General features: G+C 37.3%; 1 protein-coding gene across 3 annotated transcripts; it reads right to left on the bottom strand.

The window, feature by feature from the left end:
* Nucleotides 1-6,674: 6,674 nt before the first annotated feature.
* LOC127069424 (opioid-binding protein/cell adhesion molecule homolog) lies at nt 6,675-63,715 on the bottom strand. 3 transcript variants are annotated; one of them, XM_051006445.1, is made up of 9 exons: nt 63,579-63,625; nt 49,302-49,354; nt 40,217-40,314; nt 22,871-23,078; nt 17,254-17,412; nt 14,131-14,259; nt 13,571-13,708; nt 12,319-12,477; nt 6,675-8,045 (listed from the first exon to the last, which is right to left on the bottom strand). In XM_051006445.1, the coding sequence occupies exons 1-9, from the start codon at nt 63,608-63,610 to the stop codon at nt 7,789-7,791; spliced, it is 1,233 nt and encodes a 410-aa protein (XP_050862402.1). In that variant the 5' UTR covers nt 63,611-63,625; the 3' UTR covers nt 6,675-7,788. The 3 variants fall into 3 exon arrangements, with proteins under 3 accessions (XP_050862402.1, XP_050862403.1, XP_050862404.1); XM_051006446.1 differs by having other exon boundaries at nt 14,131-14,256; XM_051006447.1 differs by lacking the exon at nt 49,302-49,354 and having other exon boundaries at nt 6,676-8,045; nt 63,579-63,715.
* Nucleotides 63,716-67,154: the final 3,439 nt, after the last annotated feature.

Below are 67,154 nucleotides of genomic sequence, written 5' to 3'. Positions count from 1 at the left end.
TGTCTATATAGAGACATATGAAAGACAACTAAGCTTGGGAGGAGGGAAAGAGATAATTGCAAGAGTATGGAAGCAATGAAGAGCGAGAGAGCGAGAGAGACAGAGAAAGAGAGACACAGAGAGAGAGAGAGAAAGAGAGAGAGAAAGAGAGAGACAGAGAGAAAGTGAGAAGTATCGAGGGAGTAAAAGGGATAGGACGGGAAGCGAGCATGAGTTGATATTAGGTATTTAATAGACAGCTCTAGGGAGTTGCTCGGGCGAACGAGAACTGAACCGTAATGTTAGCACGCGGCAGGAGGGATTTCTCATAAGCTGACCTCGGCGAGTCGGGAATATAGTTGAGAGGGTGTCGGGAAGCTTCGTGGTGGTGCGCGGTGAGGTGAGGTGAGGTGAGATGAGGTGAGGTGAGGTGAGGTGAGGTGTGGTGAGGTGAGATGAGGTGAGGTGAGACGAGGCAAAACGAGCTACGTTCCTGATGGAGACTCGGCCCGATCTTCCCGTCGGTGGTATTGGGTGTTACTTGTGGTGATGGTAGTAGAATCACCACGCCCGCCACATCCACAAGCCTCTTGCGATAGGAAAAGAAAGGGTATAACTCGAATCTGAGTTTTCTCACGATAAACCCATGGATTACCTGACGCTTTAACTTAGCGTCTTGGCTCGTTTCTCAGTTGTCGTTCTTCGAGTGTCACCGTATCAGATATTTTCTGGATTGTCGACGTGAAAAAGAGGAAACGAGTTGTGCTTTATTAGAAAGAAATATGATATATCGTTGGGACGAGCTAAGTTACGAGCATTTTCGTTCTGGATTGTCATCGTTGATTAATGAACGGACTACTCCTTTAAAAACGATCTTTGTACTACGTTAACTACCATTCTAGATCAATGTTAGACAATAATTATCTCGAAATCGATTTCCAATAATTACCCTCCTAATTGACATCATCGTTCGTATTTATTTAAGAGCTAATGTCAACGAGGCCGAAATCGTTTCAATGTATTTTAAGTTCTTATTACCGCGATATATTTCCTTCGTTTCTCTTTTACACACACACACGTCAAACTTTACCGTGCATCCTATCGATTGTTATATAAATCCCGGAAGCTTCAACTGTTAAGCTTTAAACGCTATCAAGTAGCACGCTTATATACCAAGTTCCACGTGGACCGGCCAAGTTTCTTTCTCAACTTTTGTCGTCTTGTTCGTTTTACTTTTTCTACAGCGAAGAAATGGCAGCTCTAGCTACTAGCAAAGATGGAAGAAGAAGAAAAGTAAGGGGGAAAAGAAAAGAATGGTGTCAAGAACGCTCGGAAAGAGGACTCGGTTTTCCTTGGTTTGATAGTCGAGCGAGTACCATGTACGTGTTTGGGGATACGTTAACGCGTTGCTTTTCTATCTTCTATCTTTCTTTCTCTTTCTTTCTAAGACTAGACGCTACAAAAATGTCTAGAGATATCCATTCCGAACGCGATCCTCTTTCTGTCTCTTTCCCCTATTTCTTCTTTCTCTCTTCTCTCTCTCTCTCTCTCTCTCTCTCTCTCTCTCTCTCACTCTCCTTCGACAAATCCTATTAAATCCGTTTTGTACTCCACAGGGACGAGTCTCGATAAGCAGGCTAAATTCGACGAAGTGTACGAACGTGAATCGGACGTGCCGGTTCGCTGGTTGCTTAATGGAACCGCGGACTGGAAATATTCCCCGAAATCGATGAGAAAATTCGTATTAGAACTCGTAAAAAAGACGAAGAAACTAGAAGTGAGAAGGAGAACTCGGTTCGTTCATAGCTCCGGAAAGTTTCAACGGCGGATTTTCCTTCGAATAGACTTTTTTAGAAAATGGTAGGAAAAAGTTCGTCGGAGAATTTCGAAAGAAATGTTGTGAATGGTCGAAACCAGGCTCAATTGAGTTATACTAAATAGTCGGACGATGTCTTTCTTTTATTCGACAAAATGAAAGAAAAAGAGAGGAAGAGAGAAGGAAAGAAAGAATGAAAGAATGAGAGAAAGAAAGCAAGCAAGCAAAAAAAGAAAAAATAAAGGAAATGCAAAGAGTAGGACGAAATTTCTTCATCGATTTGCAACGATGTCGAACGTCGGTGCATCGAAATTCCGAATGATTCATAAAACATGAGCTTGCCCCATCAAGTAGTTTCTCCATAAATTTTCAAACGGACAACTATATACTGTGCTTCCATCGCTAGTACACTTCCACGAGTTCACGTTCTTTCGTCTTCCACGATGTACAGAAGAAAAAGATCTGAAACATTAAATGCTCGAACGGTAGAGTAATCGATAAAAAATAATTACGCTCTTCTCTCTTGATTTCCATGTAAGCAAATAACCGAGCAGTTTCGTGTCGACATTAAGGATCATTCATCGTTTCTTCGTCAAAGGAAAACCGCACTCAAGTGCATAGCAAACGAATCCGTCTATTCGTTTCATGTGCGCATCTCCTTTGTGATGGTCTCGTATCATACGAGGAAATTCTCGAAGGGAGCCAACTGCGAGCTCTGCTCTTGCAAACTTTCAAAAATATAGATAGATATATTTCCGATATGGAAAAATGAAAGTACGCGTTTGTTCCATAGGAAGAATAAATAAAATGCTCTTTTACTTTTTCAAGAATATCACGTCGACTTGTCAGCTTTGTGTGCAAACATCGAACAACGCTAATAAGTTAAATATACTCAAAGTGATCACAGAAATATTTATTTTTTCATATCGAACGTTCTTCCTTTCCTATCTCAATTTGAAATGAAATTTTTATTAAACATTAAAAGATCAATACTCTGAAGTAAAAGTCATAGAAATAAAATATAATCTAAAATAAGCTATTTATTATCGAGCGTTTTGAAATAAAACGAATACGTTTAATACATTTTAGAGATATGCATCTCGTATATTTAAGAGCAAGTATTGTTTACCCATAGATTTTTATGGATGGTGATATTCATAGATCTTTGTAAATTCTTTCTTCTTCGTCCTTTTCTTTTTTATGCGGAACACTTTTCCTCGTCTAAAAAGAGTTATTAAATTTCTGTCACTGTTCGATTAAATCTATGCTTGTGGTAACTAAAATCGCGCTTGAAATAAACAATAAACTACGAAGGTAATCGATCGTGAAAGCTTAAAAGGGAAAGTGTTAAGAAAGAGAAAAGAGGATGGAGAGAGGAAGCGATAAGATTCAACGACACGTCGATATTATCGGAGAAACAATAATAAAATTTGTTGAGGCGCGATTAGAACAGTATCAAAGTTGCGAGAATTGCATGCGAGAGAGAAAGAGAGAGAGAGAGAGAGAGAGAGAGAGAGAGAGAGAGAAGAGAAGAGAAGAAAAGAGAAGAGAAGAGAAGAGAAGAAGAGGAAACTGGGAGAATAGGTGGGAACGGATGAGGGTGGATGATGGTAGAGGGAGAGAAAGAAGAGGAGGAGGAGGGCCATGGAGGGTGAAACTCAGCTAGAAGAGAGAAAGCACACACTCGTGCAAATATGAAGGGGAAACGGATTTCTGTGGCAGCGAACTCCGGAACAAAGCCTTTCGCGGTGCAAGAGACGTTTGTTTCGCAACGTATAAAGCCAAGTTGCGATCGAACCTCCTTTGCCGCTTATTCCATGTGTCATAAATTCCTTCTATTCCTTGACTTTTCGATAGTAATAGTAACGCGAAATAGAAAAAAATTCTCACCTCACTAGTCCCGGGTATGAATGGTGAGATCGAAAATTTAGAAAAAAGGATCTTTTTTTAATCTTACATCTTTTATCCTAAATTCAAATCTTAGTGTCCTGATGAAGAGATATAAGATGAAAGATGGTGAGGAAAATCAAGGATTGGATCAGATCGAAATACGAATGGATCGGATAGAATAAAAAGATCATCAATTATCACATGACCTTCCATAGGCAGAGCTATTTTATAGAAGAGCTCGCTAGCTTGCGGAATATTATTCAGAGCATTAGACGTGCTCTCGACCGCGAAGAATTTCCATAAAACCGCTATCTGGCATCTAAGACGCCGTAGCCTTTGCATCCTCCTTGCACTCTTTCTCATTCTCTCTCTCTTTCTCTGTCTATCTATCTTTCTCTCTCATTGTACATCCCTATCTCTTTCCCTTCGTTCTCTCTCTATCTCTCTATGTCTTCGTATTTTACCTCTTCTCTCCTTTTTCGATCTCTGCTTTTTCCCCGAAAAGGGTATGTAAGACGAGCTTGCTCGAGTAAGAGAGAGGAGAGAGAGAGAGAGAGAGAAAGAGAGTATGTCGTCCTTGCCATTGTTACACGTGTTTACGATCGCCTGAAAAACGTGAACGTCGCGTATACGTTGCCGCTTTTATACCGTTCTCCTCTCTGAGGAGATACACGTTCTGGCACGTTTATACGACAAGTGCATCGGACGATATAGAACGATACGTGAGACGTGTATTTTGTTCAGAATTATATCTCTATTAGATAGAAAGAGAGAGAGAGAGAGAGAGAGAGAGAGAGAGAGAGAGAGAGAGAGAGAGAGAGAGAGAGAGAGAGATAAGATAGATATAAAGATAGAAAGGGAAAGATTCTAGCTGTACTCGTTTCTCGGATCTTCATCCTCTCCATTCTTTTTTCATTTTCTTTCGAAACTTATTCCTACTAACTCTGTGTATAATAAACGTCCGAAATATTTCTTCGAAAATTTGTAAAACGGAAGAAGAGCTATGTATTTTAATCGGGACGATGTAGGGTAAAAGAAAAAAAGAAAAAAGAAAAGGGCAAGCCGTTATGCTAATTTTAAGATCGGACATGTAAACGATCCGCGTTCGAGCCGAGATGTTCCGAACCGGACGGTGGAAGAATTGGTCTGAGGAATTCATCCCTTGGGTATCGCGAAAACCGTTTGCGATTCGTTTCGGGGGTAGCCAAAGTCCTCGAAACTATGGGGCTCGTATTTTCGCAAACGAGGCGAAAAAGGAGCGTGCCGCGAACTTGCTCGAATTCTCGGAGGTATCCTATCCAGGCTAACATAGTCCCATAGAAATGGAGCGCGAAATTTGAACGACCGACTTGATGTTCTTTTCGTTATGTGTTATCGGTAATAGGAGAAGAAAGAATGTTATGTTAAGTCTCTGAGTTTCTTCTAGAAAATAGCTAATTAACAGAATAGAATAGCATGGAATATACGTTGGAATAATGAACTTTGATATTTTCTACGCTGTAATTAACTTCAAGGTAATCGATAATTTATAGAACAAGGGGTTTGTTCCAACCAAGGGTCTTTACATTGACTGAAATCGTATGACCTTTCGTTAGAAGCAAGCCAGTGCGCCTTAATTACTAAGTCACGATATAAATATCCGTTTTCCTCAAGGCAAAATGCTAGATATACCTTTATGGAGTATAACTTATGCCAAAAGTGCAGTCTTGTCGTACGTGTAAGATAAAATTAGTAAGCCTTCGGCAAAATATGAAAACATTGATCGAACGAAGAGAATAACAAACCGCGGTGAAGTTTACTATGGCCCCGGTATATCTAACCGTCATTCCGGAGACTATAGGGAACTAGTCAAGCAACGGATGACTGCTCTTTAATCGATTTTTTTTTTTTTTTTTAAACGATATCGTTGAAGAAAGATCGAGTGGAATTAATGATAAGTTTATGATTAATCGTTCGATCTTTGTACGAGATTAAATGCTAGATTAATACACATATACCAGAGTCTATACAATTAGTAATTTATCACTGTAGAAAGCACGGTGTTCCTTTTAAGAAGACGTCGATTTTCAATGCTATCGTGCTTTCTACCATAACCGCACGTTCATCTTCCGATTATTATATATCGGAGCGTAAGGTACGCAGTTTGTTTACAAGCCGTCTCGCACAGCTTCACGGAGATGCCTTTGTTATCGCCAGCTCTTTCGTTCCATAACCGTCCGAAGGGATTCGTGCCGATGATGTACGAGCCGGCTTATGGAGAAAAGCCCTTTTTTTCCCCTCGTTACTCCAAAGTGCGCTGCCAAGTTCCATAATAATTCTTTCCCGAATATCATCATTGCGCCTTTGGTCTTCGTTACCGTCGATTCGATGCTTTTCTTACGATCTATGGTTTGTGGTGTGATAAATATTTCTTGTATGAAAAAAGGGGAATATATATTTCGAATGTTTTATAAAAACGCACGCGCGTATCAATCTTTTTTAGTAATAATAAGAATAGAAAATACTGATTTATATCGAATGTATCATTTTATTATTAGATGAAATTTATTATGATTTATAATATATCGGGGAAAGCTTTCCGGCGTGTTATTACTGTCCCTTTCTTTGTTGAAGCGTTCAATATTTCCTTCTTATGAAATTAAATTTCCCTTAGTTTGTCGAGAATATAATCATCTAACTTTAAACGACAGAAGCTAAATTTCATGAAATTGTTTACTTCAGTAAGTTCATCAAACGGTAATATTAATTAAAGTAACTATAACAAATATTAGCTATCGGTATATTATCATCTATATAGTTTTGGTAACGGACAAGTAGATCGTGATATTACCAACCGTTGGTTCTTACTTAGAAAATTACTTCTATCACCGTTGATAAAACAGGTATCTACTTATTTTATTTCGTCCAAGTTACAGAATTCTTCTTATCAAATTTTTGATTTTTGTGATAAATCAGGAGATATGAAATGAAATACTTGAAACGTAACAACAAATAACAGTTAGTACTGCCTAACATTTATTGCCGAATTACACGATTAAGTACATCGTATTTACAAAGAGATAGGTAGATTTCTCACGTTCACAAATGCAAAAACTAACGCAACGTCGTTCTTACAGCTTAACGTATTTACATGTCCCTGAGGCTTAATCTACAATATCGTTCACACACTGTTATTGTACAATATCAATTACTCTATGCTTCGAAAGCAACGATCGATGCGTTATAATCTATTGAACCTATTGGGTATCACTACGTGTATTTACATCGTACACAACGGGAGTCATTATCACAAAATACGCAAGCTAAATTGATAACTCCTTAAACTTAATGGACTGTGCGCTATTGGATTGATGACGGCGTCGTTCCTGGATAATTTTATGCCCACTGAATATAAACGCATCTTTATAGAAGGAAAGATTCTTTTGGAGGCAGTTTATTGACGCGAGAAACATTACCGATGTAATCGTAAGTTTACCAAAGTTTCGCTCTTTAATGAGAGTAGATAAAAAATTATTGTCATTGTACTGTAACTTAATAGGACAATCTACTATTTATATAGAGTATATAGTGTAAGAGTAACATTATGCGACAGCATACATTACCTACATCGATTTTATCCTGTAATACAAATATGAAGGTTTACAATTGGTAAGAACGTTTCGTACTTCGACGGAACGTAACGAGTAATAACGTAAAAACAACTTTTCGGGGAGGATCGTTACATGCTAGATAAACTCTACGTCTCTCCTTCGTATCCCATAGATTCTTTAGCTCGTTCATAATCTATAAGAGCTTAAATTTACGATATTCGCCAAGATCCCTGGAGACTTTAAACGGGCACAGGTAATATTGTACGATCTTCGCGTATCTCGCAGGACGAAAAACGCACAAAGCGTGAAACTCTTGATCGAAAATTTCCTTGTTCCTATCTTCGGCCTTTCCTTTTCGTACGTTCCTGAAAACTTGCCATCTCGCAATTCGAAAAGTTTCCGAGTAACAAAATTTGCGAGTGAAGATCGTACCTCGCGTCGAGAAAGATCCATCCATTCTCGAAATTTTCAAAATTCTCTAACGTCGAGAAGGATGACGACGATATAAAAGGTCTACGTTGAGAGTCCACTAACTATGATACCAATGAACACGGTAATACCAAGATTTGCGAAAATGTGACGTTGAAAGCTCGAAGACGCTGTGGCCGATTGAAAATCCGTTTGCTCTTCGCCACTATCATAATTTCCTTTCGATATTGGCTCGTCCCTCATGCCAGCTGCTTTCTTTTCGTTACTGTGATCCACTTTCCAAGATTTCTTCGAATCCCGTCGAGTACCTGGCCGTCTCGTCGTTGGTGGCCTGTCAATCCCTAAAAAAATATGTTCAATGTAAAAAAAAAAAAAAAATAAAGGAGATAACGATGTAGAAAATGTTTATATTTATTCAGTAAACGAATTTAAATATCACACGAATGAATCAAGCTGAAAAATCAACCTAAATATCATTTTACATCGATAAGCTTTTACCCATGTTGTCGATAACTTGTCGTTTTTTTTCTCTCTCCCTCTCTCCCTCTCTCTCTCTCTCTCTCTCTCTCTCTCTTCCCCTTTCCCTCTCCCTCTCTCTTTCTCTTTTAACATGCTTTTACGCGCATAACAAATGTTTATTTTACGACAGCATTATCCCGAAACAATAATGCATTGTAGCCGGACCATACGAGATTTAGGCCATTTGCGTAACGAATATTAAGCTCGACGCGAATAAATACAGAAGCGCTTTTGATAGAATTATTAAAATTCAACGCGAGAGAAGAAGAGTGACGAGAGTGCGAAGTTTGATCGTGCGAATGAAGTAAAGTATGTATTCGAAAAAGCTCGGAAATAAATAGGATCAAAACAAATGACGTTTCGCAGTGACCATGCACATAGTAGTAATACTAATAGTATTAGAATTAATATTAGTATTAATATTAGTAGTAGTAGTAGTGGTAGTAGTAGTAGTAGTAATTCAAAGCGATTATCAAGGATTATTAATGGTCGTTAATCCTTAGAATTTTTTGCCGAATCATTTCTCATGGCTAACAAAACACCGAAAGAGAAACGAATGACTTGTATTTCATCGTTATCATTAACACGAAGCAATGTTTTGTACGAAATCCGAGCCGAATTACATTAATAAACTCTAACGAAAGATGATTGGGAACGAAGCTCGATCAATGTGGAGTAGCCACGATATATATCGACATTTTCAAAGGTCTCCTCGACAAAAGCAGCAGCAACCGAGCTTGTTGTCGATCACGTTTGTAGAGATAACCTTTAACGTCCGTCGAATCGTACACCGTGGGAAGCCACTTTGCGTCGAATCGCGTTCGAACGAACGGGTGAAAATGGCGAATCGAGATATTGGGTAAAGCCTGTCGACGAGTAATAACCGGGAAAATAATCGGCCAAGCGACTGGACTTTCCGCACGATGTTCTACGGCTTTGACGTATTGGAACGTCGTCCCAGCGTTTTCCACAAAATCCCGATAGATAGAGAAAGAAACAAAGAGAGAGAGAGGACAAGATGGAAAGAGAGAGAGACAGAGAGAAAGGGAGAGGATGAGAGAGAGAGAGAGACAGAGGGAGGTGGGCTCTTGTCACTTGCACGCTTCGTCGAAATGTCGAGAGTTCTGCAACGATATTAATTCCTTCTCCACATTCGAGGCATTCACGAAAACGCGCGTTTTCTAATTAATCGTTTGAAATAACAGATGCTCTCTCAACCGCGAACTGGGTATTCTCGTCCATTCGTTCCATCGGATAAAAAAGAAGGGTACGTAAGCTCTATGATCGACTCCATTGTGGTCGATCACCTCGAAAACTCGGCATGCTTTTTCATTAAACACTCGAGTTCGTTTTACTTCTCCTCTTTCTTTTCTTTTTGTTTATCGATGATCATATCCGAACCAAAGAGTTTTACAACGAGAATAGAAATTTTTTCGAATTGATAGAAGATTTTAAATTATACGCTTAATTGATATTTTACATAATATTAGATCCATGATCTATTTCATTTGTATCGATTTATTCGATTTTTGTCAGCTTTCGGGATTTAAAAAAAAGCGTACGTGTTTGCTCTCTTCTTCGACGATAAGTAAACAAAATACAAGGGATATGTCCTTTTTAATTAAAATTTCAATCAAAATTACGATTTGTCACTGTTTTACATTCGATTATTAAACATCTATTGATGAGAGTATCATCCATTTCAATTAGTAATAACAAATATGTAAAGCATTAATTAAAAAGTTGTAATATAATTATATTTTTAATAGATTTTATGATATATGTAAATGATATTGAAACTTGTTTCAATATAGAGAAATAATTATAAAGAATATTTAATATCGACTCACTTTCAGTCTTCCTCTCTTTTTATTTCTCTTCTAATTCCACAGATATATTTTTTATATGAAACGTTTTAATGAAACGTTATGATCGTACTCGAGAAAAATCAGCCAAATATTCCATTCGATCATTTCCTTTAAATTCCATACAAATTTCATCTTAAACCAATATTATCAATCTATCAAAAGTAGAACAACATGTATTAATCTAAGTCAAAATATCGGAAGAAGGAGGACCATTAGAAACGCATCAAACGTCGAGCTCACATTTATTAGCATACCATTGTTTCATCTCCTTCGAAGCGTAGCGTGGTTTCAGTAATGAATGCGTTGGCATAGAGGTTAAGATGTCGAAACTGCTCTTCCGTCTTACTGCAATTAGCGGCTAATGCTTTCTCTAATAATACCACGGGAATCCTAATCGTTCGAGCGTGAAGCAATTAGCGAATAACTCGAAACATATCCCGAACATTATTAAAGCGTCTTTATTTTTTAATTATCCCTTTATCGTTGATCCTATCTAATCGTACAAATTACATATCGATACGTCGTCGAAAAAATAAATTCTCTTCGATCATAGTCATTCTTAAAATGTCCCGTTGAGTGTCCCGTAACCTCTCTACCTTCTAGGCAACCTTCTTTCCTTTTCCGTTCCGTGTCGACCGATAATTCTTCGCTCCCGGCACTCCAGAGAGATTCCCAACGAAGTTAACAGACTTGAGCGGAGCATATAATCCGCAGTCCGTTCTCCTTGGTAATTATTGATAATAATGTTAAGCGTAGACTTTCATGGCTGAAGGAAAGTGACGGGAAAATCACGAAGAATGACATAAAAGTAAACAACTAAAATAATTCTAACGAAAAGTATGGTATATAAGTGTACCTTGTACACGACTATACGTTTTTGTTTTAAATTCTAGACGATAATCAAAATTCAAACGTAAAGCGAGCAAGCGTAAAGCAGAGAGAACCAATTATCGATATTCTATCATACAAAAGAGAGGACGACGTTCCCTATTTATATTTGCAATTAGCAATAATTAAGTGCGCCGCAGGCTCGCACGTTTCCTACCCTAAGTGTCCTTTTTCTCTCTTTCACTTTCGCGTTCTCTCCCTTTCTCGCACTCGCACAGCCTCTTATACGTGAGAGTATCTTTAATTAGAGGAATCGATCAAATGAACGTGCAGAGTCAAACGAAAGGACGTGAATGCCCGGCTTTTATATCCGAGGTACGGCTGCCAGTCTAGCGTAGAATGAGAGGCCGAATGAAATATAACGTCGAGCCAACGTGATTTGACGTAACTCGACGTATACGAATTCGCGATGATTTCTATTAGCCTCCACTTGGAAGGATTTTATTCCAATTCCCCTTACCATTTCGTATTTGTGCCTCTATTGCTTTCTCTCGACCCTCAAATATCCATTCTACCTTCGGCCCCTCGTGATTTCTATCGCGTTAGGCGTTTAAACTCAATAATTTGTATAGTCGACGTTAATTAAACATCTCACACTTTATTTATTTTATTCGATTCGACGTTAATACATATTGTATATTATATTATAGGTCTGTGTGTGTGTATATATATATATATATATATATATATATATATATATATCTGCTTACGTAGAAATGTGGACCGATCGATTACCTTTATAAGAATAGAATTCTTAAGAAAGAAACCGATCGACGAATGGACGACCTCGAAACATCGACCGAATTAATTCGCCTTGTCTGATTAATAAGACAAGTCGAGTAATGAAAAAGCCTAATGTCGAAACTGAAAACCAGCAATTCTGTTTATCAGGAGTATAAGAAGGAAGAAAGAAAAAAGAGAGAGAAGGAGAGGGAAATCAAGGGTTGTTTAAGCAGTCAACGTGCTCTTTCGTTCATGAGACGCCTAAGTGAACTCAGGCACAGGATCCAGAACTCAGTGCAGTCAAGATTGAGGTAATTACGCCGAGGAGGTTATATCGATCGACGATAAACCGATAAGTTATCCGACTAAGGATCAGCCTTGCGGTTTAACATCGGCCGTTGTACTAGAAATAAGTCTCACAGGACTACTACAGTTCTTTAATATTCTTTTTTTCTTTTCGTAATAGTTTTAATGATCCTATCTACACTTTTCATCGAGAAAATCTATTCGGCAATGGTAAACAAACGAGTATTGATTGCATCTTATCGAATATATTATACTATTAATAATGAAATAACATTACATTCTCAACGTAAAATTTGATTAAAATACTCACTGTAAAGTTTGATCTTGCTTTCGGTTTCACCCAGCGAATTCGTCGATATACATCGGAAGGATCCAAAATCTTGCACACGTACCGACTTTATAGTCAACCTCATCGTCATCTTGTATCCTTTATATCCTTTCGATATCGTTTCGACTTCGTAGTGATTGTCTAGAAAACATAAGAAAAAAAACGAATCGATCTTTATTATTTAATGATACTCATCTTTTTCTTTTTTTTTTTTTTTAGAGGTGGTAAAAATATTTCATCCGCGTAAACGACGCTTTGCGCTTTTGAACGCGATCAAATATGATTTTACAGTTTTAACGCCATCATGATTATAATTTGTAATTAACAAGAGAGTACAAGTTTATGACCGAACGGACGCCCGATGGCACTTCTTCGTCCGTGCGCATTTAAATCGTATAACTTCCGTGCCGATGTAATTACGTTCGCCGCTCGTTAAAAAGCTAATTTGTTATATCGTAGTGATCCGCGAAATGGCTACGAGGACAGGCACTTGGTGATAACTACGAATAATCGAAAAATGTAGCTTGACTAAAGCTACTACCGTAGTAAAGTTGACATTTTTCTTCTCGTTTCGTTTATAAGTTATAAAAATGTAAAAACTACATCAAATTTTTCTTTCCTAATCGAAACAACGAATGGAATGTCATTTTTCCGATAAAAGACAATTTGTATATATACATATATATATAAAAAGAAAAGTCTTTTGGAAAATGAATGAAAAAATACTAAGAAAAAAAATCAAGAAGCTCGTAATTACTTAAGAAAATGAAAAAGTAAGTCAAGATAATGGATTCTCGAACTTCGTATAATTTATAAAAGAGAGCAAGAGAGAGAGAGAGAGAGAGAGAGAGAGAGAGAGAGAGAGTAAAGCTTTCCTCGTTCTTATGAAATAATTCAGTTATTGTCAATAAGAGAAATGGAGTGTAGTTGTAGCGTCTTAAGATATAACGCCACTATACTTGCCCTTAACCTCCGGCTGTTATCGCAAAGGCGTTTGGATGCAATTACAGCAAAGTCTCTATGTTGGTGCAGAGTGTAATTAGAGCGAGCCACATTAGCGACACTCGTGTGAGCGTTTTACCACGAGACGTATCTTTCCTCAAACGTTAGGGAAGAAAAGACGAAAGAAGAAATAAAAGGCGAAAATTAAGTAAAATATGTCAAGTTTCGAATATATTATATATACATATCATAAAATGAAATATTTTGTATAACCTTAATCGCAAAAACTTACCATTAGTGATAGTCTCGTTTGTTGGCCTGGTCCAATAACTGATCGGCTTGGGATAAGCTTCACTTTGGCATTCAAGAACAAGTACTTTGCCTTCGTACGCGCCAACCAATTGTTTTTCGATCCAAACCATCGGCGGAACTGTGAAATGTAAGTCGGATTAATCAAGAGAAGATAATTACATCTCTCGTATTACAATCGGCTGAAAGTTATCTATTAAAATCACGAAAATCTGCTAAGAGAGGAACGACTTTGAGAGTCTTAAGCGAACAGGCTGGTGACATTGCACGTCGGAATCTCGCCTAGAGGCAGGAAGAATTTAGAAGGTGGTTCTTCAACCTCACCGAGGAAACAATGCTCCTTCTTTGGATCAGCCATTCACGCTGCGGCGTCTGCCCCAAGTGCCGTCATTACGAGCTCCGCGACTCAAGAGAGATTCGCGGCCACGTCGTCGGGCTTTTAAATTGCCTTTGAAACCGAGAGAGAAAGAGAGCAACGGGAGATGAGGAAAAGTAAGGAATGCTGGATGAAGAGCAGACTTGGGCTCGTCGTTTCGTACGTACAGTGAACAATGAGAACGATCCTCTTGCTGACGGTTGGCGGTACTCCGTTCGATGCTATGCACAAGTACGGTCCCATGTGGAGTCGAGTGACATCCGTTATTTCCAGATATGAACCTTCGATACTCGCTACTGAAACAGATAACATATCCATCTGTACGATATTCTGCCGATGACAATTCCAAGTTATTTCTTCTGCGATAATAAAATATGGAAATCGTAAATATAAAATTGTCTACGTCACGAAAAATATTAGAAATATTCGTTTCTAATGATACTTTATTTTAGCTGACCCAACTGAACTTTTATTTGGAATACATTAATTATCTGTGTCAGAGTCGATTAAATTTTCAAATATTTATAAGTTTAGTATAAGTCAAAGTCAGAGATCAAATTATTACTATTTTAACAAAAAGGGGATTACAAAAAAATAAATAATTCAATTGATAGAATAGAAAACGAACGAAATTGTTAAAGTTATTTTCATAGAATTATTTCCATCTTTTAAAGGAACGGAGATTATTATAAAAGTTGAAAATATTGTTTGTATGTGTTTGTATTTGTATATGCAACACTTAGTTAAAAAATACAAAAATATTAGACACTTCGGTAATAACAAACACGTTTATAAACGTTTCAGCATAAAAAAGATATTATATCTTTCGAAAACACATATATATAATTACAAATTCAATTATCCTACGTCGAAAGACCTAATTGAAGTAAAAAAATTTATTTTCGCGCTTTTCTACATCTATTTTCAATCGATATCATCATTACCATCGTTCCAGATTCTGTAGTTACGAACGAGCACTGCACCGAACGATGAGCTATATCGTAATCTAACAAATCGCCAACGTTAAACGCAGCCGCGAACGCGAACGATTTTACAAAAAGGTCGATTTTACGTGCACACGCAGGTAGTACGGGACTCCAGAGAGCTATTTCGCGTTTGATCGCATAGACCTCGCCGTTATTATCCGCGTGATTTATATCCATTATTGCTATCTGTGCACTCGGTATATGTATATTCTCTGTAAACACGCACGAAAATCGAGCGTTACTTTAATTATTTAATATTCGTTAACATTAATCTAGTAATTTCGGTAACCCTTAAGATCTCGAAAAAAAGGTTAACGACAGGATAAATAAGCAAATATTTCTTCCTTTCATTATAGGTAGAAAGAAATCGTTTCTCCTTCTTTCTTTCTTTCTTTCTTTCTTTTTCTTTCTCTCTCTCTTTCTTTCTCACTTTTTTTCTTTTTCATTCTTTAGTTTCGTCATCCAATTTTCTTCTTTCGTTCGATTCGAACAGAAAGGAAATAAAAGAGGTCAGCTGCGAGAACGCCGGAGACGTACACGCATTCAAGAATATTTTATTTTACGGTACTTATCCTTCGATGGAATCAGGATCTAAAGGAAGAAAAAGGCGGGAAGACGAATGAAAGAGTGGAAAAAATAAGGTAAAAACGAAGGGAAGGCCGATAGAAAAGAAAATAGAATGGAGGGGAGATGAAAATAGAGAGCCAGATGAAAAATAAGAGGGAGGAAGACAGAGAGAGAGAGAGAGAGAGAGAGAGAAAGAGATGATAGAAAATAGGAAGAAAAAGCGACAAATGCTTAAACCGATTCCTTAAAACCGAGCGCAGCAAGATAAAAGATTCATCCGGTGAATAAATCACTCTAGCTTCCTCCCTTCTCTTCACCTCTATATCCTTCTTCCTCCTCCTCTTTCTCTTTTCATGCTCGAAACACCTCGTCCTTTTTCGCGAGGTACACTCCGTTTCTCGTAGACGTTCGCACCCTATATTGCAGTTCCTCCTGGTACGGTGTCGCACAGTAGAGGCGAAAATATTTTACGGGCGAGTAACACGAGGTCCGACACCCTAGCCATCGTTTTCTTCCTTCTCCGTTCTCATACCCCTTTTCCTCTGAGCCGAGGAGCCGTTCTACGAGCGCCAGGAACACGAAGTACCTTGTGAAAGGTCGAAGAAAAAGAACGTCGAATTGTAGGGAAGAATTCCTAGGGTTTTCCAAATGGAAGGACGCATGAACGAACGAACGAACGAACGAATGACTAGAGAAAAAGAAAAGAGAACGGAAAAGGGGTGACCTTTCGCGTAGATCACACAATACGGAACATCCTCGGCTCTTTCCATGCACAATTAGTTAGCGTACGGTCTGAACAATCATTAAAAAAAAAAAAAGGAAAAGAGAGAGAGAGAGAAAGAGAGAGAGAGAGAGAGAGAGAGAGAGAGAGTGAAAGAAAGAATCGAAGACACCTAGTGCTAAAGGTTAAAGAGAGAAAGAGAGTGAGTGAGTATCTCGAGGTAGAACGGCAATTAAGAGGTAAAAGGATCGGATAATAGACCGCTTTGAGAAATTAAGAGTTCGAGCACCCTTCCAGTCGATCTCACCAACTGATACCCGTCAGATAAAGCACGGCTCGCGAACCCATCGATTTTCGACATAGTTCAACTCGACGATCGATGGTTACGTTCTCCTTTCGAAATCCTTCCGATCCACACGATCGCGCACGCGATTCAATATTATCAAGATTACGAGATGCTCAACGAGATGATCGCTTCGTGATAGAACAGACGACTTCGTGGTGTGTCCTTGTTTCTAGATCTCCTTCAAGTAGATCAAAATCTTTTTACGTACATCCTATACAATGATTCCCTTATAATTATCTTAGAAAGGTCAGATAGAATCGCTGTCTTATAACAAAGCTTCGCTTAAGAAAGAATATAATATCTAATTTATTCTCATTAAGTATGCACTTTCGTCAAAGAAACGCGATTGATACTAGTCAGCACTTAACACGGTCTAATAGATAGTATTATTATTAGGAAAATCGAAACGTTCGATCGGTACGCTCGATAGGAGATATAGCTGGAATATACGGAAGGTATGAAGAGGAAAACGGCGATAGCAGGTGGCTGGGAGCAAACGAGCGGAAGTATAGAGTGAAGAGAAAAAGACCAAGAGAGGAAAAGAGAGAGAGAGAGAGAGAGAGAGAGAGAGAGAGAAAGCAATGTCGATAGGTCGGAGAGGAACGGTAAATTGGGTGGAAGGTGACGGAAGGTGGCGGTCAGAGTCCTTTTGCTGAAAATAAATACCTACCCTCGTGCCAGTTGGAGAGGGTGATCGTGCCGCCTGCCTCTCTACGCCACGTGACCGTCGGCTTCGGTGTTCCTGTCGCCGCGCACCGCAGCGTCACGTTGCTACCCTCCCTCACTTCCATGTCCGTACTGGTGGGATAGTCCAGGATATCCGGAGGTACTGAAACAATGACCACATTGCGAAAGGGAAACATCCTCCCTTGCCCTCATACGCGAGCACGAACACGAACGGCCTTCGTTCGAATAGATAGTTATCTCGATACTGCCCGATCACTGTTACCCTCATCCCCTTTTCACCTCCTCCTCTTCCTCCTCCTCCTCCTCCTCCTCCTCCTCCTCCTTCTCCTCCTCCACTCCACCATCCCTCGTAACGTTTACGTACACGATTCAGGGAAGAGAGGACGGAGGGGTAGTTCGCCCTGGTATCATCCACGAATACTCGCTTGCACGGCTGTCCCGTACACGAACGATCGAATCGTAAAATCTGGAATCGTCGGTCTGATCTCGAATTCGCTTTCGAAATTTTACACTACGCTGGCGTTATTTTAACGTTAAATTTTTTTACTTCCACTTTCTTTCCTCCCTCTCCTCCTACTTTATTTTCTTTTTCTTCTTTCCTTTTCTTTTGTTTTGTTTTCTTTTACTTTTTTCCTTCCGTTCTTTTTTCTTTCTTTCTTTCTTTTTTTCTTTCTTTCTCTCGTTCTTTTTTCTTTCGCCGTCAATATCCTATCCTTTTTTCAGTGAACTAGTATGAGACAAAGTACGAGACACGTATAACGAGTATTACAAGAAAATCGAATTAACCTAAGAGCAGCTATCGGATTTATCTCCGCTAATTTTAGGATAACCTTCTCATCACCTTATTTCTCTCTCATTTTATATTTTCGATCCTAATACTGTTTCGAAAATTTCAGCGAAAGAACACGAAATAGGGTTGAAAATTCGATTATAAGAAGACGAGTAATGGAATAAAGTTTGTTAAAGTATTTTAGATTATCTCTGAAATGTTTAATTATAACATTAGTGAAATTATTTATATCGAGAGATGGTTGGAAAAATATATTATTGTTTCGTCAATGACAATGTTAACTTAGGAATAACGAATCTATGAATATAAAAGAAACAAAAATGGGGTTACCAGATATGAGAGAAGAAGAGAGAAAGGGAGAGAGAAAGAAAGAGAGAGAAGAAGAGAGAGAAAGAGAGTAGAGCACGTATTCGTTCGTTTGTTGATCGTAGTTTGTCGATCGTCGAGTATTCTTTTGAAGTAGATTCGCAAATGAAACGCGCCGTTGCATTTCAAAACAGCCGAAATATTCTAGCTTCGACGTAGCTTGCCTGAAGGGGCACGAATGTACCCTTTGTGAGGCAATGCGATTGATTCCTGAAATCGGAAATCATTGCCACTTTCGAATGGACCTTCGAAATAGAATGGCATGTTTACAGAAAAACCTTCAATACGAATGTTTTATATCTATTTTTTGATTAATGTCTGATATCTAAAATCATTTGATGAAATATTTTGATTCGATAAAAGTCAATGAGTAGTTTATGTTCTTTTGTAATGTATTTTCTAACGTTATTGTTTAAAGTTAGTAGATATACATGGTGTACGTAGGTTTGTGAGTAACGTTGTTCCTCTAACATACATACAAACGTATGTAAACTTTCGTTTCAATAACACTCTAGTTGATCTTCCACGTCGTAGTCACGTCCCTACCAATGGATGCAGGTTGCATCTCTTACAAGTTTTGGTAAGCTTCGAGAGGAAGGTCGTAAGAGTTCTCGCAGAAGTTCTAAAGTGGCTTGATATCGGAAATAATAAAAAATTCGAATGCCTAAGATGAGTTATATAACCTATAACATCATTATAGGGTAATATCATCTTGATAGACGTTTACTTCCAAAGAGTATAAAACTTTTCACGATGATCAAAATGAAAATCTATCGTTTACTATACATTCACAACTTTCAAAGCAATTATCGTTGAGAATTATGTAAATGAGATTCATCTGAGCAAAAAAAAAAGGGAGAGAGAAAGAAAAAGAAAAACGGAATAATCTATCAAAATTATTCATTACTAAATAACGAACAAATTCAATATTTAACACAGTGCAAAGTCACCATATCCATTGAAAACAAGTTTTCGATATTTAATAACGTCATCTAAAAGTATAAAAGTAAAATTTTCTTACCGGAATAGCGAGCAAAGAAATACGGTAATAACTAAGAAATAAAAGAAATAAAAATAAAAATAAATATTCTAGAATAACAACAACAACAACAATAACAACACCAACGACAACGACAACGATGACAAGGACGCAACGACGACGATACTACGCCAAAGACGACGACGAAGGAATTTCGTTATCGAGTTGCTTTTCAGTAGGGAGAAATAGAGCCGAATATGGCCAGTAGACATGCAGTCCGGTAACTGAGAGTATGGAGAGGAGGTAGAAGAGGAAGAAAAGAGGAAAACATGGCACAATGTAGAGGACGAAGAAGAAGAAGAAGAAGAAAAAGAAGAAGAAAAAGAAAAAGAAGAAAAAGAAGAGACTAGAGGCTACTACGTACGGTTTTCAACGCTTCTCTCAGCGAGCAACTTCTCCCCCGTCACGAAGGAGGCTACCCTTTCCTGAATAGCTTCTCGTCTCTCTTTTCCTCTCTCCGCCTCCTCCTCTTCCTCCTCCTCCTTCTTTCTCATCCTCCTCTTACTTCTCTTCCATCTCCTCCTCCGGTGAACGGAGCATCGCGAGCCGGAGTCCTCCCTCTGAGTTACGGAAGACGTGTTCGGAAGGCAAATAGCTTCTCGTCGACGAAAAGAAGAGCGGACTCGAACGGAGCTTTTTCTCGCGGTAACGGACGCGCTAGCTTATGCGTTGACAAAAAAGAAAGAAAGTTATACGCAAAAGAGAGAGAAATAGGAAGAGAAAAGGGGAGAAAGAGAGAGAAAGGGGGAGAGAGAGAGAGAGAGAGAGAGAGAGAAAGAGTTTCGTTTTCCCAAAGAAACAAGTCCACTCAAAACGTTGGCCGTTATGACCAAAGGAAAAAGCTTCATCGATGGACTGCATCGATGGACTGTATACGAAATATTCCCGAGTATCGCAAATACCGCGGAGATATCACTCGACGGGCAATCCATTCTGGCCTTTGCGAGCGGACTACGTCGTGTGCAAACCGGTTGAAAAAAAAACCGACATATCCGCAGATAGTATATTTATTGATACGGGAAAACAATTGCTACGGATTTATTATTTCGTGCGGGCTCGCGAACCCGTACACTACCTATTCTCTTTATCTTTATCTTTTTTTTTCCTTTCTATTATATTTTCTACGTATGTCTCTGATGCTTGCTAGGAGATGGTTCTACGATAAATGAAAACTATCTTTAATACTTTTGTTATCGTAAGACGATAAAAGGGACCACGACGAACGACGACAATGACGACAACGGAGCTTCGAGATAAGAAGAAGACGAATCGTTTTCTTTTTTGGATAATCGATCGGAAAAGAAGAATTACGTTTGCCTAAGAAGAAGGACACTCGGTTCTTTTAAATGCTTTGAGAATGATAGACTGTGAAATTCCTGGATAACGTACAAGACGTTCTTCCTTGTAATAAAAGAAGGGAGATCATTCGAATGCTCGAAGATAAATCTTCGAATGGTGAAACTCGTAAGAACGATGCTTTCTCGTTCTGACTCAAAATGTGGGAAGGATCGATTCGATCGTGCTATCAAAAAGACACAGAGACAGAGACAGAAATAGAGATAGAGAGAGAGAGAGAAAGACTTCGAAACAGGTGATTTCATGCAAACGACAAGCTAGTCGACTAATTGTAAGTAATATTACAGTACGATAAAGGAGAAATTTAATGGCTGTTGTTACGAGATAAGCTCGAGCTTTACGATTATACACGTTCCTCGGCACCTCTTTCGTTGCTTGGACGATACTTTGAACGATATATTAAGAACTAAATTGAAGCGTATCCGTGAAATTTCTTGCAAAGTTTTATCTCAAAAATCTTTTAAATGGTCTTGGAAAAGAGTGCATGGGGAAATCAACGGAAACTTAAGTATAAGAAATTCGTAAAGATTCTCAAAAGCGAAATGCAAGTCAACGTTAAGATTCTTCAGTTTTTCCGTTGACCCAGAAAGTACGAGTCGTTCGTTAAAAAGTACGAATTAAAAATGAAAGTCGGATTTTAAAATTTGCCAAGTTTAAGCACTCTGCTACGCGTCACGATTTCGTGAAAAACATTGGCCATTTTCTTTTTAGAATTTATAAACGATATGTTAGAGTAAAAAGAGAAAAGAAGAGAGCGAGAAAAGGTTAAGTAAAAAGAAATACAAAAATAAGATAAAATTACATTAAGATAATATCATCGAATAATTAAAAATAAACGAAAACGTAATAAAAAAAAAATAATAATAATATTAATAATAATAATAATAATGGCACAAAAAGCGAAATAATTAGTTTCACGTTAAATCAGATTTATTTTAAAGAGACACTCGAAAGGATACGATAACAAAAATAACAGAAAAAGATTTGGAAAACACTCATCGAACACTTTCGAACGAATCTCTTAAAACTGTAAAGAGGTTGGTTATTAAGTCGGCTAGTGAGAAAGAGAGACCGATGGAAGGAGGTTGCAGTCGTCGAGGAGGTGTTTAATGGCCCACTAAGAGTACAATCGACCGGCGAAGGTTTTGGCGCGAGCCGCACACTTTACATACATTTGCATTCCATCGGCACGTATCCGGTGGATACTGAAGGAACAACATTGCCGATTTTGCGGATACGTGTCTTTATCTTTGCTAGCCACTCGAAGATCGTCGTTAGAAAGTTCCGTTGGGACTCATAGAGGAAGTTTGTCCTTCGTTTTCGTCGAAAGCTTCCAAGAGGAAAAAGAAAAAGAAATAGAAGTAAAAGTAGAAGAAGAAGAAGAAGAAGAAGAAGAAGTAGAAGAAGAAAAAGAAATCGAAAGAAATCAAAAGAAATCGAAACGAGTATCTCTCACGAGACGATGCAAATATCGCGTTAAATATTGCATCTGTATCTCGACGAGCGGAGATCACGGATTTCCAAAGTTGCCTAGGATACACCTTTAAGGTATGGGGTCGTATTCACTGGAGTTTGACAAGTTCCTGGGCTCGGCAACGACGGAGAAGGGTTGCAGCAACTGCTAAGAAAGTTTGGAAGGAAGGATCGGTTGATGCATGGCTACGTGGAAGAAGGATGTTCTCTCTGATACGTATACCGCAGGACAATCGTTGAAGATCCCAACCACAAAAAGGCCCATCAAAAACGTTGAATTTGCCTTTACTTCCTTACATTTTCCCTTTCGCTGTTCTTGTCTTGTTCAAAGTTAGTGTATATATATATATACATATTTTTTTTTCTTTTCTTTACTTTCCTTTACTTTTCTTTTCTTTTCTCTCCTATTTTTTTCCTTTTTATTCGCCAACATCTTTAAAAGTTTTCGTAACAATACATTCTCCTGTATTAAAATTGTTAAAAATTTATCTGCGTAATTTCGTAAAACTGTTTTATATATTATTATTATTATTACTATTATTATTGTTTTCAATTTTATTAAACGTCTGATTTTACCAACTATTTCGAGGAATCCGGTGATGCTGGACATTGGATCAGTGTTGACTTGGCACATGTACCAACCCCGGTCAGTTTCTTTCGTGTCTTTGATGTGAAGTGACCACGTACGATGTCCGCTGTGGGTCACAGTGATTCGATGATTCTTCGTGATAACGTGATTTGCTATCGTCAGTATTGTCTGCGTGTCCACTCGGAGCCATGCCACCTATGAAACGTTAAGATAAGAGAGTAATAGGTGTTAGTAAAATTAATGCAATTTTTATCAAGTCAACATCTTGCAATGACTAGGTCTATTACAAAGCAACTAGGTAGAATATGTAACGGGTTTATGCACTGTCTAAACGTCAGTCGGTCTGAAAACAGCCATGAGCTATAGTTCCTCTTTTTTTTTCTGTTCGTCTTTTCCATGGCATTATCCTATCAAGAATCAAAGTTTCTTACTCTAAGTTTCAACCAATGAGAAGAGAGGTGAAATACTTTACGAAACTAATACAGCTTTCGTTTCGCTTCGTGACGTTCTATTCAATTCTCCTTCTTCTCTCCTCACGCTAGTTATTAATTAATAACATTTTATACTAAAACGGATTTGCGTCGTAAATAAGATTTAATGAGAAATATAGTAGTAACAGTGCGCGATACTTTCTATAGAGACAAACTTTCGATTGCTTCATTCCTTTTTGGTTTATCTTTTAATCGCGTGAATAAATATCATGTTTTGCGATCAAATAAAATTAAATGCAATATTGTAAAATCCGTATATAACGTGTGTATGTGCGAGGGTGGGTTTCATGCGTAAACCGATCTAAGCGACAAGTAATCTGTTGAGTATCGAATATTGCATTGATTGTCTGTAATAAAATATAATTGACTCAAATATCTTGTAATCCGAATCTTTTCAGTTGGTTTAAATAATTCTATAATATATATATACATACATGAATCCTCGGAATCGGATTTATAAAAATTGATAATCACGCAAACATCGTTGGTATTTTAGACGAGTAATAGTCATATGATTTTAAATAATGGAAAATTATTTAAATAATTGTATCACATAAGACGAGATAAAAAAAATATCGAGATACTTTCGATCTTGTTATTAATAAGAGAGGACAATGAAATGCTACAGACAAAACCACTTTGAATATTTAATATAATAAATAATATAAATAAAATATAATCGATTCATGTCTCTCATAATTCCATCCCTTCTAATTAATTCAAATAATTCTACAATATACATAATGCGTGTGTTTACATACGTGTGCGCGTATATATATATATATATATATATATATATATATATATATATATAAATGTTTGCAATCAGACTTACAAATTCTGATAATATTTTCCTGATAAATAAATAAATAAATCCTAAATAAATATTTCAGACGATACGAACTGATTTAATAATTATCGAATAATATAAAATAAACGACCATTCTTTAAATAACAATGACGTAGAAGGCGATACAAAGAAACATTTCGATCCCTTTCTACTTTTTCATTGATAACGAAAAATAATAAAATAATAAAAACACCTTGAACATTTTATATATTTAATACATTATATAATGTACATAAAATATAATCGATTTGCATACATTATAATTCAACATAAATTATCCAAACAATCATATATATATACATACATATATACGCATATATATATATATATATATATATATATATATATATATATATACACAGTTTTTGAATTGAAGTCATACATATGTACTAATAATCGTAGAACGATATTCCGGCCGAGATAAATCGATATAATATGATTTAAAATATAGACGAGAGTATATATTTTAAATAAATATGATAAACGGAAAACGATACAATGGAACATGTTTGATAATATGTTCAACGCAAGGAACAATGAACTGCAGAACCAACTCGAATATTTTACGATCCAATGGATAACAGTTGTCTCGACCTAGATGCCGAGCAGCTTCACGCGCTTCGGCTTTTCTCGCAAAACTCTTTCTCGAAAATTTACTAAAGGAGATGACGGTTGAGGAGGAGGAGAAGGAGGAGGAAGAGGAAGACGGAGAAAGGTGTGGGAGTATATATGAAAGAGATCGAGATAAAGGAATAAAGAAAAGAAGACACCTGCTCGGCATGTCTGAAAAGCGAATCCTCGCTTTAGCCGTTATTCACTCTTCATCGTTTTCAGACGTCCATCGGAGTTATACCATGGCATAACGTGTTTGAAAAACAACGCGAATACCAACGTCATCGTCGTCGTAACTCAAACATAGTCCTTGTGTTTATTGTTACGATTTAGACCGTCGAACGAGGAAAACATATTTTCTTAAGAGCACACGTATTAGAGACTGGCTTATATCAAGCCATCTTTTTCTTTGTCTTCTGCGCATGCGCTTCCTTCTCTCTTTCTCTCTTTCCCTCTATCTCTCTCTCTTCCTTTATTTCTTTCTTTCTCGCCGTTTTAAAAAAGGAAATCTCCACAGAATTCACGTACTTTCGCGGTGTGATTTACAAATGGCCGTCGTCAGAGTCCCGCTCTTCATAGTCACGATGAAGAAGAAGAGAAGTTTTGTGCTCATCGACGACAACTCTCTTTGTCTTTCTCTACGTTCTCATACACGCATATATACATCCTCATATCCCCGAGGCATTGTATCCACGTGGTCGACAAGCTCGACTATATCAAACTACCAACGCCTTCGTTGCGAGAAAGCTCCTTCGTCAAAAACCGCAATACACTCGACATCGTCGTCCACGTTACACCGTCTTCTCTACTTCTCCCTTCTCCTTCTTCCCCCTCTCTTTTTCACTTCCTTCTTTCCTATATAGACGTCGCTTTAAAGCGCGTTCTCCACAACTTCTATCCCTTCCTTTTTGTCCACCTATAAACGTCGTATACGCAAACATACTTATATGTAAGTGTATGTGAGTGTTCTCAAAAAAACAGAGAAAGAGAGAGAAAGAAGAAAAGAAGGAGAAAGAGAAAGACAGAGGGAGAATAAGAGAAGGAGACATTTTTACGTTTTCCACTACAGAAATAGAAAGAGGAGTTGGGTGCATAGGAAGGTAGTACGATGGGAAAGAAAGCTGGAAAGAAACTACTGAGTATGAGGAGAGAAGGCGAAACGAAGGGAAGTTAAGGGAGTAGGAAAAGAGAAAGACGATGGCGGTAACAGTAGTAGTAGTAGAAGTAACAGTAGTAGTAATAGTAGTGGTGGTAGAGTAGTAGTAGTAGTAGTAGTAATAGTTGTGAGGGAGATGAAGGTGGGTTGTAAATTGTGTGCGCAAGACGAGAGTGCAAAAGCTTTCGTGGCTGATACAGCAGTCATGTGCGTCTTATACACTACTACTACGTTTATGTTTATATATATATATATGTGTATATATATGTATGTATATCTTTATATATATATAGACAGATATATATATATATATATATATATATATATATATATATGTCTTTTGCGTGTATACGTTTCACGCATTAGCACGAGTGTAAGAGAAATAGAAACGCGGGAAGGCCCTCCTTTGTGGACGCTACGCGAACACTCTGAATTGCCATCGGAGTAATTATTCAAGTCCGTATACCCTGAAGCACTAGTACTCCTCCACAAGTCGACCACACGTATTTCGATTTACGAGTGATTCGAAAAACGACGTAATTGTCGTTGACACGCTTCCGGTTAGAATCAAAACGCTTCATTCTCGCTTAACAAATAAAGGTTTTCGTTCTTCTCTGAAACGTCGATAATTATTAGAGCTTAATTAGAATCCAAATCATTTTTATTTCATACGAGAGCATTATTAATTTGAATAACGTCGTATGATAATGAGATAGTTAAAAAGAAAAAAAGAAAAAAAAAGAGAAAAAAGAACTAATAATTGCACAATAATATTCGAGAGAAAATTTGTAGAATAATTTTGTACGAGTAATTGTTCTCTCAATAGTTACACACTTGTTCCTTTTAATTGGAGAGAAAGATTTATAGAAATCTGTATTGTTTCACAACAACATCCTATAGTAGTTTCTCTCGATCGTATAAGATGCATGTTTCAGAGATACGGAAAAGTTTAGGTTGGATAGTTCTCTTTGATTCAACGAACTACCCTCTCGAACCACGAATATTTCCCGTTTTCGGGCCGGTGTGGTGAAAAATGACTCGCAAAACTTCCCTCCGGCTTGAATACCGTCTCGTACCTTCGCGATAGTCTCGCCTACTCTCACCCTATCTCTCTCTCTCTCTCTCTCTCTCTCTCTCTTTCTCTCTCTCTTTCTCTCTCTTTACATTTCTCTCCCCTCTTTTCCCCATGTTCTTTTTTCTTCGCCCTATCTAGTTCGCGTGCACCGTAATTATCTTCGAGACTAATCAGCGGGAAAACGTGAACGCACTTGGAACCGACCCGATGGTCAGATCAGGAACTGAATTGTGAGTAATTGTGGATAGTTCGAAAACCACTGAGACACTGATCGATGTTCCCGCTTTCGAATCTTGCTAGAGGAACTATCGTGGGCCTAATTTTGAGAATTGCTGCCTCATCTATTTGGAAAAGATTTACGTAGAATAGATGACTCTAGTTCGACTGTCAATACTCGCTTTAAAGATTTATATTTAGATGTATAGAGGAATATATTAGATGGTTATATCTCACGAGAAACTGTAATATACTCTGAATGTATCAATCACAAATGTAATATTCAGTCACGAAAGCATTCATATATCATTTTATCTTGAATAACATTCTATAGATAAAACAATGAGCTTCAAATTTTTGATAAAATATTAAGAAATCAATGTGTTATATGAAGTATATCGATCATTAAATAAAAAGCAATATTTGATTATACTCGTGATACAAAATATAAGATAAGTGTTTTATATATATGCAAATATCCGATCGATTAATTTTATAAAAGACGGTTACATGCATTTTATAAATATTGTTGTATAAATATATGTGCGATTCTTATAAATATCATAAAAATAATTAAGATAAAAATACACAAAACAAGATCATAGAATTTTACTTTGCTCGAACGTAAGGAATATATCAGTACAATAATTAAATCATATGATTTGAAATCCTGAATAGATAAAGAGATTTCGTGAATTTATTTTCTAATTTTGTACGATCGATACGAAAAAAATATCTGAATATTCCTAATCTATCACTTGTTAGAAATTCTATATATACATACAAGTACCGACGAAAATATAATTTACAATATCTTTTGTTGATTAAATGGATGTATGATAAAAGAGGTGGTTTACCCCAACAGTTACAGAGGTCAGTATTTGAACAGTAATGGTATTCGTTGGATGCAGCGTTTACTCAAGTGAATACGATCGGTTAGACACGTGCAGATTTACCAATAACACCAATTCCATCGCTTTGGTGCTTCTAATTAGTTATCGTATGTAATCGATAACATCGAATCACGAAAACCACAGGTTTCAGTATCATGAGAAATAATGTCTTTATACCGATAGTTAAATCTATAAGAAAGAAATTTCAAAGAAGAGAAAGGAAAGAGAAAGATTTATTAATCATCTTGCGAACGTGCAATCTCTCTTTTTCTTACCGGAAAGAAATTCGTTCAGAAATTCCTATTTGCGAATGTTCCATTTTGTTGACTTTAACAAAGGCAATAACGATGAAAATTAGAACGAAAAGAATGAGAAGGATAATGCGAATCTCGTAGTTCGGTCTATTCAAGCTGTTCGAGAGAGCGGTCTATCTTAAGTCAGGTCGAAGGCCAGGTTACAGGTTAATTCAGTGCGTTATCAGAGGATGCTGAGATAAGCACCTGTCTGCAACGTCAAAGTTTGCCACGGACAGAGGACGAAATAGAGGACGAGTTCGACGCAAGTGGTACAGAGAGATAATTAGCCCCGCCGGTGCAATCCACATAATTATTGTCCATGGTAGTTCTCTTCCTCTCTATTTCTCTCTCTCTCTCTCTCTTCTCTTTCTCTTCGTTTCTCTTTGCTTTCCACTCTCCTGCTCTCTTTGCCCTAACATTTTACAACCACCGCGAAACGTTCCAGCCGTCGGCAAAACAACGTACGATCGCATGAACGAATCGAACAACACTCAATTGAACGGACTTTACCAAAACCAAGAGAGAACTCGGTTAATTGTAATCGCTAGCGAGCCACAGTCGAGCTAATTACAAAGGTAATCATCGTAACGAATGCCATGTGTAATCCTGTCGTGGTAATTTGTCTTTCGCGTGGCCGTGCAGATGTATAACCTCTATCGAGTATGTTAATCGCCGTTCTAATAGCCGTTTATAAACATTTAAACGTGTAAACAGACGGCGATTTAATTGCGAACCTGCTGCGAACAACAACTAAACTTCGGACTCACTTACTCTGAGAAAGAGAGAGAGAGAGATATCGGCCAATCATACTCGTTCTATATCACTTACCGAGATTTTCAAGCCGAATAGATGAAATAACAAATTGACCATATCCGATCAATCTTCAATCAGATTTCTATCATCCAATTCGGATATCCATGCCATGGTACTTACTCTTCCTTTCGATCGGTCGATCGATGGATCGATAGATCGATCGATCATTTTCTCCCACTCTCTTTACTTTCTTTCACCGTAAAAGTGACAAATGTTAGAAAAGAAATAGAAGAGAGAATCTTGCCCGGATTATCCCTCTTCAAGAATTACAAGCTTTTCGAAGTTTTGTTCTCTACAGTTTGGTAATATCTTGAAGCCAAAAAAAAAAGAAGAAAAAGAAAAATATAGAATTCTTTCGTAAAAGAGGGTTGGAAAGATCCGCATCAACTCCGTTCATACGTCCATCCAACTGTCTCGGTGGATGACATCGAGCTAATACCGGCTTGCTTACACGCGCTTTACACGGGCCTCTGGCGACGCACAAGCCCTCCCTCGTTCACCTCTACGTCCCTCCCTCACCATCTCATGTCGGATAGCAGCGAGATATCTGTCAAGCTCCCCAACAGTGAAAAGCATTCTCCTGGTAGGGTGTACCTCGCTTCTTCGTACGACGCCGTTACCGTAGCTGCTACCACCACCCTTTCCCCTTCCCTACTAGCAACACCAATACCACCTTTCTCAGACATCATTTTTCATATCTCCAGCCGAGAAATATCCACCATCGACGACTGACATCTTCCTCTTCGTCCCTGACACCGACAATGTTCCGCGTTGATTGAATCGTCGAACGTCACGACACTCCCTTCATCGATTCTTACATCATTCTGTCCTTTTTCTTCTTCCTCTTCAAATTACCCCTCTTAATACTTACGTCTACTTTCGTCTGCTGTCTTAGTTTTTTTCTCTCTTTTTTTCTTTCTTTCTTTCCTTCTTTCCAAGTCCTCTTCAATTCGCGACGATAATTTCGGTGACGCCGCCGTCGGTTCGGTCTTCGACCCAACCGATTTGCACGAATCATGAAAGCTACCGTGGAATTTTCCTGAATGTTTGATGGCAAAATCAAAGCGACCATCTATTAAAGGAAGAAACCTTTACGATTTGTACGTTTCAACTATCGTGCACGAATTCACCCCTTCTTTTATTCCTACATTTACTACCAACGTCACCCTATCTGTGCATTTGTATTATTGAAAGTTATTTTATATTACTCAGGAAAACATGTTTATGCGAATGTTCGATATTCTCTTGTGAAATCGTGACGATAAAAATACACGTTAAGTGCAGACGTCGTTGTCGAAAGGGGCTTGCAGAAAAGGAAAGAGATAAAGAGAGAGGATAGAGAAAAAGAAAGAGAGAGAGAGAGCAAGAGGAAGAATGAGGGAGTTATCGAGGGATCGTTGGAGTAAGGCGACGATATCCAGCAAAGGGGAACCGTATTAATGGTAAGAATATGTCGATTGCTTATTCCATCTTGGCAGAGACGTAAACTCCTGGGTTCGAACGCCGCAGGTAAGCAATTTGCGACTGGTGAATTCAAAGGAGAGACTTGGGAGGCTCTGCGAAGCAAGCTTTAATGGAATTCCGGTGTAACTGACACTTTTTTCTTGTTTCAAAGTCGAGAAGCTATACTTGCTAGCTATTATGAACGAGAAGCAAGTCTTTGAGTAGTGTATGTGAAATAAAGGAAAAATTAAAAAAAAAAAGAAAGAACGAAAAGAAAAAAGGAAAAAGAAGAAAAAGAAAGAAAAAACTAAAAAAAAAGAGAAAAAGAGGAAAGGAAAAAGGAAGGAAAAAAAGAAAGGATAAAAGTAAATAAATAAAAAAAGTAAATTTTAAATGAATACAACGTCGAGTTGCAAATTCGTGAATAAAAATATTTCAAAGCGTTTCGATTAAATTAAGAATCAGAATTTAATTTGAAAATTGAATCTCGCTTCGTTACGAAATATATAATAAGAGCTTTCCATTGAATCGATTAGCCTCTCAGCCAGAACGTTTCAATCATAATGATTTAATAATCTCCTTCATCTAATTACGTCAAACAAAGATTGAAACGAATTTCGAGCATGATTTTACGGAAATACCGTTTCCTTAATTCAATGGTAGACGCACTTGTAGAAATATTTAGTCGCTTAAATGTTCGAGGTACTAATGAAGCGCAAGTAGAAAAACGTGTCGTTACTCGGACCATTTTACAGCTCTTCCTAATTTGTCTCTAGCATGGAGAAAAGTACAGTTAGAGTATTCTTTTAACAAAGCACCAGGTAATTGCCATTAGTATCCTCGAAACATGATCCTCGTCATCTTCGTAAGTGCATGCGAGTTAGACGTCCTTTAGCTCGGCCATAATTTTTTCTAAGGCCGTAAAAACGCTACTTTATCAGATTTAAAAGCGTACACGCTCGAATCTTCCGCTTGAAGTAACTTGTATATATGTACATAGGTATATATACATACATACATACATGCATACATACATAAATACTTTGTCGCGTGTTTTTTTTTTTGCATGTATGTACATACATAGTTTTCTCTTTTCTTCTTCGAAAAGAGATTTACCCACAAAATTACAAAATCGCTGATATTACCTTTACCATTCCTGCCGTTTATTTTCTTTCTTTTTTCCTCATAAGCGCATTAGTTTCGCCACTTTCCTGAGAAAATTCACAAAGGAAGGAAGGAGAATCGGAGTACGTGTCGCGACAATGACATTTTGCATTATTCTAAATCTCTTTCTCTCTTTCTCCCTCTCTTCCTCTTGCCATTATCCCTTACAAAATGTCATCCAAGAGCTCCGTCCTAGCATCAAAAGAGTTTACGAAAATGCCATAGTAATACCTTCTATTTCACCGTCGTTAACGTCCAACTCGTTTTAATATTATTCACTTTAATAGAATCCCTTTTATACATACGAAACGATTAAATTCGATTTTCATAATATCCGTGATACGTAAGGGAGATCGTTGATGGAATTCAAAATCATGACATTTGATTTTACATTAGAAGATCGTTATTTCCTTACTCTAATAGCCATCGTTTGTAGAAAAGGGAAATACAGTTGGAGGAAGGTATAGAATACAGGAATAATTTGCAGTCATTTAACTCTCTCTGTATCGATCGTTTCTAACAAGTTGATGTCCCTCTCTCTCTCTCTCTTTCTCTCTCTCTCTTCTTTTCATCTGTCCCTATCTGTCTCTCTCTTTCTCTTTCTCTCTCTTTCTCTCTTACTATCGTCTCTTACCACCTTTTCTATGTACCCGCCTATCCCTATCCTCCTCCTGTTCCAATAGTAGGAGTAAATTATTGCGCGCTGCAATCCCGAACGGAACCGTTAATCCTCCTTAGAACGAAATTGAGGAACGCATTCGTTTGGAAACGTCAGGAAAATTGCAAAGTTTTATGACGCGAAAACTCGTAGCAGTAAGCCGCAGGCGATACTCGACGCGAATGCGTTTTGCCTCGAACTTGGTCGTAGCGCTTTCTCCCAAGAACGGCTGATTATATCCTGCAACGGTGTGCACTATGATCGTCTCGCTTGAAACTCGTTTGTAACGTTCCGCGATATTACATAATGTAATGTCATTTTTTATTTTACGGGCCACCCTCTCTCCTTTTTCCCACCCTTTCTCTCTCTCTCTCTCCCAAACTCTCCTTCTCCCTCTTTCTCTTCCTTTTCCTCTCTCTCTCTCTCTCTCTCTCCCTATCTCTCCCTCCACCACTTCCTCTTTCGCTTCCTCTCTCTCTCTTTCTTTCTCTCATTCTTTCTTTGAAAGCTCTTCTAAAAATATCCACGTCATTTTCCCACTCCCACCATTTTCCTCGTCCTTCTCTAATAACAACAATGGCGGGTGGAGAAACTTAAGGAATTTCAAAGTATTTTCAATGTAAAATGCTACGAGCTGGTTCTTTCTGGATAATGCTCGTTATTCAGCAGCATAGCTTACGAAATTGCGGATAGATTTATACTTTCCTGAACGCCCCGATTGACTTCGTTTCGTTTTATTTTTTTCTATATTTTTTCACGTTTCCCTTTTTCTTTCTTTTTTTCTTCTTTCTGTTTCTTTTATTTATTTATTTTTTTTTCTTAATTTTTTCTTCCTTTTTTTTTCTTCAAGGAAAGAAGTGGAAAAGACTATTAAGCTTGCCCGACTGAATCCACGTAACTTTCCTCGTTTAACCGACTTTTTAACTCCTGCGGTTTCCAAGTTATCGACGTTTTTAATGCGAAACAACGTTTGTCTCGAACTCTTATAATCAGCTTGGGTATTTATTTGTAACGTATTATTATAGCTTCACTTATAACATCTTTCACATTAACCTAATTTCTCCTTATTTATAAATGTCTCTTTAAAAAAGATAAAATATATATGTATGCATGTATGTATGTATATATTCGTAAGGAGAGTTTGCAAGTCACTTCGTTATACAATCTTCTCGATTCGACCTTTTCGTTGTATCCGGTAGAATACTAGAAATAATATGGCGTCTCATAAAATGCGGGAGGATCTAGGAGATCGCCATCGTGTATATGTTAGCACGTTTCTCGACTTCTCTCACACTTCTCCACCCTTTACCACCCCTTGGCATCGTTGGCAACCGCGTCAATAGCATACCAGAGAGTGATGAATATTTTAGTTGGCCGAAACAACAACATTACTCTCCGGCGATGTTTGTAAAGCGCACTTTGGTGGTGCCGTATTTACGAAGGAATTAACAAACTCTCTACAATCGAGAAGTCAATCGTGTCCACAAAGATAAAGGAACAGGATTTAGATGGACTAGAAAATGAGGATAAAGTTTGAAGATTGAATGGCAGGAATGAAGTAGAAATAAATGAAGAAATAGAGAATAAAGAAAAGAGAAATGATTTTTGTCTGACTATATTATTACTATGCACTATATTAGTATTCTACACTAGTTAAAAAAAAAGATATATATCTTAATATATATATGTATTATATATTATATAAATTTGTCAAAATTCTGTAATTTCTGATATTTTATATTATATTTTTTACTGACTACAAATCTTTAGATATATTAATATTGGAAATTGTAGTTCAGTATTTAAAATATCTATTATTATAAGTTCAATCATTACTTTTATTAAGTTTATTAATTTTTATTTCTCTCTTTTAAAGGCAATACATTTACGAGTAAAAATAATATGATTGAAAAAAGAATTTATATTTATTGTAACATATTTTAATGATTCAGCATAAAATAATAATGAATAAGCAATGTATATTTGATAAATAATAAAAATGTTTTCTCTGAAATATTTGTGATACAGTTTACAAAAAAATATTGATTTAATTATAATATCTACGTAAAATAAATATATACTCTCCAACAAATTTACTTTTACAAAAACATAGAAACGTAAAATAAAATCGCATGGTTGAATTCTCCATCAAGTTTATTAAAAGTAGTCAGTAAAACTAAACGTTATAAACATGAAAAAAATACATCAATCGTATCTAATTATTTAAAACGATCATTAACGTAGAAAATATCTTACTCGTTTCTCATTTACTTTGTATTGAATCGATTGATAAATAAGTCTCGTTATAAGTAAAGAATTTATTAGAATAAAACTATACTCATTTATAAATCTACCCAATATATTTTTTATTAAGTGCCATTTATATTCAATAATAAATAATAAATAAAGCAAAGAATCGAGTAAATATAAAATGAAATTGCTATAGAGAAATAGACAGCAAGACGAAAAGAGAGAGAAAAACAGCCAGAGAGACTAAGAACGAGAAGGAGAAAGAAAGAAAGAGGAAAAGAGATAGAGAGACTAAAAAGGAGAAAGAGAGAGAGAAGTAGATAGAGAGACAGAGTGGGAGGGAGGGAGAGAGAGAGAGAGAAATAGATAGAGAAAAAGAGAGGAAGGGAGAGAGAGAGAGTGAGAGAGAGAGGGAGAGCAGAAAGAGCAGAGAAATTTATTTCGACGTTTAGCCAATACCTACACCACGAAGAAGAAACGGCACGGATCGCGTATTTTGTCCCCCTCCTTAGTCTATACTATATAATTCCTTCCATCGTGGAAGCCCTTTACGAGCAAGGAAGTTCAACGACGACGTTGGCGCCGTTCGTTTGCCAGATGAACCCACCCCTTCCAATATTTCCTCGAGCTAACTCTACGAGGTAGCTCAACCCGCGAGCTCATCGGCCATTCACGCGATCCGAAACTAAACAACCGTGAAGTAATTTGGCCGAGCCGAATCGTTTGACGTGATAAAGTCCAATTAAGCCGCGCGATTGGCGCGCAAGCGCACGTGATAGAGAGAGAGAGAGAGAGAGATAGGTAGAAAGAGAAAGAGAAATAATGCTGCATTCTCGTTCGTTCAAATTCGTGGCACGCTTTCTTAAAACAAGTTACGAATTTGTCTAAAGCATGTATAGGACGTCTAAAAGAGAGATAGATATAAATAATGGTAAAAAGAAATCTCCATTTTTCTTTGAATTTATGTATACACACGCCAACGGATTGTTCTTGTCCATTCACTTGTATTCAGTTTCTTTCTTAGATTCACAGAATATATATATATATATATATATATATATATATATATATATATATACACGAGTGTCCCACCTTTCGAGAAACATATGCAACTGTATATAGGTATATGCACGAAGGAAACGTTACCCCTTCTCTCCTTTTCTATCCTTTTCCATCCTTTTCTCTCCTTCCTCCTAGCACAAGCTTCATCTTCACCTTTCGATTCTCACGGTTCTCGGTTCCTAGATTACAAGCAGCATCTCTCGGCCGGTTGCGAGTATCCGCCAGCATCTCTTCTGCTGCTTCCGCATCTACCGACATCGTAATACACGCGAGAGAGAGCTTTGGGTACTGTTGCCCGAATGAAATTGAAACGGAAATTCTCCATGTATTCTCCAGCTTCGAGAAAGGTAAAAAAAGGAGTTGTATCTAGCGCGTATTTTAGATCGATTCTCGTCGCTTCATCAGTATAACTAGAAACGCGTTCGGCATAACCAGCGTTAAAAGTGCTTACACATAGAAAACGTTATGGACAACTGAACGAAATGAATATAATCGGACAAAAAAAAGAAGAACAATTTCGTAGACAAGTGCGAATTTAATCTTTATTTTCTCGTATCAAAATATAATAAACGAGTTTTCGTAATTTTCTTTTTAGATTCCTAAATAAATTCGATAAAAAAATATTTATATATTTCGTGACGTTATTTGATTAGAAATATCAGATTTCTTTGTTTAATCGTCTTCTAAATACTATGTAAAGGAAAGGAAAGGTGCTTTTCGTCCTTCACATAGAACGAAATCTTAGCCTACAGGTTCTCTCCTTTCCTTTGGTCCTTGACTAAACAGCTACTACTACTAGCACTTAGGTTCCTTCTAGAATAACAGCTGTCTACCATGTTGGAGTCGACCGCGAATATTACGAATAATTAATACGTTGCTTTGTTTGCTGGTGCTATCAGAGAATGCAAGTGAAGCTAGCCTATTCCATTCTCTGTCTCTCTGTCTGTCTCTCTCTCTCTCTCTCTCTCTCTCTCTCTCTCTCTCTCTCTCTTTTAATTCGTCTTTATTCTCAAATGTTTATCAACTTGAAAGCACAGATATCTAATAATTAAATCTCCAGTTCATTAATAGTATTTTAACAAGCACAATTATTGTTCATTTTTTCCTAGAAAGATTTCCGAAATGATAACTTCAACAGATGAAATAGACAAAATTAATTTCGGGATATCTTTCACTAACGAAAATTAAATTAGACTTCGCTGTCGATCTAATAAGCACGGAAAAGTAAACAGGAGGAAAAGAGAAGAAAAGCCCGGAATCGAGATACGACTATTTGGCAGACACGTTTGACTTTTGCGAGATCAAACTCATAATCTGATCGGGCAGTTGCAAACGATAGCGTTAGACCTTATGGACGTTCTGCCAATATGAATAAATAACGTGTTTAATGCAAACGTAATGTATCACGATCGGTATCCATCGCAAAAAAATAAATTTCTCGATGGATTCGTTTAATAAAAGATATAAAATGGAAAAAGAAAAATGTAATTACGTGTATGTCATTTCTATTTTAATTACAATTAGATAATTCTTTTTTACGCTTTAAGCAAAATCGCATCGTTATCGCGTTACTTTGTAAGTACGAAGCTTGAAAATCGCCACCGAAAATGGAAATCAAATTAAGTGGCGAGCTCGTCGCTGTCTACTCTGGAAACCGCGAGAATTTAGGTACGGTCGATAAAATTTATTTAATTTTACTCAAAAACTTCACGTCAATTTATAACCATAGCAACCGCATTATCGATTTTCTCGAGACTAAACCTACGTTACTTTTACAATAAACGATTCGGATTATTATTATTTGCACTAGTATGATTCCGACGATAATCAAATTGTGGACAATTTTCTTCCTGCTAAAGAAGAATTCGATGCTTCTTTCGATATGACTAAAAGAGTTTGCTGGTTCGTCGCTTCTTAAGCAAAAGAAACAGAGAAAAAAGAGAAAAGAGATAAAAAAAAAGCGAAGGAGAAAAAGAACAAATAAACGGCGAGCTTTTAAAAAGCTAACAATAAGAAGAGAGCAAGAATAATTTTTAAGAGCGAAGCAGAAGGGAGAACTCGTTCAAACGTTGATCTCTACAATCCTCGATAAATTTTCGGGTCCCCGCTTCAATTAGGTTTAAAGCCGTAAAAATACTTGCAACCAAGGGCGAAGTCGTCCGGGGGTTCGGCGAGACCTCCGCCGTTTTTGCGCGCAGCTTCCGGAGGAAGTAATTTCGACTGTTTAATGAAATTTTAAAATTTCCCCTCAACTCGATGTAATATATAAACTGCTTCGTTCCGACGCCCAGATTTTCCACTATATTCTTTGAGCGTACTTTCTGCGAACGTAAAAGAAATCTAGACTTTCAAAATGTAATATTTTTTCGCTATAATGAGTTATTTAAAAAAGAAATTAATAATAACAAATAAGTAAAAATATACTTTTTGTTACTTCTACTTGACACTTCTAAATTAATCGATATATCTACATTTATTAATCTTTTAATATCTGACCCAAAGTTAGATTCAATCGTTTCTTTTATTACATTTACGAGGATAATAATTATTTATTTTCGATTAGATGGGACACAATTGAGAGCAAGAAACCCTATTACACGTCATGAATATCGAGTAAGCTCGTCGAATATGCATTATTCTAAGAACTACTAACTAACTTTAAATCAGTTTGAAACGATATCACCGTAGCTGGATGATATCCTGTCGTTGGTAAATGAATTAGTGTCTCGAACTACGAACAAATAAAATTGCAAATGTAGCCAAAATACTTTGACTGAAATCACTTTTAACCAGGTTCAATTACGCCAGTTTAGTTTTTACTACAACTAGATCATTACCGAATCTAATTATTATTCCACACGTATACCACATATCGTCGAATATCGTCCGTGTAAACAAACTTACACGAGTATTCGCATCTCGAAAGCGAATAATCGATCAGTACGCGGTGGATTTTAATTAAATGTAAAGATAAAGCAATCGAATTGTTTTATCGCAAAGCACGTTGAAAACAAAAGGGAGAAGACAAAAAAGCAGAGAGATCGAAGGTAAACAAGCGGTCGTTTCAATCCCCGACCTACATATCGAACCCCATCGATTATCCGGTTACAAGGCGAGAGAAAGAACTTTTCCGTAAAATAATGCCGATGTGAATCGAAACTCGACATTTTCATTTCCGTCGACATGTCATCGAATAGGGATGAATTCATACGTGCGTAAGTAAATCGTGGGAGAACTATGAGAGTCATCCGCTGGTGATAATTTTTTGTTTTCCATTTTTTCTTTTAAAGTTCGCAGTTTTTACAAAGATGTCTCGAAGACCTCGAAACCATGCCTTTAATGTTAGTGGTTCGAGGAAGATGAGGAAGAGCCGTTTAAAAAGTGTGCTGGAGATTCGTCGAAAAGGAAACGCTCTTTTCCAAGAGGATAGGAGGGGTTGGTTGGCCAGCTCGGATAGTAGGCGAGTGAAAGGAAAGAGGAGGACGACGAATGGTATGCTCCTAGTAACGAGACAGCGAGAAAAAGAGAGAGAGAGAGAAAAGGGGAAAGAGAGCCGCTTAACAAACTGCTGAACTCACACCCCGTGGGATTTTATTTCTACTTAAATGGAGCTGCCGAGATACGCAGTTCGATCCGTGCCGAACCGCTCCAACTCGGAATTTATTTGCACCGTTCGTTAGCTCTCGTTTTCCTCGTCCTCCTCCTCCACCTCCTCCATCTCCTCCATCTCCATCGCCTCTTCCTCTTCCCCCTCTTCTTCCTTCTTCCTTCTTCACCTCTTTCTCTTCTACCTTCCATCCTTTCTCCAACTCCCATGGAACTTTTCTGTTTTTGAATTACGCGCGATAATGCCGGCGAACGATTCAAGGTGAGAATTCGCGCGAGAAAAGCGGGAAAGTTGAGAGGCTATTATCGCACTCAAGAAGATTTCTAATGGAAACCTCGATCGATACCGTTCATCGTTCACGAAGAAATACGCCAAATCGAGTGAAGCCAATCGGCCACGAATACGAAATAGCGATTATGATCTTAATCGTAAACGAGGAAACGATAGAGAGGAGGGGACAGAAAAAGAAAATATAGAGCGGAATTAGAAAAATAATAATAAAAAAAAAAGAAAAGAGAAGAAAAAAGAAGAAAAAACAACAAAATTAGTAACGACGTTAATTGCATTTTACGTTGGACTTTGAACGCGTGTAATAAATTTTTTTTTCTTCGTCTTTTTTTACTTTCCAAAAGTTATGCCGGCGGTAATACGGGTACGCTTAACGAGACGCTCGATTATAATTATGTGCGGTTGACATTAATTAATCGGTAAACGCGCGTGAGTTACCGCGAAATTCATGCGGCTCACCTTGTACGGACCGAGATTCTCCACGATGCAGGTGAAGATGGCCTCACGACCGACGGAGATGGTGAGATTGTTCAGTGGTTTTCCGAATCTGGGTAATTCTGTAACAGAGTCGAGACATCTTTGTAAGTACGGGTAACGCAAACAAGGAGGAATGAGGTGGGATAGGGAGGATAGAGGAAAGAGGAGGATAGAATCGGATAAAAAAGTATCACCGTATGTTACATTAAGCTGTTATACGTTATACGTATTTCTTTTGCTCTACCTACTCGATTCGCTTCTCTCACTTACTTACTTTTACTTACTTATTCGCTTCCTTGCTTGCTTACTTACTTACTTACTTACTTACTTACTTACTTACTTACTTACTTACGGTCTTACTTACTAGTACATACTTATAGCCCACCTACGAGCGTGTGAAAGTTTGCAAAGTACTCCAGGCGTGCGGTGGTGAATAGGGCGAGTTAACGTAAACGGGTCAAGCGCGGAGACTAAGCCGGGCTTCTTTATATTACTCGAGCAAAATCCTTATCTCGCACCGATCTCCGAGAATCGCGTTAAATTATCGCTCGGAACGAAGGCTCTTCGGTGTTCGCTTCGTGGTAATGGAAAGGAAGGGAGAGAGAGAGAGAGAGAAGAATATCGGGGGATGTCAAGAGTAAGCGAGAGAGAGAGAGAGAGAGGTAGAGATAAAAGAGAAAGAGAGAGAGAGGCAGATAAAAAGAGAGTAAGAGAGAGAGAGAGAGAGAGAAAGAGAGAGAAAGAGATGAGAAACACTGGATCCAGTAGGATAGTTGGCGGTAATAACGTCGATGTTAATTAAGCGTCAGCCACATCTCAAGACACATTTATCTCGCTGGCTGTCGCTTTTGCAAAGTTAGAGCTACTTCCTCCGACAAATTATCTGACAAACAGCATGGAGTTGCAATCATACTAAGCTGTTTCTCGTGTCTTCTTCGCTGTTACATCTTTTCGCAGAAGGTTCTATTCGAAAGGGGACGTATTTTATTTTCATTACTCTAACAAGAAGGCTATTCTCTGTTTCCAAAACTGTTATAGACCGTCAACCGAATATTCTTCTACAAAAGAGACGATAGTATTTATTTATTTGTGTATGAGTTATGTCATAAATGAAATGAAATGAGAAATGAAATGAAATTTATCTCATTAATTCTTCGTTTTTGAATAATTACTCATAAAGGTCTGGAACTCTTAAAGGATATTAAAGACAATTATTACGTATAAAGGTGTTTTTAACGTTTCTAAAAGAACGAAAGAATTTTGAAGACAACAAATATAGTTTTGTTCCAGTCGAAAATCAATGTCTAGACTTGAGACTATTATCCTATTCTAGTTTGTTTAATAATTAAAAAAATTTTTTTTCGTCCCGATCTATTTTTAATTCGAGATAGATCAATCAATGGTGATATTTTTCATAACATGAAAACATTGAGATTCGTCTTTTTTCTTTTTTTTCTTGTTTTTCTTTTTTTTGTTTCTTTATTTTTCGCCCTTTAGAAATCTTTCCTACGTCATTTTTATACACACAATCTGGCATATTTATTCTCAATATCCATCAAACGTTACCAGTATTGTATATCGGGTCATTAATTACTACGAATGCGGCTAGACGATTCAATATCAATTTCGTCCATCAAAGATCCAACTTACTCATATACGGCAAAAATATTTCTGCGGTCTCTGGTTTCGATTCACCGTTTGCCAATCTGCAAGTTCCGTTCGCGTAAAAGCTTGACCGCGGAAGTTCAAACGATCAACGTTTAAGTGGAGAGGAACGTCAAATTCGACGCTACTCCTTTCATCGCTTTCCATAAAATTTATCACGCAACGTATTCGAAGCATATACGTGAAAACGTTGAGAGAGTATAAGTGAGAGTGACCCGAGAGAAATTTTGGTTAAGCGAGTGATAAAAGTCAACGTTATTTCATAATACGAATTGGATTCAGTGCATTGACCATTACGTTCGATAATAACGATAATAACTATAATCATGTCAATAAGATAAAGAGATTATTTACGAGCTCATTTACTCGATTGTTCTAACGGAAGAAGTGATTCTCGATAAAAGTATATTTAATGAATTTGTACCATTAATATGATTTTCTTTCTCTCTCCCTTTCTCCGTCTCTCTTTCTCTCTCTCTCTCTCTCTCTCTCTTTCTTCTGCTCTCTCCTTTATACTAATTTAGATTTTTAACATTTAAAGTTAACTAACATATACTGATAAAGTTCGTCGATCTAACGGGTACTTGAAAAAAACAAAAACACTTGGTTCATTGCTATTTTTAATTTCTTGAGTTTTGAAATAATCGACAAGTAATAATAGCTTTCGATCAACGTTAACGATTATGATTATAATTTCGATGATTATAAATAAATTGGATATATTTTGACGCATTTGGCAATTCTAATTTTAATAGGAAAAATCAATCAAATAGGATGAAGCAATAATAAAGAAAGGTACTTTCGATGATATCATGATACTTTCCAGTGAAACAACGTATTCCCTCGCGAAAGTAGGATAACACGAGAAGAAAAGAATCGAGCCTTGGGATCGAAGAGGTCTGTTTAAGATTGCACACCTCGAGGTACAGTTTTAATTGAACCGAAAGCTCTCCATCGAGAAAGAAAGAAAGAAAGAAAGATAGAGTTTCTTTGGGACGACTGGACTTTATCTTTTACGAAAGAAAATCCCTTTGGAGTCTGTGATACTAATCGTTAAATAAGTAAATCGAAAAACAAAGCGATTCGCTTTACCATTTAGTTTATCTTATTTACAAGAACAATCGGATTTCGAAATAAACTTGGAAATAGCAGAATTTCGAAGATTATATGATCATCGACGATTATCGTGATGGTTTTAATCATTTCGCGATTATGGTCGCCGATGTTCGAGGATTTGAATATTTAATAAATATACCTACGTATAGCAGAAAGACTTGAAGCCATGTTTCTAATCTCCCGCTTGACCTCCCGAAGTCTATGTAAATCCGACAAAAGGAAATAGAAAGATCGGAGACGAGAGAAATAGAAAGAGAGAGAGAGAGAAAGAGAGAGGAAGAGGGAGAGAGAAAGAGCGATAGAGAGATAGATAGAGAGAGAGAGAGAGAGAAAGAGAGAAAAGGACGAGCACAAGGTGGATGCAGAAAAGGACAGAGAAGAAAGTATCGAAGGACGAAACCCAAAACGAGTTTCGAATCCCAGCACGTTCAGGTATTATCATTGATGGAGGCGGATTCCATCTGAAAATAAACGTAACGATTTCATCCTTGGATCTAGGGATCGATATTGATCTCTTCGATGACCGGCTAAACGAGTTTGCGTTTCCATAATTGCGATCATGAAATATGTAAGAAATTGCTGGTGAATTTTCTGTCGAGATGAAGGAACTAATTCGAAGAAATGCAGAGAAGATTACGAGAAGAAGATTACGAGAAGAAGATTACGAGATGCAATGAAATTCATCTTAGAAAGTCGACGAGCAACGTCGTCCTTCCTTGGAAAGAATAGATAGTACGATATCCTGAAGAAACCATCAATCCTTGACGCGTCGTCACGTTCATCCTAAAAGAACGTTCTTCTCTTCTCTGAGAAACGAACTCCCGAGCCTATAGGCGATACTATCTATCATTCTTTCGTCGTTTCGTTAAAAGATTGCTAGCTCCCCTTGCTTCCACTGATACATTCATTTGAGAACGTTTCCGTCGTTGAATTAGAATTAGGATCAGGGAATTTGAAAGATTTCAGGATTTTTGGATAATCTACATTTTTCTTCGTTCAATTTTCCTTCTTCTCGTAGATGACAAAAGTTTATATAAAAAAAAAAAAGAAAAAATCATGACGCACGTATTTCCTTTCTTTTTCTCTTTCTTTTTCTTTCTTTTTCTTTTTCTTTTTTTTTTTTTTTAACGAGACACACGATATCGTGTTATAATTAGCGTCGATTATTATGCACGAGTTCTCTGTAAGCCAACGCTCCTTCCGTGCTACTCATGCGACACAATATTTTTCGCGTAATTCATATATCGTGGCAGCTTGATTACGAGTGATAAAAATGTGCCGCACGAGGTTTTTGATAAAAGGAACGCGAGATCATATGAACTAGCACCTTTCCTCTAAGGTAACTATACTTTCTTATATTCGAAGATTCGATCGAGAAGGTGGTGAAACCGACTGAATTGATCTCTCCTTACATGCAAGATACCGTTTTTAAACTCGATTTTTCCGTCACACGATTACGACGTAAACGTGCTAGGGAAGCTAAATGTCACTTATTTTTTTGGTTCCAACAAACTGATATATCTCTTTAAGTTCATGAAATTTTCACCGATTCAGGAAAGAAAATTATATACTATCGAGTACGTTTTAGTACGTTTAATTATTTTATTATTACATTTATGAAAACTTTCCGTTTAATTTCTCGAATCACGATCCTCATTCAGCGATAACGTAGAAAGTACTCGGTTCGTGCTTGGAATAGTAATGTGTACATATGTACTTTTCTGAAATTAGACAAAAGAATTCCAATCTAGCAAATGAATTTTATGTTTAATGTTTATACTACGTGATGGAAACGGTTAGGAAGGTTACTGTAACCATCATTTGTGGACTAATTAATGTATCGTCAGCAGCACCCGATAGTATTTCTTGTTTTCCTTCAATCGTGGATACCAGATAAAGCGTGCGACAACATTAAATTAATAACATACGAATTAAAAAAGAAGTTATTAATTAAATGCAACAAAAATATTTCTAAAAAAATTCTAAAAAGTATTTTCTAAAAAGTATTTTCTGCTTTTTTTATTATATTTATCGAATCAAAGTGAATACTCGTGATAACATAAAAAATAAAATATAAAAAAATCAATAGACAACTTTCATCAAATATAAAACAATCGGCGTCGATAAAACGAGTGCAAATTCTATACATAACCGTACGCTATGTCGCTTCAGAGACGACCAAATTACAACGAGTGCACCAAAATCTATCGGTAGGCGACGTGTACGCTTGGATAAATTTGAATCGCCGAAAGTGTCGGCCTTGATTTGGAAAATTCAACTGAACGACCCATTTGATCGTTATTTTTTGTATTAGTTACAGGAACACCTGTTAACCAAAGAGGAGGATGAGTTAACTCGTTACGAAGATTCAACTTATAATAATATATTATTTGAATTCCCACTATTATTAATATTATTGAATTTTTTTACGATTCATTAATTTATCCAAAGCTTTTTATTTCCATTCATAATATTTTATTTTTTAATCAATTATACATCTGCGTTAATCAATATTTTTCATTTTTAAAGAATATAACAAAAGATAATGAATCCATTGTAATTCAATTCAATAGTTAGAGGGAAATAGAATGGGAATTCTTTTCAGTATGTCGATATATTTCGACAAACAACAACAAAGTTCGAGACAATAAATTCGATGGTAAAGTTATGAACGTATCGTGAGATAAGGACGAACAGCAAATATCCGAACTACATCGGCTAACGATGCCGAATACGAATTCTTGCTTTGATACCGTTTCACATCTACAAGGATTGAGGGTCTCTTCTAAAAGGAGCTTCGAGAAGAGCGAGAAGGATAATAGATAGAGAATAAGGGTGGGAGGGAAAGAGAGAGGAAGAGGAGAATGAGAGTGAATACCGCGCAAACCTCAAGACATTTGATTGTACGAATCGCAATGTGCTATAAAGCTATGCCCTTTGAATCGCAATTCCGAGTGTGCGCTTTACCGTGCGACATACCCTTAATCGAATACTCCCGCGTAAGGATTTAATTCGCGATCGATACCGATAACCTAAACTCGATTATTTATGAGATAGGATACTCGACAGCTTCGTCGATCGAACTACGAAGTGCTTCGACTTCGGCGAAGAAGCTATCGATTCATCCTGTTACGGCCGAAGGATTTTGCATTAATCGTAATTAAGGAAACTTTGTAAACTTCCCAATTACGAAAGAGATCGTCAAGATTTTTATGATTTTGTTTTTCCTTTCCTATTTTTTTCTTTTCTTACACCCATACATATCTTATAAGCCAATATATATTTTCAATATTCTTCATATCTAAATATGTAAATAATATAACACGATTTATTAAGTGCGATATAATTTTCAATAAGAAAGATATCAGAGTGCCGGAAATTAATACATTATTTTGTAAACTTGTAATATTGGTTAATATTTATTCAATATTACTTTCAAAATAAGTATATGAAAGTAATAAATATAACTCGAAGATATCGACGTTACTTCTCGATCAGATTGATAATAGGATAAAAAAAAGAAACCCGCAATAGATTGGAAAATGTCTTCGATATTACTCTCACATACATAGATACGTGCGTTACATTCACATATGTTACATTCATCAAGCTTACACTTCGAGTTGAATAGTTACTAGCATTCGGGAAGGGTTTTGTTCGAGATCATCGTCGGGAGAATGCACACGAATCTCATGTATCTTTAGGACAACCTATGTATGTACATTATATTCTCATAGAAAGAAAACGTAAAAAAGAAATATAAAATATCGAATAAGAGAGAAAGAGAGAGAGAAAGAATAAAGAAGAGTGAATCGCGTGTTTAGAGTGACGTTTTGGTGAAAAAGTATGTCAACGTCGTCACGTCGTTTGGCATTGTTCCCCCAATGAGTCTGATAGACGTCGTAACCATAATCTATAACGTTCTAAGAATACGCTCGGACCGTGGCCCCCGGACTAATTAACATCGGAATGGGCAGGGAAGAGCGGCTCGTCGGCTGCGTTTTCATTGCGCTGGCAATAAATCCAGGAAGCAGATAAGCGTTATCGTGGTCTTTCGCCAGCACCTATCTGTACTAGCAAGGCTTTCCCTATTCTCGAACGGACATATAGGTTTGCCGGTACACAACGCGTTACACGAACACGCGATACACACGCAAACGTAGTCAACACAACTTACGGGGAGAGTCCCATCGATCGGTTTGCCCCGTCGTTCGAAAACCGCACCGTGACTTCGATCGAAAACGATCGAAACCGATCGACATGGATCGAAGACTAAAGTACATGCTACCGTCGAGTCACGCCTTTTTATTTCCTCTTCCGCGAGTTGGAAAATCTCGTGTTCGTACGTATTAAGCTTCATAATTCACGTTTGGTCTGTATGTTATGTATGTATATAGGTATATATATATGTATATATACAACGAAGGGATCGTTCGTTGAACGAACTCGAGTCGAGTGTGTTCTCGACACGAGAAAGAGAAAGAGAGGAAGAGAGAGAGAGAGAGAGAGAGAGAGAGAGAGAGAGAGATCGAGAGAGATCGAGAGAGAGAGAGAGAGAGAGAGAGAGAGAGAGAATTGTGTGGTTTGAACGTGTAATGGGTCTGTAAATGAGTCGAGAGAGATCGAGAGAGAGAAAGAGAGAGAGAGAGAGAGAGAAAGGTCGGAGAAACGAATACTTTCTCACGTACTTTTAATGGGAATCGATTTTACTGGAGAAAAATTTTCAAAAGAGAGCTAGCGGATTAGCGATTCCAAACCTCTTCCGGTAATCGTGACCACATAGTTCTCGATTCTGTATATGTAGATACGTAAAGGTATATGTACCTGGATAGATATACATTTAGGTTTCTATGGAATAAGCTGTGAAGAAGAGATTGACCCATCGCAACCCTTCTTAATCGTGAAACAAAACGAATTATCCGAGCACATGCGAAAGCTTCTGTTCGCGTTCGGTCGGTTAGTCGATGATCGCCTATCTTCCGTTTATGTCATCATAAAATATGTTGCCGAAGCATGAACGATAGACGATTTCTCTCATCGATATGGAACGCCTGAAGGGAAATATAGAAGGGAAGTTCCAGCTGTTGGCTTGTTAAATGGCCACCCCCGAACAATTTGCTAATGAATAACGAGAGTCATATCGTTCATTAGAAAATCCGTTTTTGGTGACGCTGTAACGAGGACGGACGTTGCGTAAGCGAGCATCATGGTAACTTCAAGGGTATCTATACGAGAAAAAGGTTGGAGAACGACGAAAGCCTCGGGAATATTCAAGGAGAAAAGTTTTCCATGGTTAGAACGCAATTTCACCATCTCCACAAAATTATATTGTTCGTCGTGTTAAAACGCTGAAACGAGATTGCACGAGAGTGCTGATAATCATTTTACTATAAGTGAGTTTCTAATATGCTCGAGGGATGATTACTTCGTTATTCGTTCGTGCATAATGGTAACTGAGGAAAGTACAGGGTGGGCCAAAAGTTCCTAGGTGGGCCAAAAACTCCTACATCATTTTTCCTATGCTTGCAATTTTACAATCCGAAGAAAAGAAAAAAAGAAAAATAGAAATTAATCAGTAATGTCTTGAGAAAGACTAACCAATTGATTTTTAAAACCACCCAGGAAGTTTTGACCAACTCTGTACTTAGAAACCTGACCAACGTCTGCTAATGTCACGAAGATAAAGGTACGAAGAATGATTTCGATGGAAAATCTCAAGCTATTCGTCTTTACTTTCTTTCCTTTGAAATGAGTAAAAAGAAAAAGAAAAAAAAGAAGAGGAGAAAAAGAAAGAAGAGAAAAAACGAAGAATTCATCTTAGTCTCCAGCGTCTTAGTTTTAGAAAAATCAGTTAGATACGTGAAAACTGAGTTCTTATTCGCAAGCATATGTATCAAAAATCGAAATGTTACGTTCTCCTTTATATGACAAGGATGAATAAGACGGATCGATGCTTACGGAATCCACTTATCACGCTGAATAAAAATAACCGAGGCGGAACGAGTGGCTCCGTGGAAAAAGCCGAATGGTCGTGGTAAACTATTATGTGTTCGGACGTAACAACAATATCGGTGCATTCAAATTTAAGCGATACACCTGCAGCGTACAATAACAGTCGCGAGATTAAATCCCCTACGACCGCTGTAATCAGATCTCGGTAATAAACTCTCTATCTGTAACCCCGTCTCCCTTTTTTCCTCTTTCCACATTCTCTTTCTTCTATCTCTCTCTCTTTCTCTCTCTCTCTCTCTCTCTCTCTCTCTCTCTCTCTCTCTTTCCATTTTACCTTCGCAATCCGCTTTTCGCGCCCTTTTTCTCCTTCGGTTTTCCACTATTGTACTCCACACAAAATTTTTTTGTTACTCTTAGTCTCGCGCCATCTCTTTCTTTCTCTCTATATCTCTATCTCCATCTCCATCTCTATCTCTATCTCTATCTCTATTTCTCTCATTCCTATCCCATCTCACTCTTCGCCTTCCTCCTCGGAACAATTACGGTGCATTTTAATTAAAAATTCTATTAATTCGCGAGTTCATAGCAACGGTCCCTGTGGAATAAACGGCACCGTTTCGAAGTATTAAAAGATAGTTCTAAGGCCGCGAAACCGTTCTCGCGTTATATTCCTGCAACGATGGCAAAGAAAGGGTCGCGACCGCGGAAAGATCTTTGAGTAGGCGCGGTCGAAACCGTCGGCTCATTTTCTTTTTAATTTCACCGACTCCTTCGGCCAAGCGTTAATCCCGTGAGACGCTAAGGTAAGTAAACACCGAGTCCACGTTGGAGTTTTGTCCATTTACCGTAACATCGAGATGGTACTGCCGTTGAAACTTTTGTACTTTACCACGAGTCGAAAGTCTCAGCCCATTTAGAACGCTAGGATCTTTTATTTGAACCGCTATATGTGTTACCTTTCACGGCTTTTTCTTCTAATTCTTTTTATTTGGTTTCCGGAATTTAAAAAACAAAAATAAACAAAGAAGACAGTGAAAAAGAAATGAAACCAGAGAAAAGAACAGCATAAATAATTAATTGAAATGTGCTTGTCGCGAAATATGATTATAAAATTAATTATATATTAAACAGATTTTATTTAAGAACTCATTGGACTAAAACTACTTCCCCGTGATCGAAGTTACATCAACGACCATTGAAATGTCTCTAGTTCGATGCATGCCTTCTTGGAAGACAGATCAGAGTTAGACGAGCTTTCCACTCGATGAGTCTTGAAACTGTACTACGATATCTCGCATGAACAATGCTAACGAGTCAACGATAAAGTTACTCGAAGAAAAGCTATATATATCAGTTCGATAAACTTGTTTACCTTTTTAATTGATCAAATTCTATCGACAATCGTAACGATGATGAATGGTTAAAAATAAGATGCAAAAGAAAAATCGTATACTTATAAAACTTAAAAAATAAATTTAAATTAATAGCAATAACTGATCTTTGATGTTTCACGCTAGAAAGATGGATGTTTAGTCGAAATTATATGCAAGAGGTGCACCTCTCTCTCTCTCTCTCTCTCTCTCTCTCTCTCTCTCTCTCTCTCTCTCTCTCTCTCTCTCTCTCTAACGACGTTCTTATAATATTGTATTTTCCTAGAAACACGAGGAAAACTAACGATTATCTTACGAAAGGCACGATAAAGCCGCATCTAAATATCTAATTCTCGTGTCAGAGTGCACGGGACGATCACACCTCTCGAAGCTACGGTCCGGATATGAATAATAATTAATCGGTATGCTGACGAACTATACCGAAAGTTAATGCATCTCATTACGAAGCCGTAGAGAAACCATCTGAGTTTTATACCGTTACAAAGAAACGACTTTTGTCTTTGTCGAGCATAGAAAACGAAAACGAAAGAGACTTGTTAGGGAGAGTAAGAGAGAGAAAGATAGAAAAGTGTAAAATGTATTGCACATCGACACAGACTTTAGGATTTGTAAAGTAGGACGTCTTGACTGGGACACTTAGCAAGGATAACAGTATCGCAAGTTATCTCTCTTTCTCTCTTTCTCCCTTCCTCTCTCTCTCTCTCTCTCTCTCTCTCTCTCTCTCTCTCTCTCTTTATCTTTCTCCTTCTCTCTCTCTTGGCTTGGAAGCGGCGTAAAGTTCGAGCTTAAAACACAATTTAGTCGGCGGCAAGCCTCCTATATCCTTGCGACGAAATAGGTGAGATCGTCTAGGAGAACAGGTGGGTCGAGGTAAGTCGTTCGAAGGAAAATCGTTTCCACGCTCAGAGATTTTTCTCAAGAAGATTTTCCTTCCAGGTCGGAGGAAAGGATAAAAAACAAAAAGAGAAAAACAAAAAGAAAGAAAAATAAACGAAAAAGAAAAAGAAAGAAAGAAAGAAAGAAAGAAAGGAAAAAAGAAGGAACAAGTGAAACAAAAAGAGAGAGAGAGAGAGAGAGAGAGAGAGAGAAAAGGAGGAAGAGGAAAAAGAAGAAAATAGAAAACAGAAACGAACGTATCACTCGTTTTTCCTTACATTTTCCGCTCGTTCGTAAGACACGTGCGCGTGAATCCGTGCACTTTATAAATCTCTCTCTCGCGTTTTTCCCCGTGGTAGAAAAGTAATCGATTAGAGTTCTGAAAAGAAAGAAATTCGTGAAGCTCCTGCAGAGTAGCAGTATATTCGGCGATAATCCTCTTATAACTCGAAACGAGATCTTCCCCTTCGAGCTTTCTTAGAGATATCTAAAGGATTTCTAAAGGGTATTAGAAATTTCTAAGAAAGTAAGGAAACAAAGTAGTCGAGCGTCCATCTACTGACGACAATTATCTATCTACGTATCGTCTTCTCTATTATGTCGGCATCGGAAGGGAGGTACGAACGTCGAACGCAAATCGATTTGGTAGGGGCTGTCTAAGAGTGGGAGGTCTAGCCGGATACCGGTAATTTGCGACACGCGATCTCGCACCAAATGAAAACTTGATGCCGTCAGGTGGATCGGTTTGGCGCCACGCAGGCGTTCCGGTTATTTCATCGAACATAACGATTATAGTGATCTTGTCTTTTCACGAATCGAGATCTCCATAGGGTGTGCTACGCTTTGATCCATAGCTTTTACTTCATCATCTCTAAGAACACTAACGTTATAGTTATTGTAAGAATAGGATCTCGTGAGAATAATCCTTTACTTTATGCGAGATTTGAAAAATTGAAAAATAATAGAGAAAATCGTTGAGCTTCTTCGTTGAATCATTCGAATACGATAAGAGAGTTATATCAAATTGCAAAATGATTGAACTAGATCAGAAATGTGTATCTAGATAATATGTACATGTATGTAATAATTTATTTTCAAAAAGGGTATATTAATTGGTAAAAAAAAAAAAGAAGAAATTATTGGAGAGAATAACATGGAGGGACCAAGGGTAATCTTTATGACCCCGCGAGGAGAAATCGTGTCTAGAGTGAGAGTCGAACGAATGGACACGTGCTAGAAACACACGTGCGCACACCTATTGCCGCCGACAGTCGTGCGGTATATCGCACAAAGGATCCCATTAAACGGCACGAGCACGCAGATCCTGCCCTTTGAACGCACGCAAATCAGTGACAAGTCGCGTATGCCCCGCTTCACAACGACCGGACTTTCGGGTTACATCAAGGCACGCCATGGACTCGACATTCCTGCTTCCTATCGTCCTGGAAACGCTCCCTCTCTGTCTGTCTCTGTGTTTGTCCCTGTCTCCTTCCATCTCTCTCTCTCTCTCTCTCTTTCTCTCTCTGTCTCTCCTTTTTCTCCTCTTCGAAGAAGTTACATATACGACATAGTGACATGGAGAAAATAACTTTTCCATAGGATCAAAATAATTTCTATTTCTATCTATCTAAGTAAGAAAAAGGTCGAATCTATTTCAATTTGAATAGTTATAATAACTATGATTTTCTCAAAGGAATGTTAATCAAACCTCGTTTTTTCGCTTGCCTTTGAAAAGCTCGTACACATCATTAATGACTAATATCTCGTATTTGTATTAAAACGGAGGAAATGAGATGAGCTTTTTTATCTTACACGATCTATTTCCTCTTTCAAAGATAGAGAGAAAAGAAAGAGAGAAAGAGAGAGAGAGAGAGAGAGAGAGAGAGAGAGAGAGTGAGTGAGTAAGAGGGATAAGGGGAAAGAGAAACGCAAATCGAAGCGGTGACTCGAGGGAAAAACGAATGGTCCGTGACAGTAGAAAATGGAGTTTCGATGCGGCCAGGAATAGGTTAGAAGTAGCACCGGTCAGCTGGTCAGCTTGGACGCTAGTAAAGCTAGAACGCTAGCAAACGATCGACTGAGAATAAAGAACAAAGCGTCCCGGCGCGGATATTAAAGCAGGATATTAAAACGCCACGAAGGATTGTCGTCGCTAATACGAGTCGGGCGTGCCGCTTCGTTCAAATCGTCCTACTATATCCACCTTTTCTTTTTTTCTTCTTATTTCACGGTCTCCCCCTTAACCGTCGCCATCTTACTACCGGTACCTGCCAAGTATTTACGGAATTCTCAACGAGAATAACTTACGAACGGAATGCTTTACATAAGAAAGTGGAAGCGGAAACGTGCACGGCTTCGCACGCAACGTATGTGGATAAATTTACTTCTTTTCTTCCTTCCTTCCTTCCTTCCTTCCTTCCTTCCTTTCTATCTTTACTTTTTTTTCCTTACCTCCTTTATTCTGTTTTTCACTAAACCGCAATCTCTTCTTTCAAAGTACACGCGTCGGTCACACGAAATGACTCTTTTAACTGCTTCAGAGTTTACGAGAGACGTCAATGTAGAATCTTGGTATGTGTATTTTTATATATATGTATGTGTGTGTATAGGTATATAAAATCCTGTAAAAAGAAAAAAAAAGGGAAAAGGAAAAAGAGTAAGAAAAAAGACAGAGAAAAAAAGAGAAAGAAAAAAGAGAAAGAGAAAGAAAAGGCAGAGAAACGAGGGAGGAAGAAGGAGGAGGATAAAATAGAAAATGCTTTGGGTAACTCTGAACTACTGACGTAGGATGACGCGTAAGGAAAAATAAAATAAAAAGAAGATTCCTTTGCGTGCATATAAACTCGTAGAGATCCTCGAGGTACGATGAAAGATTTCTCTCTTCGAGAACGATTTCCGAGTTCGTGTATATCGCGATTTCTAAACGACGCTCGCTTTAGTCACAGGGGATTATTCCTTCTCTGTCTGTATAAACGTAGAAAGGTGTCTTCTGTGAGGTAAGATCGTGAAGGATTAAATGGAGCGTGTGAAGCGAACTCGAAGCGAAAGCGAGCGAAGATGCTACGATTATTTCCAAGGGTCAATCTTTTTCAGAATCTCATTCAGAAAAAGAAAAGCGAGAGGATGAGAATTGGAGAAGATTTTCACATTCCTTTCTTGGAAATAAGACTAAATAAAATAAAATTTATAATAAGAAAATATATTCTATTAATACCTAGAATATCGATGGAATTGATTTATCTACATTCCGTTCTTGTCCTTTCTAATCTTAACCAAAGTCAAATCAGAGCTCACGTAATGTGGGTTAGAACATAAAAAGGATATTCTAGAATAATTCTGTGAATCAATAATACCTAGCCGGAGAAACAACAGTGTTACTAATAAGTAACATTGTTGATTCAACGAAGCCCTTTTTTCGTGGTTTACGTCGTTTTACGAAGCGGACAGGGGGATTAAACGAGGCGGAAGAATACTATGGTTGAAGCGACAGCAAACCGTTCCATTATTTACAACCAGCACGGATCGTCGCACGGACATCCGAGTCACGTACGTTCCGCAAGAATATATGAAAATGGGCACGTACTGCGTTCGTCGACTGAACGAGAAACGCGAATGAGTCGTATGACAGATCGAATCGTCACTTCGATCGTTGCGTTCATTGCGAACGAGATGAAGAGCGACACATTCGTCTTAATGAAATATTCACAAGTTTTACGCTTTAAAAAGAATAGGTAATTGAAGACTAAATGGAGACTAGGCTACCGTTTAAAATTTTATTTTATTAAGCTAGGTCATACGTGGCAATTTTCTCGCATCTTCATTAAAACGGGAAATGAAAATAAAATAGAGAAAGAGAGAGGGGGTATCGCGAGAAAGAGAGAGAGAAAAAGAGAGATAGGATGTAATATCTGTAAAAGTCATACAAATAACATCAAATTAATTTCACGAAATAATCGAAAACACTGGCCAGTAAAAAGTGTCAATAATATAGAACATAGAAGAGAGAAGACAAAGAGAAAGAGGAAGAGAGAGAGAGAGAGAGAGAGAGAGAGAGAGAGAGAAAGAGAGAGGTAGGGTGTACGTACTAATTAATTGGGGTGAAATAACCGACTATAAAATAGTTGGCATGTCGAGGACTGAAGCTCGCGCCACTGAAATCGGGAACGAAAGGGTGATGGAAGGAGAAAGGGGAGGGCGGTCGAGAGTTTAGCCGAGTCTAGGATGAGGTGTTCGGTGGGGTAGGTGGTACCTTTAATGAGGTTGATAATGGGGTAGTTATATAGTCCTCTCCGTCCCTATAGCCTTCGGTCCTGTTCCTCTCTTCTACGTTTCCATTCCTCCTTTCTCTGGCTGCTACTCATTGATTTCGCGGTGAAGTTAATCAGACTGCGAGAATTTCGTATTTCAGCGAGCTTCCAGCCTTTACTTAAGTTTAAACACTTGCCCCAGAAAAGCCGTTAATTGGGCCTCGGTATCGCACCGCCCTATTACCAGAAGCTTTCTCTTTCTCTCTCTCTCTCTCTCTCTCTCTCTCTCTCTCTCTCTCTCCCTCTCTTTCACTATTTCTCTTTCTTTCTTTCTTCGTCTCGATGATACGCTAAAGAGAGAGAAAATAGCGAAAGCTCGAGGAAAGCTCTGTGTGTTTCAATTAGAAGAAGCAACGAAAGGACGAAGAATGGGATATGTGGGGTATTCTTAAGGGAAACGAATCGTACAACTACATCCTTTGGCATAACGGGGTTGGTTAAATACCACAACGTACAAATATCGTGGACGTATTGTTAGGGTGCGTGCCGACAGAAAAAAATATTGTTTCAGCCGGTCACAGTTACTCTTACCAACGTTACTATTTAGAAAGGAACGAATTCTTCTTCTAGAAAGTCTTTTTCTTCTAAAGGATATCTCTCCGGGAGAAAGTTTGCAGGCGGTCTCGATACTTGTCCCTAGCACGGAATCGTTAAATAGAGTAATCCAATTAAAAGGTACCGAGAAATCCTGTGGATCGGGCGAAGAGAACGAGCGGCCGACGAGAGATAAGAATAGGAAAGAGCAGAAAGGAAACGGAGTCGAATGGAAATTTCGCGCTTTCTCCTTCCCTTTGATACTCCTTCCCCTTTTAACTGCTTCTCCTCTTTGTTTTACTAACAAGAAAACGCTATCCCCCGTCTTTTAACCCCTCAAACCCTCCCCACTCATCCTCCCCTATCCCTACCCCTCCTTATGATTTCGCTTTCTTTTTTTTTCTTTTCTCTCTCTCTTTCTCTTTTCTCTTTTTTTCTTTTTTTCTTACCGTGCTAACGAGACGTTTTGGTTGGTCGAAGTCATTTTACGTATTACCAGAAGAAGACGAACGATTTCCGTGAGTAAAGACAATGTAAATATATGCTGACGTATGTAAGAACTTACGTAGTACGTTTCTTTTCTAAATATTTCTTCTTGCATCGGTTCCTTATGAACGACGTGGGAGAAACGAACGAACGAACGAACGAACGAAGAAATAAAAGAACAAGCGAAGGGATTTCAAACGAGTTCGTTTATAAATGGGAAATGTAAGAAAGAAGAAAGAAATCAATCGCAGAGATTCGCAAAGATGTGTCAAAACGAGAGAATAATATCCATGGGAAGAATAAAAGGACAAAACTGAAAGAAATAAAAGAAAGAAAGAAAAAAAGAGAAAGAGAAAGAGAAAGAGAAAGAAGAATATATGAAGAAAGTGAGAGAGAAAGAGAGGAAAAAAAAGCAAAGGTTCGTTACATTCAGCCAATAACGAGGATGAGTAGCGTAGTCTCGAAGAGTAACGATAAATCGGTTTTGCTAGCCGTTGAAGGCGATTTATCTCCAGGTACAAAGGACGAAGCCAAAGCCGACTAGAATGTAATATCTGCGGCGGAACGCCAGAAAACTTGTTTACATCTCATTCATTTTGCTAAAGCGTTTGATATATCCGAAGCAAATTCAGCGTTAAAGACTGGACGGATAAGACTTTCAAACGTCGATGTCGATGGAGAAAGGAGAAAAAATGAAAGAGAAAGAGAAAGAATGAGAGAGAAAGAGAGAAGAGAAATTCATACGAGCTGATCTCGTTTTAGGCTTCCTTCTTTTACTTATCTCTCATGCTCACAACTCATACAATCGCAATTTCATCGCTGAGGCTATCGAGAGGATCCATTTCTTTCCGATACGTTTCTTCCTCCTCTTCTTTTCCTCATCTTTCTATATGCCCTACGAGAATCGGATGAGAGTCCATGTGAAAAAGCCTTCTATAATATGTTCGAGAAGAAGAGCGAGAGAAAGAGAGAGAGAGAGAGAGAGAGTGAGAAAGAGGGTAAGACGATCGTGGTCACGCATCGTCTCGGTCAGCGGCCGGCCATGCGCGTGTGGATATTTCATAACTTTGCACCGTGATTTATCGCAGACTCGGTGATTTTTCATCGGGGAAGCTACGAAATGAAGTGATTGATTACGTCGCGTGAAGGAGGAGGAGGAGGACGAGTGTAAGGGAAAAGAAGAGAGAGCACACGCGCGCTCTAGCTCGATAGGAGAACGCCTCAAGATTTTTGTTCTAATTTTTGAATCTCTTCTTTTTCTTCAATTTTACTTCAGATAGATTAAAGAATCGGATCTTGTAGGAAACGGTGAAGATGTCCGACGTTGAAATATAATCAAGCTTATGTGTGTGGAAATTCCATTAGATAATTCATATTGTTTCACCTACATTTCTTAAAATCATTAGACAACGTCTCTATGATAAATAATATAACAATTTAATGAAAACAATAATTTTCGATTTTTTTTTATAACTCATTGTTTTAATGTTTACCCGTTATTGTTACATATTCAAATTTTTAATGCAAATATGAATATATGTATATATGTAAAGTATTAAATATAAAAATCGTTTTTAGAGACTTCGTATGAAAATATTAGGGATGAAAGTTAATAACATATTTTTTTGCTGAATAAAGTCCTTTTGATGATATTTTTGAACACATTTATTATGCAGCGCTCATAACTTTTTAATAAGTATATTGAAAAACATCGAAAATAAATTTTAAACGTCTGATCTGAAAGTATTATAAAAAGTTATATTCATGTATACGAATTTTTCAAAGAGTTAATCTTTTTCAGAGACTATCCATCTAACGCAAAATTTTCGAAATACCTTGTCAATAAATTAAACAACCACATATAGTATTTTACTTTAGAATGTTGTAAATAAAAACCGTAATATGATTTAAAAATGAATACTGAGATAGAACAATATATTTCGAAAGGGATGAAAAGTATTAGTAGAAGCCTTAGTTGGTCAACGATTAATAACTAAGAGCGGAGAACGCGCAAAAATACATGGAAAAAGAGAAAAGAAAAAAAAGATAAAGGACGAAAAAAGAAAAGAAAACTCAACCTCAAATCTTATTCATTCTTTTTTCATAAAATGAAGAGACCTCATTGCACTTTCTGATAAAAAAGTGCATTGACGATTAAAAAGAAAAAAGATGAAGGGAAAGAAAAAGAAGAAAAAGAGAGAGAGAGAGAGAGAAAAGAGAAAAAGAAAAGAAAAAGACTGTAAGAGGTAATAAGCGCATCCACGATAAGCACTCTTCTTCCGAGAGGGAGTCTTTTGCAAAGGTAACGCGATTCATCGTTGCTAATTAACTACGAAATTTGTGCGGGCGCCGCACAGACCTGGTGGTTTGTGGGAAAGTTAAGATACGACGATAGGGAAAGAGATGCACATGGATAGAAACTGCGGGATGCGAGTAAGGATATCTCGAGCGTAAACCTTCCTACGAAACTATTACGGTCTAGGAATATCCTAGAGCCGAATCGTGATCGAGCAAACCGATACCGATAGGAGAAGACACACCATTCGTTTAGGCAAACTTTCCTAATTTTTTTGATTAATCATACGAGAGGCAACTAAGATAATACTTCTAATCCTTTTAGCGTAAGATCAATAACGCACATCATATAAGTACGATAATGCAATGATAAATCGATGATAAAATAATGAATTTTTAAGGAATGTAAGAGAATATAAAGAAGAAAGAAAGAGGAAAAGAAAGAAAAGAAAGAAGAAAAAAAAATCGTAGAAGACTCCGTTAATAAGAAACGAAAAGCATACGTATATCTTCTTAAAGGATTAGCGACGTAAGAAGGAATAAACCGTTAAGATATAAGACGGATGCAATAAGGTAAGAAAACTACGCTTTCACGTCGTGAAACGTAGGCAAGCTCGTAAGAGAAGTTAAAAGATCGTTACTCGAGTTCGCGAAAGCGAAGTCAAAGCAGCCTGCTAATTTACAGGTTTACCCGTGCGAACATGCGATGCGCGCGACTTGTACGTCTCGTACTTGGAGATCCTATCGCTTATATGCCGGTGTGTCTCTCGATGCTCTTTCACCGAGAGAAAGAGAGAGATCCGTAAACTCTCTAGTACAAAGCATGAAAGCACGGTTAAACAATCCAACTCTTCGCGCGTGAAAACGCGTGCTTAACGGTCGATCGCGTTCGAGTAGAATTCTCAATGAGAAGTTTGTATTCGTATAGTATGACTTCTCCGCAAAGGAAATACATTTTACGTCTGTGTTATATAACTAACAAAATGTAATATACATATGTAAGAGGGTAGGAAATGTTTGGAATGTTTGTGCGACCAAGCGGATTTCTCTATCTCTATCTTCCTCTCTCCCTCCCTCCCTCTCTCTCTCTCTCTCTCTCTCTCTCTCTCTTTCACTCTTTTATACTCCTGTTTATTCCAACATTCGTTCTCTTCATTCGAGGTGCTTTTCTATCGAATATCGAGAATTCCCACGAAAAATATAACCAAGCACGAAAGCTACGAATTCTCGCTATGGAATAACGGAAGGCATTTCTTTAAGCTTGTCGATCCGCAGATTAACGTACATACGCGTAACGACGTCGAATAAATATTTATGCCCGTCCGAACGATCGACAGAGGCATTTGCAACGTTCGACGAGATCGATCGTTCGTAAAACGTCAATGCGTTTCTGCTCCATGAATTTTCTTCAACTATTGGATACACTCTTCTTTTCACGGTACGTTTGACTCATTAAAGAGATACCTAATTCTTAATTATATTTTATAATACACGACACGGATATCACAGAGACCGTTTAGTATCGTTTACTAACCTGCTGATTCTTACGAGAACGTTAACGATGGCTTTGAGTGCTCTGAACTGAATTTTTCGTACCTTCCTTTAAAAACTACCTCTGCTTCGTTAACGTGAAATTCTAACGTAACGACGTTATCATTCCAGTCGATGTTCGTCTTCTTCTTCTCTTTTCTTTTTTCTTTTTTTTTCATTTTATTTCCTTATATCTCTTTTTTTTCGTTTTCTTTGATTATTACGCACTAGTAAATCGTTCAGATATCTCTACGATCAATGAAACTTCCTTTTAACACACTGTTAAACACTGTACCAGATAAAAATTATCGTTACTTTCTTAACACTTATCATAGATATTTTTCATCTAATCCACTTAAAATCTAAATCTACATAAAACGACATGATCAATTATATAAATATAAAAATAATATAAGAAGCATTAGGTAAGCGTGCGATGTGTTAATTGTAGACGATCACCGATATATATGTATATGTATATATATATAATTCGACAGAAATAATCAAAGAGCCGAAAAAATTTTAAGTAGAATAACCATATTACATTTATCCCTTATGCATTTACAAACAGACAGCTCCTCGTGTTAGTTCCAGTATAATTCATATATACTCTCAACGGGTAGGTATTAGTGAATCCGATATTAAAGATTCAACCGCGTCGTGTATAAAGCCAACAGCATGTATGGTAGTAACACCAACACCAACATTGAAATGGAAAGAAAATATAATGTTCTCGTGTCTGTTCTGTACGTTTTCCACTTAACACGTACTAGCTATCTCGCGATATTTAGGTAGAACGTGAACGCATGTATTGTCCTGTACGCACAATGTTCCTACTCCCAAGAGTCCGTTCGCACGTGCTTTCGATTTTCGACCTTCTCACGGTCCTCCCGAGGCGCGAAACGCAGTGAAATTCTCGCTTTAACGTCAATGCCCTCTGCAGCAACGGTTCGACTACAAATAGACGAAGGGTGAGTCGACTAACGGTGCTTTGCTGTTTGCGAATTAGGTGCAATCAAACGCGAAATCACCCCGGCAAATATTACACTGTTTACCAATCATATACGTCAGAGGACTAATTAATCTCGCGCGTGATTAAGGAAGACGATCGACGAGGGAAGGATCGTCTCTCGATTAAACGGACCCGTATTAAAACCGTCGGGAAAACGCCTGGCTTCGTTATCAACCCTATTGATTTACAAAACCGAAAACGGAATGATAATTCGTTTCGAGCTTCGAATTTTCTTCCTATTAGAAGATAGATTTGATATCGTTTGGAACTTCGTCTCTATTCTGTTTGGAATCCTACGATAAAATTGATGCGTCATATACGTTAAAAGTATTCAGTTTACGTACATACGTAGGTATATCTATGTAACCTAAGTACATAATATATAACGGTTGAGTAACCATCGGTATCATTTGTAAAAATGACGAGGCTGTATTTACTCGCGAAAGAATAACACAGGCCTTACGTCGGAACTCCTTCTCTCGCTCGATTGGAATAAAACCCTTTTACACCAACTTGAAATCGAATGTACTTTCACGTCAATCATCGACTACCGGTAGTAATTAAAAGTTGGAAGTGACAGTAGGAGTTCAAAGGCCACCATCGTTTGCGTAGCCACCAAATTTGATGCGTTCGAGGCAAAGTCGAGCGTGCATCGACGCAATTATCTTTCTCTCTCTATTAACGAGATTGCCTGTCTCTCTCTCTCTCTCTCTCTCTCTCTCTGTCTCTCTCTCTCCCTCTCTCTCTCTTTCTCTTGTCATTTAAAAAATCGTTAAGATCGTTAAGAAGTGTGACATACTTCTTCTAGAGTATTATAAGAGGATCGATATATCAGAAAGATTTCATAATACCGGATAAAACTAATTAGCCATTCATATTCTTTGCCAGCCAATAATATCTTCGTCGTTTCACTTTCTTTTTAGTTCATAAAATTTCTTTCTCCTGTTAACGAAAATATATTATTGTCAAAAACAAGTCAAACGATCGTTTTCCAATAAGTTATTTTCAAATCCAACGGTTTATGTTCTCATTTCCATTTTCATGTATTCGTTTCTTTACATTCTATAGATAGCTACTGAGTGAATAATAAAATTGTTTCTAGCAATCTCAATGAAATTTCCAATATCATACGATAAAAATTCTTTGAAATATTGGAATACGAGTTAACGATTGAGAATTGATTTCACTTGTTATTCCAGAAACAAAGTCTTAAAAATTTCCAAGTATCTAAATAAAAAGAATGTTGGAGAAGTCTATTGTTAGTCGATGAAATCGGAGGTAAAAAGGACTGCTGGTGGTAAGAAGATGGAGGATGCAAATAAACGAAGCCCACGTTCCTAGCACGATCTACGAAATGTGTCCAGTGACGACGACTAAAGAACCTATTCCGGCCGGGAAGTCGCTCAAGAAAGAGAGAGTAATTATTATCGTACGAATGGATAAGGAGAGTTCGTTGGACTAACTTCCGCCGTGATAATTTATACTTGCCAACCGTGCTTGCCGCCCGCTAAGAGAACGAGAGGAAGAGAGAGAGAGAGAGAGAGAGAGAGAGAGAGAGAGAGAGAGAAAGAGAAAGAGAGAGAAAAGATCGAAGTAAAAGCAACGAAGGGAAAGAAGAAAAGAGGGAGGGTCGCAGGTGGAACAATGCAGAGTATGCAGCTTTCCATTTCAATGTCTTTACTCGCGACACCAGCATAATCGAGATAGCCACAATTGTCTCGCGATTTTGATCAAGAGATCGATAATTCTCCTCGACGTTCACGATAAACACGATCTTTTAAGATCGATTTTTCTCACATCGGATTATTTAATTTTCTCTCTGTTAGAAAGAAAAGTAGAAGAAGGGAAAGAAAAGAAAAGAAGAAAAAGAAGTGTTAATGATCTGACTATTTGTATGATTAAAATTGATAACGATTGATCGAGGATAAAGGATCCTCTTCGTGCATTTTCACGATTTTTACGGATCTTTTAAACGGATTACGTTTATAAAACGTTTTTATTTTTCCTCGAGCAAAAATTACAGAATAGAACTTTATTGTGCCATTCGTGCAAAAGCGATATGTAATTTCGTGTGTGCTTGTCTGCGTGTATATGAAAGAGAATGAGAGAAAATGAGAGAGAGACAGAGAAAGAGAGAGAAAGACAGAGAATATCAATGTGTCGGCACATTGTCGATTTACCTGATAACGGATCGATCAGCGCGGATGCCCATGTCGCGATGGAGAACACCGGAATCGCGAGAACGAAAAGCATATTGCTACGTCGACGACGGGTCTACGTCAACTGGCGCTTAGACGCAACCCAAACGCCAAACCGCTCTCTCATGGTTTGCCGCCAACGCGCGGAACCCGCGCGCCGGCGCATACGTTTACTTTTCCTACTTCTGAGCTCACGTTAAATTTACTTTTTCCACTTCACAACTCTACCAAGAAAACTATCCCATTTCCTCGAGATATACACACCCTCTTCTCGCACTCGACTCATTCGCAAAATTAAGAATCGATTATAGTCGAGTTTATATATACTATATCATATATACTATATGATTCTTGTTAATTAGTTGATAGAGAAATTTCGTAGAATTCTGATCAAAAATAAAAATAAAAATTTCCTTTTATATCTACCTCTTGTGGCGCTTTTATTTTATTCCATAGGAAAAAAAAATTTATGAGATTTTATATCTCGAGAATGTGTGTGTGTGTGTGTATGTGTGTAACAATAAATCCGACGAAAAACTAATTTAAAATATATAAAAGTTATTCATAGAAATTTCTTTCTATGGGATATTGACACAAGAAAAAAGATTTCATTTCATTTTACTTTTATAATATTTCCTTTTATTTTCTTTTCTTCGTTCTTTCTTTTTAATTTATACTATTTACAGAAGATATGAGATCGTGTGTTAAAAAATATTCATATACATTTGAAGTATGCCAATAAATCTAGATAAATCGGTTTAAACCATATTAAAATTATTCATCAACGGTTTTTTTAAGCGAATTTAAGAGATTTCCTTTTAATTTATTTTATGACGTTTTTACGTCCATATGATCTCTTGACGTTATTTTTTTTTTTTTTTTTTTTGAAAAAAGTACGATTATATATCGAGGATATTCTCATATATATTTTAAACGTGACAATAAATTCGGGCAAAATTTCGTTTAAATCATATAAATATTATTCGTTAACGTTATTTTTAACTTTTTAACAAATTTTTAATTAATTATAATGGAAAGGTAGATAAAACTCTTCTCTTTAATATGGTCTTTGTTTAAAATTTCTTATTTTGGAAATAAAATAATTTGTATATTTAGGTAAAAGTATATGTGACAGACATACACGTTGGAACATTTATATACATAAATTTTTAGAATTTACGCTACTCACTGCTGCGGAACGCGTATACAAAATCTTTTTTATTTATTACTACTCGTATATACACGCTACATATTTATTGACAATATGAATTTACAAAATTTAAATGAATATATCTCTTCAATGTAAAGTCCCAGAGATTCGAAATAAAGATCCTTATAATCTTTTAAAGTAATCATAGATCTTTAAAAAAAAATGAAGAAGAAGACGAATGTAATTAAAAACCTTTTTGTATCATTATTTAAAATGAAATAGCAATATTACGTAAAATAAATTTTTCCTATCGAATATTTTGTAACCGTGTAAACGCCACATTCATATTTTAAAATCGATTTATATTTTTAATCTAAATATTTTATTTATATACTTACTCGGTTTAATATAATCGCGTAATAAATATCAGCATGAATGATTTTTATTGAAAACAATTTTATTTATTCGAGTTCAGTTATATTCATTAATTCACTCCAGCTGGCTAGAAATATTTCGACTACTAACGACGAAATTGCCAGAAGGCAGGAAGTAGAACTGGGAAAATGCGGGATCACCGCGAGTCACGAGTTGTTTAAGTGCGGGATTACCGCACTTTCAAAATCTAGTTGTTACTAGTTCGACGAAACTTTTGACTCTCTTCTACGGGCTCGTCAAGGTGTTGAGTCAAAGGAAACTGCGATGCATTGGAAAGGGTACGTACTTATCCAAAAGGTCCATCCTTTCAAGTTGTTGGTTATACGTTTCTCTTACTGTTTCACTTGAGTCAACAGAATACCGGAGGATAATAAATGGTTAAAAGAGCCAAAGGCGTGGTAGTACAATGCAATGAAGATAAAGTAACTCTTTAGAAAATGAGAGCTACTTAGTTTCCCAAGAATAAACATAAAATGTTCGACAAAGTGCGACTTAATCCTCCGAATCATTCTACGATTCTTCAAAATAAACTACGATATACGAAATAGGAACTTTATACTAACGATTCTCTTCCTCTTTCCTCTTTCCCATTTTTAAGTATTATTTCTAGTATCATAATTTAAGTATCACTTATAAATAATAAATGATTTAAGAACATTTTTTTATCTTTTTAAAAAATATTTTTAATAGATAATGATTAACTATTCAAATTTATTACTAACTTAATTTATTGATTAACTATTCGATATTATCGAATTGAAATATCTCGATTTAATGAAATCTTAAGATAGAATTTTTGAAATATCGTAAATGAATAATGATCGATTTTTATTATACTATTTTCGAAGTTGAAAAGTTGTGTATATCGCATGAAATAATCCTATCTAGAATGAGTACTTCTTTTGACGATGGAGTACGTCGCGATGGCTTTAAAATCGGAAGTTGCGGAAAACGAATCGTTTTGCCGATAAATACGTATACCGACATACTGCTACCGTTTCGTCAGTGGAACGACAACGCCACAAATGATGACCCAATGTCGTGAAATATCACCGGTACGATTAAACAATGTCGCCGTGGTTGCTCGATCTATAGGTAACTCGTCGTAATTGATGCATCCACAATACTAACGGCGAACGCCGAACGTACAAATGCAAATTTTTCTTAAATCGAACTTTTGCAAATTTCACTATTTCGTTTCCCTTTCTCTTTTTTTTCATTTTAGTTAGTTCTTTTTTTTTCAATTTATCTTCCTCTTAAATTTTTTTTATCAGTTAATATAATAAATCTAGAAAAATCGTTGAGAATAACTAACAAAAAAAGTAAAGGGATCGATAGAATAGGAAGGGATGTTTGAAAACACGACGGAAAACAATCATTTGTTTTCGCTACTTTGTATGACTTGCTACGGCTCGCTGCATCACTGAATGGTCCATTTTTTACGTTATACAGGGAGAGAGAGAGAGGAAGAGAGAGAAAGAAAGAGAGAAAGAGAGAAAAAAGAGAGAAAAAGAGTAGAGGTTTGCGTATCCGTGATACTCACACTCTCGTATGTCGTGTCGCTGAATGTCGTTCGTTTCGCGCTTTTTCATTGTGCTTTGCTAAACTCGGAAGTGGCTACGCATCGCTGATCTTCGCACGGACTCTACCACTACGCTTTTTACGGTCCATCGTATTACGAGATTATGTTCTTTGCTTTTTCTGCCAGCCGTTTTGTGGAAAAGTCAGATGAAAAAGGAAACTAAAAAGGAAAAAAGAAGAGGAAGAAAAAAAAAGAAAGAACGAACAGACCGAAAGAATAAAGACTTTTTTCTTACCTCGAAAAAAGAAAGATCGAAAGCTTTTATAATATTACTAATGAATCATGCGTTCGAATATTCAAATATTCTTCCTTACCTTTAAGTGTTCGCGTGCTAATTTCTACCTACACCATTTCTACCTACAATTTCAGATCCGAGTGGCACCCGATGAAA

Source organism: Vespula vulgaris, chromosome 15 (genome assembly GCF_905475345.1).
Source record: "Vespula vulgaris chromosome 15, iyVesVulg1.1, whole genome shotgun sequence".
NCBI lineage: Eukaryota > Metazoa > Arthropoda > Insecta > Hymenoptera > Vespidae > Vespula > Vespula vulgaris.
The sequence above is the reverse complement of the archived record's forward strand: the minus strand, read 5'-3'. Positions and strand labels throughout refer to the sequence as shown.

Excerpts from the sequence above, each read along its gene's own strand:
- LOC127069424 (XM_051006445.1), bottom strand. The coding sequence starts at position 63,610 with ATGGGCATCCGCGCTGATCGATCCGTTATCAG. Across the intron at positions 23,079-40,216 it reads AGAATCTCGGTCCGTACAAG|GTGGCATGGCTCCGAGTGGA; the intron begins GTGAGCCGCATG and ends AACGTTTCATAG. Across the intron at positions 8,046-12,318 it reads AAGCAAGATCAAACTTTACA|GGATTGACAGGCCACCAACG; the intron begins GTGAGTATTTTA and ends ATATTTTTTTAG.